The following is a 72,089-nucleotide window of genomic DNA, read 5'->3' on the forward strand; positions in this document are numbered from 1 at the left end:
TTAAAATGGTGAGCTTTCGGTACGGTGGATGAGGGGCCAAGGAAGCGGCCTATGAGTGAAGCGCTAGGTCACCTGCGAAGGATCCTAGAGGGTGCTGACCATACGGTGCTCGGGCTCTGGGTCGCCTAGGATACCCACGCGTGCGTCGAGAAAGATATTGGAACAAGGAGTAAGAGTTGTTTTCTGAAATCGGGCATGGATCTGGTTGATTGACCTTGCTGGTCTTCAATGGATGAGTCCATGGCTCTTTATATGGATCTGTTGGTTGACCTTGTTGATCTTCAACGAGAGTCCATCTTGATAAGTGATTATATTGCCGAGTATTATGGGCTAGGAACTAGGAAACGGCCCCTGAGTGGACAGGTGGTGAGCGTCCTAGTTGCCAATGATGCCATAGATACTCTGATGAAGGAATGATGGGAAAATTAAGAATCAACCGGATAAATTGGAAGTTTGTGATTAGTGATACTATGGTTTTATCAAAGGATTGTCTTAAACTAGTTGAATCTGTGAAAAGGCAATTTCATATTGGGTGTGTGAGTGGTGTGACTAGTTTTATTTTTGCATGAACATCCGACTAGGGGGCCTTGGAACTCTTTTTCTTGGTACCCGGGACAAAACCTAACCAAATTCTTAATTGGATCCCGTCTCACTACTACAGTGGTTGGCTAACCCATGGGACTGGATGGGGTTAGGCTGGACTGATGGATCCGTAAATCGAGACTCGAACTTTTGTTTTTACGATAGATAAAATAAATCCCGGACAGTAACTGTTCTATGGATAGGAATCAACGGCTGTGCCTCTTGAATGGGGAAAAAAGCGTTGATTCTAATGATCCAAGTGCGAGTTTCTTCCTTGATCTGACCAAGTATCTTATAGATGTAATTGGATCAGCTCGATCAGAAATGATCTTGACTATGTTAGAGTAAAAAGTTATCCTGGTGGAATCGCCCGTGCTTTCCGGTAAAGGAAGTTTTTCCGGGTTCGGTTTTGGAACAACTGACGGATTAGTCTCTTATCCGCATATCCGTGGGTGAGGCCCCGAATGTGGGACCCCTGTCCCCGTGCGAGAAGTGCTACTTCCGCTGCTAGTATCCCGAATCTGTTGCTCGGTGGGAATAGGAATCTCACAGTTGGTATCAGAGCCTTTGGTTAATAAAGATCAACTGAGAAGACAAATATGTCAAAAATTTATCAAGAAAGACAAAAAGGTTATAATTGTGTGATATAATTCATACAATTTGATATTCAAACTGAAACTCGTAATTTGGTAATTGGGTCTTCAAATGGAAGTACCGCAATTATATAGAATCCCTGACTTGCTTGAGGCCTAGACATGATGGTATTTACCTTATAATTCCAAGGGCCGTGACTACCGTATATACCGAGAGTATAACTGCAGCTCTTTACTGACAGTATATACGAGTAAATCTAAGACATGAAATTATAAGCGTTAATGCTATCCAGATGATGATTTCGAATGTGATTGATATGATTTTTAATTCTATTTGAGAATTGATGAATTGATTTGGATTCTGATTGAAAATTCTGATTGAAAAATGATGATTTTTAAAAATTAGTTGAAATATAATGAAACCATAATGAGGGGGAATGGTACGAGTCCCTGTGATGATATTCATAACTAGAATGATGATAATGAATTCAGCAAATCACTATGAGATTAGTGGGTTGTGCTGTCAGATTGCTACTGTTAATACTTGACCGGTAGATCAAGTTAAGGGATGACAAATTGAGAACTTACTTGACTGAAATTCCCGTGGAGGAATGTTCAGAAGGAAATTTTGCGGTCTAATGGACCATTATCGCATTAAAAATATGAATGTTATGATCCGAATGAATTAAATTTAACGATGAGTTCTATATAAGAGATATTTATCCCAGTATTTTGTCGAGTTGACCAGAATATAAGGAACCCTAGAATAAAGTGGATCTTAAGAAAAAGAGTTGTCCTCTACCTTGCGAGATGAGGACATCTGGCACTTTTTTAAGTGGGGTAGAATGTAAGATTCCTCCCCAGCCTTCGAGGTATACAGGAGTAAGAATCTCCCTTTCTGATCTTATAATTATTCCCTCTCTAAAATAAAAGAAAGTTTCTGTTTAAAAAAGGAAGACCCTTTCCCTAGAATACTTCACACAGGAGTCCCACCTGTTTTAAGGATTTAGAACAATGAGTTCTCTAAAATAAAAGAAAGTTTCTGTTTAAAAAAAGGAAGATCCTTTCCCTAGAATACTTCTCAGGAGTCCCACCTGTTTTAAGGATTTAGAACAATGAGTTCAAGAGTGAGAATCGGTGTTTTGGATACCAAGGTTTTGGTTTTCATTCGAGTACGGCCCAAAAGTTCTTTATCTCTTGGGAAGTATAAGAAGTTATCCCCCAGATATTGTGGGCCTTATATCTGAATTCAATGAAAGTAGGTGACTTAACCTACAAGCTTCTTTTACCTCCTCATCTCAAAGTTCTTAATGTATTTCATAGAAATATGTGCCAAACCCAAATCAAGGAAATACGGTAAAACTTCAGTGGCAAGATACCGTTGGCTTCTAAGTTACGCTAGCTCCTTCCTTTATATAAGTCGTAACTTTTACTTATCGCTCACAGTAATCTTACGTCCATCGATCTCCCTTCTTCTTAATCTCCTTCATGGCTTGGCAATAGGAATTAGTTTTATCCATGATGATTTCTCATCTTCAAGACGCAAGAGAGTCTGTGAAGAAAGACTTTATAGAGCAGTATGAGCGCTCACTTTTTCCTCACCTAGGAACTTCTGTAGCTCAGACCAAATGGCGGACCTATCAAAACATAACTAGGGTAACACCCTGGGGTCAGCAGCACTTTCGTAACAATGTCCGCTTGGCCATGGTCATTGAAGCTTTGGGTTTGGGTCCCCGATACTACTGCATCATGAGATCAAGGCATCCTGGGTTTTCTGAGCGGGTCTTCTTACTGGCGTGTTTTCTTCCTCATGAGAAGATATGCCGCTTTACCCCGTTTTTGGCTTACCTCTCAGAGGTCCTTTTGCTAGATCACCTCATACCACTGAGATAGGTGCGGCAATAACCAACAGAATTATTCCCATAGATGAGTTACCCTATACTTGTGCAGCTTGTGAGTGCTGCTTTTGTGACCATATGATGGACGGGCTTATGGAAGTGTAAAGAGTTCTTCTATCTTTACTGTATAAGTTCCGAGAATGAATAAAGTTTAAATCTTGTTCTTATTTTGAATCTTGCTCTCTTTAAGACTTTTCTTGGTGGTTAATCTTTATCTGTGCATCTTGCGAAATTATCCCAAGTTGCGAGATGAGGACATCTCGCGTTTTTTAAGTGGGGTAGAATGTAAGATTCCTCTCCCAACCCCCTTTTGATGTCTAGTATCTTCCCCTATAATCAATTCCTCTTCAGAAATATAAAGACCTTGTTTCTAACTGTTTTAACCTAGAGAGAGAAAATATTCTAGAGAGAGAATATTTAGATTTTGAATATTTTTGGATAGAAAAATATCTCACCTTATTAAAATGAATTCCCCTGAATCAGAAATTCAGAAAGAATTTTCCAATGTGCAATTGGAATTAATTGGAAATAGGTATAAAGAACCTTAGTCTAAGGGTCTAGATTTTCAGAAATTTTTGATTATGGTCCAATTAAGGTTCCTATGGGCCAATAGCATCAATCCATGTGTAGGGAGGAGATAAATCCTATTTGTAAAAGAAGATACCCAAAAATGAGTAAATGCTCACATAAGATGAAGAGTTGAAAATGTACAAGGTTTACTAGTAAAAAACTATGAGTAATATCAAAAAAATGAGATAAATTGAGTATCCAAAAATGAGTAAATGCTCACATAAGATGAAGAGTTGAAAATGTACAAGGTTTATTAGTAAAAAACTATGAGTAATATCAAAAAAATGAGATAAATTGAGTATCCAAAAATGAGTAAATGCTCACATAAGATGAAGAGTTGAAAATGTACAAGGTTTATTAGTAAAAAACTATGAGCAATATTAAAAATATGAGATATTTTGGGTATAATCATTCCATTTTGACACATATGTAAGGAAGGGGAGTTCTTTAAAGGAGGTGCATATTTCACATGCTTGAATGAGTTTTAAACTCAAAAATAATGTGATATTTTTATCTCTCATCTCTCTTGAACCAAACCAAATCAAAATGGAACCAAACCGAATCAAAAAGTAACCAAACTAGGTCCAAATCTAGTCCAAATTCAACCAAACTAACTTGGAAAATTCTAGAATCAATTTGTTTGGTTAGGAGCTCAATTTTTTCTATAAATAGAAGCCTCCCCTTGTTGAAAAAAATATAGTGTCTTATGCTTTGTTACTCTACTCCACCTAAGCTAAGAACTGTGAATTCTTTAATAATTCACTAGTTTTTGACACTTCTCTCTTTCTTCAATCCCCATTGGTGGCTCCATCAACCTACTAAACCATTGGTGGCTCCATCAACATACTAAACCAATTGATTGGTTGGGGGCCTCTACCGTGAACAAACAATCAAGCAATTTGTAAGGTAAGTATAGTGAATTTTGCTCTTTTCTATAATTTCTCAATGTTTTATCTCTTCTCAACCCCTCTCAAGCTTGAGAAGCTTAATTGGTATGGTTTTTGAATGCTATTGAAGTTAATTGATTAATGATAGTAAAGAATTATATAAATTTTTATTTATGTTTAATTCTAATGGCTTTTTCTCTCTCTCACTCAAGAAATGGTCATACTCAGACCATTTCTCAATCCAAATGAAGCTTTTCATAAAGTTTTTCCTTAATCCAAGATTAATCTATGCTTAAGACCAAATTAATGGCTTTCCCTATGCTTTTAGTTTATGTATTTCATGAATATTGATGATTCAATCCATTATGGGTTAATGATCCAATTAGGGATCATTCTAACCATTCTCTTAATGATAAGCTTTATCTTTTTAGATAATTGAGATTTATCAGTCATAGCAGCGGAGCTATGGCAAAGTTTTTATAAAAATTACACATAAAATAATTTCATTCAAAGCATGAAAAGAGGATTTCCTACCATATTCTAGGAACTATCATCCTAATTTAATTAAAAGAATTTTATTATGCATGGAGATGTGGATGTATGTATGTAGATGTAGATGTATACATGTGGATGTGAATGGAGATATGGATGTATGCATGTAGATGTAGATGTATAGATGTGGATGTGAATGGAGGTGTGGATGTATGCATGTAGATGTAGATGTATAGATGTGGATGTGAATGGAGATGTGGATGTATGCATTTAGATGTATAGATGTGGATGTGAATGGAGATGTGGATGTATGCATGTAGATGTAGATGTAGATGTATAGATGTGGATATGGATGTATGCATGGAGATGTAGATGTATGCATGTAGATGTAGATGTATGGATGTGAGCGTGAATGTGGATGTGGATGTATGCATGTAGATGTAGATGTATGGATGTGGATGTGAATGGAGATGTGGATATATACATATAGATGTAGATGTATAGATGTGGATGTGAATGGAGATATGGATGTATGCATGTAGATATAGATGTATAGATGTGGATGAGAATGTGGAGGTGGGTGTATACATGTAGACATAGATGTATGGATATGAATATATGATATGTGATGTGAAGGAATCTAAAGCGAGGAGATGGAAAATGATGTGATTGGATGAGTACACATATAAATGGAATGTGGAATAAGTAATGTGGGTTGATGAGGGATAATGTGGAAAATTGAGAGTTAATATAGAAACTGTATTTGTAAACTATTTGTAAATGCTGTTTGTAAATGACTGTTTTATGTCAAGAATGCTGGGGAAGCATTTTGACCGTCTTGTGATTAAGGTCGTGAGTGATGATAAAGTTGCAACTGCTGACGGAGAGTCAATGGAGGACATCTCGCGTAGCAAGGTCAGCCAAGGTCTTGACCAGCCTCCTCGGTGCGATTAAAATGGTGAGCTTTCGGTACGGTGGATGAGGGGCCAAGGAAGCGGCCTATGAGTGAAGTGCTAGGTCACCTGCGAAGGATCCTAGAGGGTGCTGACCATACGGTGCTCGGGCTTTGGGTCGCCTACCCACGCGTGCGTCGAGGAAGATATTGGAACAAGGAGTAAGAGTTGTTTTCTGAAATCGGGCATGGATCTGGTTGATTGACCTTGCTGGTCTTCAATGGATGAGTCCATGGCTCTTTATATGGATCTGTATGTTGATCTTGCTGAGTCCATCTTGATAAGTGATTATATTGCCGAGTATTATGGGCTAGGAACTAGGAAACGGCCCCTGAGTGGACAGGTGGTGAGCATCCTAGTTGCCAATGATGCCATAGATACTCTGATGAAGGAATGATGGAAAAATTAAGAATCAACCAGATAAATTGGAAGTTTGTGATCAGTGATACTATGGTTTTATTAAAGGATTGTTTTAAACTGGTTGAATCTGTGAAAAGGCAATTTCATATTGGGTGTGTGAGTGGTGTGACTAGTTTTATTTTTGCATGAACATCCGGCTAGGGGGCCTTGGAACTCTTTTCCTTGGTACCCGGGACAAAACCTAACCAAATTCTTAATTGGATCCCGTCACTACAGTGGTTGGGCGGTTGGCTAACCCATGGGACTGGTGGATGGGGTTAGGCTAGACTGATGGATCCGTAAATCAAGACTCAAACTTTTGTTTTTACGATAGATAAAATAAATCCCGGACAGTAACTGTTCTATGGATAGGAATCAACGGCTGTGCCTCTTGAATGGGGAAAAAAGCGTTGATCCTAATGATCCAAGTGCAAGTTTTTTCCTTGATCTGACCAAGTATCTTATAGATGTAATTGGATCAGCTCGATCAGAAATGATCTTGACTACATTAGAGTAAAAAGTTATTCTGGTGGAATCGCCCGTGCTTTCCGGTAAAGGAAGTTTTTCCGGGTTCGATTTCGGAACAACCAACGGATTAGTCTCTTATCCGGATATCCGTGGGTGAGGCCCCGAATGTGGGACCCCTTTCCCGCGCGAGAAGTGCTACTTCCGCTGCTAGTATCTTGAATCTGTTGCTCGGTGGGAACAGGGATCTCACAATTGGCCAAAGATGAAAGGGTATGTAAAATATTAAGTTCTCAAGTGTCAAATTTATCAAGAAAATAAAGCTGAACGCTTTAGACAGGTTGGGTTGTTGCGTCCTTTGCAAATCCGAGGTAATAAATGGGAAAGTATTTCCATGGATTTTATTACCGAATTGCCAAGAACACATCAAGGCCACAATTCTATTTGGGTTGTGGTAGATCGCTTGACAAAAATGGCTAGAGTTTTACCAACCCGGAAGACTATTACAGCTATGCAATTAGCATGCCAGTTTATCGAGCAATTGTTTAGACTATATGGGTTACCACAGGATATAGTCAGTAATAGGGACTCTAAATTTACGAGTGATTTTTGGAAACTTGTTTTTGAGAAGTTGAAAACTTGTTTTTGAGAAGTTGGAAACAACTTTAAATTTGAATTCCTCAGATCATCCTCAATCTGATGACCAAACTAAAAGAGTGAATCAGATTTTGGAGGATATGCTTCGAGCATATGTATCCAAAAGACAAAGTTCATGGGAAGATTATCTTCCTATGTTAGAATTTGCATATAAAAGTACTAAGCGTACGAGTACAGGTTTTAGTCCTTTCATGCTTATGTATGGTTTTCAATCTAGATCACCTGTTACAGTGGGATTCTCAGGACTCCAGCATGATGCAGCATGTAATTTTTTGCAAGATATGCAAGAAATGTTACAAGTTGTTGCGAAGGAATCTATTAGAAGTGCTCAAGACCGAGATAGATTTTATTCTAATAGACATCGTTCACCCAGAGAGTTCTCTGAAGGAATGATGGTGTATTTGCAAGTTCCGAAAGATTCTGAGACTTTACGGATAGGTCGATCTCCAAAATTATCCCCTAGATACTGTGGACCATTTCGTATTACACGATGGATTGGTTCAGTTGCATATGAATTGGATTTGCCTTCTCATGTGAAAGTTCATCCTGTATTTCATGTCAGTAGACTTAAGGAAGTAGTGTGTGGAACAGACCAGTTAGTTACTCCTCAAGAAATCATAGATGTCGAAGACACGACATTTGTTCCACACGAACGTGAAAAGATTCTTGGATTTTGTGAAAGAAGATTGCGTAATATGCTTATCACTCATCACGGAATACAAGATCAAGTGGAAGGATTGCGTTGAGGAGGACGCTAGATGGGAGACATTGACTACTCTTCAAAGCGATTACCCTGGCTTTTTAGTGAGCTCAGGAGTGAGCTCTTAGAGGAAAGGGAGCATGTCATGTGCACAGTGTGTATCTACCGTATGCTACACGCACAACTCAAGACTAGCTTCGAGGTGGTTCGGGGAAGCTAGGTAGGCCGATTGGTGAGCTGAGTTAGGGATAGACTAACGGGTGGGCACCCAAGTATGGACAGGCAGGCATCCAAGTATGGACAGGCAGGCATCCAAGTGTGGACGTCCCAAGAGCGTATAAAAGGGTGGCCAAGGTTAGTAATTAGTCATATAGAGTCTCGTGTGGCTTGTGAGAGCTCTATGGTTAGGAGCCTGGATCTAGTGCAGATGTGCACCTGCTTCAAGAGCAGGCAAGGCTAGCAGCAGTCTCTCGAGGCCCGCGAGGGTAGTAATTAGTCATATAGAGTCTCGTGTGGCTTGTGAGAGCTCTATGGTTAGGAGCCTGGATCTAGTGCAGACGTGCACCTGCTTCAAGAGCAGGCGAGGCTAGCAGCAGTCTCTCGAGGCCCGTGAGGGTAGCTTCGTGGCGGTATGGGACGTCATGAGGTAGAGATTGGTCAATACGTCCATCTAGTTAGCTCAGCTCATGTGCTTGGTGGGGATAGCCAAGTCTTGTGGGCTTGCCCACGGCTGTCAAGGTGGGAGGTGAGTCAGGCTTGCACCGTCTTCTTGTTTGTTTAGTTTGTTTGCAGGTTTTGAGTCTTGTACCAAGAGCATTCTATGAGGAGAGCCCTTGGGGAGTTGTAAGATTCCTCCCCAGCCTCTCAAGATGTCCAGTACCTTCCCTTATAATCAATCCCCTCTTCAAAAATATAAAAGATCTTGTTTTTGCATGTTTTGGCCTAGAGCGAGAAAATGTTCTAGAGAGAGATTATTCAGATTTTGAATATTTTTGGATGGAAAATAATCTCTTCTTATTAAAATAAGTTCCCCCGAAACAGAAGTTCAAAAAGATTTTCAGAAGGTGCATTAGAAATCAAGTATAAATTGAAAATTTCCATGGCGGCGGACTGTTTAGATAGAAATCTCAATCTAATGGACCATTATTGTGATAAGGATTGAATGTTACGATCTGAGTGAATTATTATCTGATAATGAGTTTTATATAAGGGATCTTTATCCCAAGATTCTGTTGGGTTCACCAGACTATAAGGAACCCATAATCAGTTGGATCTTAAGGAAAAGAATTCTCCTCTAGTTTTGGATCTTAAGGAAAAGAATTCTCCTCTAGTTTAAGGAAAAGAATTCTCCTCTAGTTTTTAAAGTGGAGTAGAATGTAAGATTCCTCCCTAGCCTCTCAGGATGTCTAGTACCTTCCCCTATAATCAATCCTCTCTTCAGAAATATAAAAGATCTTGTTTCTGCCTGTTTTGGCCTAGAGAGAGAAAATATTCTAGAGAGAGGTTATTCAGATTTTGAATATTTTTGGATGAAAAAATATGTCTTCTTATTAAAAGAAGTTCCCCTGAAATAGAAGTTCAAAAAGATTTTCAGAAGGTGCATTAGAAATCAAGTATAATCTATTCAAGAGGCCTTATCCTAGGGGTCTAGATTTTTGAAAAATTTTAAAATAAGGTTTTCAGGGGCCAATCAGATTCATCGAAATGTGTGGAGAAGATAAATATTAGAAATAAAGAAAATCCCCCCAAAAATGAGTAAATACTCACATAAGATGAAGAGTGGACTAAGGACCAAAGGAATTACTAAAAAAAAGGATTTTGACACCTCACAATGGGAATTCCCCCCTCATGAAGGAGGCGCCTGCTTCACATGTGTGGTGGAGTTTAAAATTATAAAAAATTGAGATATTTCATCTCTCCTCTCTCCTAATTCAAGTCTAGTTCCAAAAAGTAAGCTAAACTGACCAAAAAATGGTCAAAAATTGACCAAACTGATATGGAAAATTCTAGAATCAGTTTGCTTGGTTAGAAGCTCACTTTTTCCTTTAAATAGAAGCCTCTCCCTTTGTTGAAGCTTAATAGTGTTTTATGCACTGTTACTCTACTCCTCCCAAGAGCCAAGAACTATGAATTTCTTAATAATTCACTAGTTTTTGACCATTCCCTCTTCTAAAGAATTGGTGGCCACTCTTGTTACAAACAAGAGTAGATCCCTCAAACCATTAAGCCAAAGGAAAGCTCCGAGAATTTTATGTAAGTAAGAAATCTTACTTTTTCTTATTCTTTTAATGGTTTTCTAAATTGTTTGTTATCTTAAAATGATATACAGATGCTGTGCCTTCTTGGAAAGGCTTTCCCCCTCTCTCATTCTTAAAATCAGCCTTTCTTTATCCTAGTTAAGTGATCTAATTGTTGGAATTAAACTTTTCATATTGTTTCTCTCTTAAAAGTGAAAATTGATTAGTTTAGAATGCTTTAAACCAATTGGGGGGATAATTCCTAAGCAGATTAAGGTTAGAAAAATTAAAAAATGGTCAGCCATACAAAGGAGGTTATGGCAAAATTTTCTAAAAAATTATGAAATAAATTTCATCTCTTTACGGATGTGAGCTTCATGGTTAGCTGCATTCTTTGAGTAAATCAGAATATCATCAGAGAAAATAAGAACAAAATCATCCAAGTATTCTTTGAGAATGTCTTGCATTAGGCGATTGAATGTAGCTGGGGCATTTGTCAATCCAAACGGCATGATAGTAACGTGTGCTGGGCTACTAGCTGAGCTCTGGGGGTCAATTCTATCTCATGATCTTTTTCTCGAATCAGAGGCATCTCAGTTAGCTCTGCAGGGAATAAATCATCATACTCACTTAACCATTCAGGTTCTTTAGCCTTTAACTTTGTGTCTACCAGATTCATTTTAACAACATAAATGAGCTACTTCTTTCTAAGTCCTTTCAGTAACCTAGAGGCTTTTACTAATTGTAGATATGGGGATCCGAAAATTCCAGTTCCTTGAACTTTGTTCCTGTGAAGGTCACAGAAGAAAATGGTTCCATTGTGACAGTGAATGTCAGCTTGATTTTTGTGGAGTCAGTTTTGTCTCTGCACTCTGGGTCCTTGACTTCCCTATCCTCTTGACATGGTAGGAGTCAGGCAATCTTTAAGCTTGTGACCGAAACCCTGACACCCAAAACAGCTGTTCTCACTTCTAAGATTATCCCTTTGAATCCTTGAAAAAGGTGGGGCTCCTGAGAAAGTGTTCTGAGGGAATGGTCTTTCTTCACGTCTAAATCTCCCAGCATCTTGATTCTGATTAGGGCCTCGCTGCCTCTTTGGGGGTGGAAAGTTTGAAGCACTTCTTGGGGTTTGGAACCTTTTAAAGTTAGAGGGTGCAGGATTCAGCAGGACCTTAACAATAAATGCTTTGGCAAAGTCCTTTGCCATTCTGACAGCTTCTGTCACACTGAGACTAGTTTGGCATTTTTCACTAAAGTGTCCAATGGCTCGTTCATCCCTCAAATGAATCTGGCCATCAGTTGCTCTTCATCCAAAAGTGGAAAATGTTTGAGGAGAAGGACAAATGCCTAATGGTATTCTTCAATCGTCCGGCTATCCTGCTTCAATTCCAAGAACTCATTCATTTTGGTTTCCAGGAAGCCCGGAGGACAGAACCTCTTCCTGAGGTAAGCCTTAATATCTGACCAGGTTTGGGTATTTCGGTCGAGACGGTTTGTCTCACAATGGTTCCTCCATGTGACCCTGGCCGTCTCCACAATTTTCAATCTGGCGAGAGCCATCTTGCTCCTCTTGTTATAACCGATTATGTCAAAATACTCTTCCATTACCTCGATCCTTTTTTTCACTACTTCTCCTAAATGTTCCCCTTCACCCTTGAAGGGACCGCTTTACGAACGTTCGGATTTAACTCTTCATCATCGATAAGAGGATCCGGTTGCCTAGCACGGGGTGCGCGCCTCATGATTCTGACAAAACGATAATTTGTGTCAACTTAACTTTGTCAACAGCTTATGGCTATTTAATTTTTGAGATTTATTTCTTAAACAAATAAATATTCCATCATAATTCTTGAAAATAAGATTCACTCTGATAATTTTATTAAGCAATATTCACAACCACAAAAATAATTTGGAATCTTTTGCAAAATATTAAAAGTTTTTGATATATACATAGAGCGTCTCGGTCCAAAAGTCACCACCTCAAGCACTCTGATACCAGCTATCAGCAAATGAAAGTAGCTTCCTCTTGCACGGGGCAGGGTTTCCCACTCGGGGCCTTGCCCTTGAATGTCCAGACACGAGACTAATCTGGTGGTCATTCCGAAAAAATCGAAACCGGAAAAATTTTCCTTGCCCGAAAAACGGGGACGATTCCACCTTTTTTATTTTCTTAACGAATTTTCTAACGGTTTCAAGAGATTAAACTATCCTTCACCTTATTAAACCAGATAGAAGGAAAACTATCACTGACTTAATTTGAAGAAATCAACGCTTTTTCCTAACTGAGATTAGGCACAGCCGTTGATCTAATCATTTGAGGAAATCAACACTTTTTTCCTAACCGAAATCACGCACAGCCGTTGATCTACTCATTTGAGAAATTCTTCAGGGTTTTATTTAATTGCTCAAATTCTAAGCATATTCCTATTATTTTAATTTAATTGATTCCAGCCTAACCCCATCCGGGCCCATGGGTTAGCCACCACCCAACCATTGGAATCGGTAGAACTAGACAATTACTCACCCACCCATAATTGAATGCCTTTCTTAACTTTTACTTTCGAATACAGATACGCACACACTCCTCTTTAAAACTTTAACATATTAAATAATCCATTGACAAACAGTTATTGGTTACAGATATCATAACTCAAAATTTCCATCCAATCCCTTGTTTCTCAAAAAACAGTATCACTCTGGACTCTCCATTGAGACCAGCTGGTCAGCCAACGAGATCCAGTAATAGATTACAATAATCATTCGGTCCATCATACATATCTTCCACGACATATGCATGAGTGTCCTAGGCACCACGAGCCCATGCATCGCCTACTGGTCAGAACCCTCCAGGATTCTCCTTAGGTGTCCTTGCACTTCACTCAGGGACTGCTTCGTCGGCTCTCGTCCATCGTACACCGGAAGCGCACCATTTTAACCGTACTACCGAGGTTGGGGGCAGGCTTTGCCGCGTGAAATGTCCTTAGAACACTCCCCGCCAGTTGTTGCAACCGAACTTCCCTTAGAAAAACATATACCAAATGCTCCCTCCAGCATTCTGGCGCAAGACAGTCCTTTAAGAAAATAGGGTTTCTATGCAAGTTTTCAGTTTGATTTTCTTTTGAATACAAGGAGTATTTCTTGAATCAGTATCCCCAAAACTTCTTGATCGAAATTCTATATTTCCTATCACAATTCCTCGAATTCTATAACCTTGATCCACAGATCATTTCGAAGGGTCTCAAACTTAGTTTCAGATTTGGTGGGAGTTTTAAGTGTATTTTTCTAAAGTGGTCATTTTGATTGTATTTTTCTAAACTGGTCACACCTTCTTTCCTCGAAACTGACAAAAGGGTTTGGTCTTGGTTATAGTCTGATTCACGATTTGAGTCTGATAAGATTTTTCCTAAACTATCTTTCTCAAAAAGGCTTGATAATTCAGTTACTATTTTATCGAATTTCTTTCTTTGAATATACACTTATTTGATTTCTAAATTAGTTACGAATTTCAATGAGGAATAAAATAATCATTTATCTGAATATTTTGATCTCGATAGATTTCTTGAATTTTCTTTTCAAAATCCGTGTGAATATTAAACGATAGAAATTTCTCTCTTAGAGTATTTAATTATTCATTTATAAATTACTCATAGAATTTAAACATAGAATTTAAGAGAATTCTAATTTTGATATAAAAATTCTTTATGCATCTATTTATGCATAAAAATCAACTTCAATGGGAATAACACTTTTATATAAAAGAAAATCCTTTTATGCATCTATTTATGCACAAAATCAATTTAATAGGAATAACACTTTTAAAATAAAAAAAATCCTTTATGCATCTTTCTATGCATAGAAATTAAATTTAATGAGAATAATAATTTTATAATGAAAAAATTTCCTTTACGCATCTTTCTATGCATAAAAAACAAATTTAATGAGAATAACACTTTTATAATAAAACAAATTCCTTTATGCATCTTTCTATGCATAAAAATTAAATTTAATGAGAATAACACTTTTATAATAAAAAAATTTTCTTTATGCATCTTTCTATGCATAAAAATTAAATTTAATGAGAATAACACTTTTATAATAAAAAAATTTCCTTTATGCATCTTTCTATGCATAAAAAACAAATTTAATGAGAATAACACTTTTATAATAAAACACATTCCTTTATGCATCTTTTTTATGCATAAAAATCAATTTTAATAAGAATAACACTTTTGTAATAAAAAATTTCCTTTATGCATCTTTCTATGCATAAAAATTAAATTTAATGAGAATAACACTTTTATAATAAAAAAATTTTCTTTATGCATCTTTCTGTGCATAAAAATCAAATTTAATAATTAATATCAGTGATATCCATGCATATTCATAGGTGAATATGTACATGGAGTAATTAGAATATTTCTTTTAGATGCAAAAATGGTGGAAATTACTCTTTTGGAATAACATGAAAACAAACTTTCTTTTCTACAAAATTCTAGAAAATTTTGCCATATCCTTCTTTGTATGGCTGACCATTTCTCATTTTTATCATTCTATTTTTTACTTAAATTAACCCAAATTAGATTCATAGAACTCTAATCTACATAAATTTCTAAATTCAAGAGAGTAAACAATAAGAAGAGTTTAATTAATCCTTTAGTTAATCTTTCTAGGATTAAGAAGGGCTAGAATGTAAAGAAGAGAAGGGGTGGCCTTTTCATCAAAGGCACATCATTTGAATTTAATTTAATTAATTGCAAAACATAAAAATCAAGAAAAGCATAGATTTAAAATTTGTAAATAAGTAAGAAAATTAGTTTACATGGAGTTTGAAAATTAGAAGGGGTGGCCTTTTCATCAAAGGCACATCATTTGAATTTAATTTAATTAATTGCAAAACATAAAAATCAAGAAAAGCATAGATTTAAAATTTGTAAATAAGTAAGAAAATTAGTTTACATGGAGTTTGTAAGCTCTCCTTTGGCTTGAGGGATTGAGGGATCTACTCTTGTTTGAAGCAAGAGTGGCCACCAATTCACTTTGGAGAGGATTAGGCCAAAAACAATTGAATTAAGAAAAGCACTTATGGGGCAGCTCGAGCATAATTTTTTTGGCTTCCTTGCAACAAAAGACTCTAGAGAACACCCCAAGAAATTCAATTAGATGGCTCAGGACGACAGGAGTAGACTAACAGTGCATAAACACCATTAAGTTTTTACAAATGGGGGAGGCTTCTATTTATAGGAAAAAGTGAGCCTCTAACAACCAAGCAAACTAATTCTAGAATTTTCAAGATCAGTTTGGTCAATTTTTGACAATTTTTGGGTCAGTTCAGCTTACTTTTTGGATCTAGTTTTGAAATAGAAGAGAGGAGAGATGAAATATCTCATTTTATTGATTAAAAATTGGGGGTAATGATAAGAAAAAAGGAGCCTCCTTCATGAGGGGAGATCCCCATTCTGAGGTGTCAAAATTCAGTTTTTTTACTCTTTTCTTTGGTCCTTAGTCCACTCTTCATCTTATGTGAGCATTTACTCATTTTTGGGGTGTTTTTTCTTTTATTCTTCAATTTATCTCCTCCCTACATTTGGATTAATCTTATTGGTCCATAGGAACCTTAATCCAATATTTTCAAAAAATCTGGACCCTTAGGCTAAGGTCTTTTGTGCACATTATAATTTATTTCTAATGCACCTTAGGAATTTCTTTTTGAACTTCTGTTTTTGGGGAATTTATTTTAATAAGAAGGGATATTTTTCATCCAAAGATATCTAAAAACTGAATTACCTTTCTCTAAAACATTTTTTCTCTCTAGGCCAAAATAGATAGAATCAAGATCTTTTATTATTTTGAAAAGGGGATTGATTACAGGGGAGGAAACTAGACATCTTGAGGGGTTGGGGAGGAATCTTCCAGTAACTTCCTATGGAGTGCTGGGGAGTCCAGAAAAATTCCCAAAGTGGCATGGGCTTAATGCTACACAGAGGCCAAAACAGGATGAGGATTAGGACCTCCTAATCTAAAGCTGCTTGCTGATAGACCAAATGGGTCATAAGGAGCTGGGTTCTTCCCAAAGCCCCCCTGGGCTATCCTTTTGAATAGAGATAACCACCTTTTTTTTCAAGATTTTCCCAGATGAAAGGGCCTTTGATGCAATTACCATCTTGTTTGGCAAAGTTAACATCAACCCAAAGGAAGTGAACTCGTAAAGTCTATTTGGAATGCATGGTTCACATTGAAAGGTTGCCTCAACTTTTAAATCAAAGAAAAAAGGTAGCAAGTTCACATTGAGTCTATTTGGTTCCCAGCTACGTCCTATCTTTCTCAAAGTACTGTGAATGCTCAACACTAGGCTCTGTTCAAGAAAGGAGCGAGAACTTGGGGGGACCTTTGGGACCCTATCCAAAAGAATTGGGCTTCATTAGAGGTACTAAAATCTAGATTTTATGTCACACCCCAGCTCAATTGGTGCTTATCCAAGAAAGAATAAAAGCTCGCCTTGAAGCATGGATGGTCAGGATGAGACAATCTTTCAATATTCAATTCTGGACTTGAGTTATGATATCTGTAACCAATAATTGTTTATGAATGGATTGTTTTATAAGTTAAAGTTTAAAGAGGAGTGTGTGCGTATTTGTATTCTAAAGCAAAAGTTAAGAAAGGCATTCAATTATGGGTGGGTGAGTACTTGTCTGGTTCTACTAATTCCAATGCTTGGGCGGTGTGGCTAACCCATGGGCCGAACCCATGGGCCGGATGGGGTTAGGCTGGAATCAGTAGAGTTTTATAATAAAATTGATTAATAGGAATATGTTTAGAACTTGAGTAGTTAAATAAAAGCCTGAAGACTTCTCTAATGAATAGATCAATGGTTGTGCCTGATTCAATTAGGAAAAAGGCATTGATCCCTTCAAGTTAAGTCTGTAATAGTTTCCCTTCTATCTGAAGGTTAGCTCAGTATCTTGACCTCGTTAAGAAAATAGAAATGGTGGAATCGTCCCCGTTTTTTAGGCATGGGAATTTTTCTCAGTTTTGGTACCAGCTCAGTCTCGTGCTGCCCGGACATTCGAGGGCGAGGCCCCGAGTGGAAACCCCTGCCCCGTGCATGAGGGAGCTGCTTCCGCTGTGCTAGCTATCGGGAATCCATGCAAAGGGGGCATGGAATCTCACAAAGGATTAACATTTTCCAATTGAGAGATCTGTTGAAAATAATTAAAACAATACTTTTGAGTATTTTGAGAACATGTTTATTTGCTAAACAATTGATAAACAAATGATCTAGAGTTCTATGCCTTGGTTACATCTTCTACATATACGGTTGCCTATGCCAAATCAAAGGGCCTTGGCCGTTGTCCACACACCTTTGTGTAACATGAGCCACATCAACCAAGATTTTTTTGGTTTAATTTTAGGGTGCCAAAGATGGGTAAAGAGCCAATTCTAGGTCTATTTGTCAAGGAACAGATTCCATTTTTTATTAAGTTTCACATGCAGAGTGGTACCTATGAAAGGGGGGCTAGGGATGGGGAGCAGCTCTATCCTATCTTTCGAGGAAGAAGAAGCTCATAGGCTAAGTCACCTACTTTCTTTGTAATCAGATATGGTCCACAATATCTGGGAGATAACTTCTTGTACTTCCCAAGAGATAGAGAACTTCTTTTGGGACATACTCGGATGAAGACCATATCTGCTTTTTCGAATTTTCTCTCTGTCCTCTTCTTATCTGCATACTGCTTCTGTCTATCCTAGGCAGCTTTTATATCTTTGCGAATTGACTACATCTGCTGCTTCATGTCGTCAAGCATCTGTCTGGACATCTTGACCCTAATCAATGGGTCAGACCCAGTTAATGGAGTTAAGCAATCTTGTCCATACAGAGCTTTGAAAGGGCTCATCCCAATACTTTGGTGATGAGAATCATTGTAGGCGAACTCGACTAGGTGCAGATAGCTTAGCCACTTCTTGGGTTCCCTGCCACCACAGCATGACTGAAAGATATCTTCGATTACTTGGTTCACCCTTTCAGCTTGACCATCAGTCTCTCGGGGTGGTAAGCTGTGTGCTGAGATCCAAGAAAGTTCCTACTGCTTTGAAAAATGCAGTCCAGAATCTTGACATGAATTTGTGGTCTCGATCATTTACTATTCTTCTGGGTAGGCCATGCAATCTGAAGATTTCCTTGAAGAACACTCTGGCCACATCCACTGCAATAGTGTAGGTTTCTTTTACTAGAATCAGATGGGCAACTTTGGTTAGTCTATCAACTACCACAAAGATGGAGTTGAAACCTGATTGCACTGAAGGTAATGCAGTAATAAAATCCATACTCATACATTCCCACTTCATCAGGGGGATGTAACTTCCCAGGCTTTTTTACTCTCTCGGCCTTGACTTTCTGACAGGTCAAACATTGACGTACATGATTAAGTACATCCTTTTTTAGACCAAGCCAAAATAAGCTTTTCTTCACAGACATGTAGGTTTTGATGAAACCTGGATGTCCTACAATAAGGCTGTCATGGGCTTCATTCAGAATTTGACCCTTAGTTCCCTCATCATTGGGAATGCATAGCCTACGATTATAATACATAATTCCATCATCCAAGCTGTATCCTTGAACTCGGTTCAACTCCTATGGAGTTATGCTTTCCAGCATCAGGTCGTGGTGGACAGCATAATTCCTCTCATACGTTCTGAGTTTTTGGGGTTCATAGGCCACTGCATGACCTTCTTGCATGAGTGCACCTCCCAGGGCAAAACCACTGGCATCAGTTATACTACCTCAAAGGGTAGAGACAAATTTGGCAACTTCAGAATGGGATTGGTTACCAAGGTGGTCTTCAGCTTATCAAAAGCACTCTGGCACTTGGCAGACCATTGAAACGGGATATTCTTCTTGAGAAGATTAGTCAGGGGGAAGCTATGAGAGCATACTTTGGTATAAAAATTCTATACCAACCAGTCAATCCCAAGAATCGTCTGACTTCTTTCAGTGTCTTTGGTTCAGGCCAATCTATGATTGCTTGGACTTTTGCGGAATCAAGAGAAATTCCATCTTTGGATACCAGAAAGCCCAAGTATTCAACATGGTTGGCAAAGAAAGTGCATTTGCTCTTTTTTGCAAAGAGTTGGTGCTTCCTTAGAATCTCAAGAACTTTTTTGACACGAGCTTTATGGTCAGCTGCATTCTTTGAGTAAATTTGAATATCATCAAAGAAAACAAGAGCAAAATCATCCGAGTATTCTCTGAGAATGTCCTGAATTAGGCGATTGAATGTAGTTAGGGCATTTGTCAATCCAAACCGCATGATGATAGTAAATTCATAATGCCCATACCAAGTATTGATGGCTATCTTCGGGATATCTTGCTCATTAATCCTGATTTGATAATACCTTGATTTAAGACCTATCTTTGTGAAGATCTGGGCTCCACTTAGCCTATCCAGAAACTCTTCTGGGCTATCTTCGAGATATCTTGCTCATTAATCCTGATTTGATAATACCCTAATTTGAGATCTATCTTTGTGAAGATCTGGGCTCCACTAGAAGCTCATCAATTTTGGGGATAGGATACTTATTCTTAACTGTCAGCTAATTGAGACCTCTGTAGTCCACACCAAGTCTTAACGTTCCATTTTTCTTTTTCTGAAAGAGAACTGACGCACCCCAAGGTGAAACACTAGGTCTTACATACCCTTGTTATAACAGTTGTCTAAGCTGTTCCTTGAGTTTGATGGCTTCAAGAACTGGCATTCTGTACGTGTGCAGGGCTACTGGCTGAGCTCCGGGGGTCAATTCTATCACATGATCTACTTCCCAAATTGGAGGCATCTCTGTTAATTCTGCTGGGATTAAATCATCATAATCACTTAACCATTCAGGTTCTTTAGCTTTTAACTTTGTGTCTACTGGATTCATTTTGGCAACATAAATGAGCTTTTAACTTTGTGTCTACTGGATTCATTTTGACAACATAAATGAGCTGCTTCTTTCTAAGTCCTTTTAGTAACTTAGAAGCCTTTACTAACTGCAGACTTGGGGATCCTGAAATTTCGGTTCCTTGAACTTTATTTCTGTGAAGGTCACGGAAGGAAATGGTTCCATTATGACAGTGAATGTCAGCTTGATTTTTGTGGAGCCAATCCATTCCAACGATCCCGTCGAAAACTCCCAAAGGTATAACTTTGAATTGACGGTCAGTTAAATTCCCATCTAGATTGAACTGAATACAATGATCTGTCTCAAGGACAGTGAAAAGAATCTTCCCACTGGCCAATTCAACTTGCATAGGTTTTCCTCATTTTTGTTCTAAGACTAGCTTACGCAAGCATCCTGGGGAAATGAAAGAATGAGTACTACCTAAATCTATCAAAAGCTTAAAAAGCTTACCCTGATACTCAGCTGGAGTATGGATGACGGAGAATTGGCAATTTGGCCCTTGGTTTTCAATTGCTGCATAAATCTATCCTCTTTCCTCTTCCACCACTTTCGCTATTGTGATTGCTCTGGCTGCTGCTGCAGTCTGAGGTGGAACTCTTTCTCTTTGGTTGCCCTAGTTCTGGGAAGGAGTTTTGAGGCTACTCTGGACAGAGACAGATAGAAAGCTGAGTTGGAGTTCTCCTGGGATTGCCTTGATTTTGACGAGATAGACCCTGATTTGACTGATAGGAAGGGGCGGGTCTTTGCACTCTCGGTCCTTGACTTCCTTGTCCCCTTGACATGGCAGGAGTCAGGCAGTCTTTTAGCTCGTGACCAAAACCTTGACATCCAAAACATCGGTTCTCACTTCTGAGTTCATCCCTCTGAATCCTTGAAAGAGGTGGAGCTCCTGAGAAAGTGTTATGTGGGGAGGGTCTTCCTTCACTTCTGAATCTCCCAGTATCCTGATTCTGAATTGGGCCTTGCTGCCTCTTTGGGGGTGGAAAGTTTGAAGTACTTCCCGGGGTTTGGAATCTTTTAAAATTAGAGGGTGCAGGCTTTGGTGGGACCTTAACTACAAAGTCCTTTGCCATTCTTATAGCTTCGGCCATTGAGACAGGTTTGGCATTCTTCACTAAGGTGTCCAATGGCTCGTTCATTCTTCAAATGAATCTGGCCATCGGCTGCTCTTCATCCAATTACGGGGAATATTTGAGGAGAAGGGCAAAAGCTTGATGGTACTCTTCAATTGATCAGCTATCCTGCTTTAGTTCCAAGAACTTATTCACTTTAGTTTCAAGAAAGCCCGAAGGACAAAACCTCTTTCTGAGAGGTAAGCTTTAAGATTAGTCTAGGTCGTCTCGGTATTCTGGTCGAGACGGTTAGTCTCGCAGTGATTCCTCCAAGCAACCTTGGCCGTTTCCACACTCTTTAACCTGGCGAGAGCCATCTTGTTTCTCTCATTATAGCCAGTTACATCAAAGTATTCTTCCATAGCCTCAATCCACTTCACCTAACTGCTCCCCTTCACCCTTGAAGGGACCAGCTTGGGATCTGTGCGGGGCTTTTCGAACATCCGGATCTAACTCTTCCTTATCGGTTAGAGGATCCGGTTGCCTTGCACGGGCCACGTGCCTCATGACTCTGACAAAACGATATTTTTGTCAGCTTTACTTTGACAATAGATTTATGATTATTAAATTTTTGAGATTTATCTTTAAACAGATAATTATTTCGTCATACTTCTTGAACAAGATTAACCATATTCACAATCATGAAAGCAATTTGGATTTTTTTATTTTTATTTTTTGCAAAACCTCATTTATTATCAAAAGTTTTCGATATATACATAGAGCATCACGGCTTCAAAGTCACTGCCTCAATCGTGTACGCATAAAGAAGCGAAACTGCGAAGGAGACATGCCATGGTACACACGATTCATTATGGAAAGAGGTGCTGTAATTCTACTTCTAGGGATAAAGCGACTAAGAAGCCTAAAAACTCGGCATGAAATTCTGAAGTTCCTGGGTGAATGATCAAAGAGTTGTACATGCTGAACAAGCCCTAGCCTTATCAGAATCATGGCTAAGGAAATATTTTTCCTAAGCCTCTGACGCTGACTAGTACTGACATTAATACATTGTCCTCCAAAGAACCACATATACCGACGTCGCTCAATAGGATCAAGAAAGTAAAGACTCTCAAAATGACGTGCGAGTCTCACTCTACTTACTCGGGTCATAGTAGAGTTGATGAGGTGCTCGAATGCAAAGGCTATCATATCATCCTGACTCTGGGAGAGTTCAGGAATGCCAGATAGATTCGGGGTACCATCTATAAATTTCCAATTCAATTTATGAGTTTTCAATTTTCAAAGTTCATTCAACATAATATTAACAAGTGAAAACATTATTTCCCAGATTTACTTTAAAATTTAAGCGATTTATGTTGCTGTTACGTAAATTTACAACAGTGCTCTGATACCAACAATTGTGAGATCCCACTGCCCCCTCCGCACACCAGATTCCCGGTAGTTGTGGCAGCGGAAGCAGCTCCCTCATGCGCAAGGGTTTCCCACTCGGGGCCTCGCCCTCGAATGTCCAGGCATGAGACTAAGCTGGTGGTCATTCCGAAAACCGAGATCGGGAAAATTTCCCATGCCCAAAAAACGGGGACGATTCTAACGAATTTTTCTAACGAGGTCAAGATACTGAACTAACCTTCAGCTGACTAAATCAAATAGAAGGGAAACTATTACAAACTTCATCTGATTAAATCAGATAGAAGGGAAACTATTGGGTATATGCATGAATAGGTGGTACACTACCTACCAGATTTCAGGGTTGGGAACTGGGAGGTAGCTCAGTTGGTAGCCATAGGAGTGTTGGGAATTTTAAAAGACTTCAATAAGTTTTTTATTTTATTCAAAGGAGTGGGGGCACTACCTTTGCATGTCTCGCAACCATCATGAGGAGTGCCCGTCGGTTGCAGCAGCAGCAGGGGCCCTTGTCTGGGGGGGGAAGCCTGCCAGCATGGAAATTTGAGGAGTGCCGGTCGGTTGCAGCAATAGGGGCCCTTGTCTGGGGGGGAAGCTTGCCAGCGTGGAAATGATAGAAGCTTGAGAGCAACAACAAAGCAGCCGAGAGGGAGGTCAGATAGCAGGACACACAGGGGAAATGCTGCAGGCAAAACTTCCTCTCCCACTTCTTCTCCTGCTTCCTCAGGCTTTGAATCTTCTCGAGAGCCATCCCCAGCCAGGAAATCTCGCAGGGTGCTAGCTTCCTCCTCTCCTTCCTGAGCAGCCAGCAAAGGCCAAAGGATCTATAAGAAAGGGGCATTATCCTCTTTCACCCAAATCACCTACTACACCAAGCAAGAAATTCAACATGCAGCTGGGCTCAGATGCCACTCCAAGCACAGAGGTGAGCATCTTTACACATGTTGCTGTGCAGCCAATTTTTGTTCAGGTGCCTGGCTTGTGTGAATTTTTCTAGAGGTGTGTTGCACATGCATGCTAGGGTATTACCATGCTGTTCCAGGGGGTAATGGAGTGAGTGTGCTCACAATGTCATCCATGAAACAATGTCCCTATTGAATACCTTACAAAATAATTTTTTTGCTTCAATGATGACTCCTCACTTGTCGTGTATTGTAATAAGTGTGTTGCATACCAAAACATCCCTAGAAAAATTCAAGTTGTGGGCAATAGTGCTTTATTGAGTTTTAGTAACACTACATTGCATATTGCATGCTGACAACACACTGGAGAATACATTTTCTACACCTTTGATACTCCCACACTTTCTATACATGCGCACAAATATTGTTAACATGCACAAATATTTTCTACACCTTTGATACTCCCACACTTTCTATACATGCGCACAAATATTGTTAACATAAGCATACTTGTAGCCTCATGCATATATATGGAAGGTGCATGTCCAAAGCAAGCAGGTCATACATGAAAATATGTTAGCAAAATGTGTTGGACTGATTCTAGTTGTGCTATGGAATGTTGCAAGGCAAATCGCGTCCATATGTCCAGTTTGAAAGAAAGTCAGTTTTCTGTATGACCAAAGCCCAAGCACATGAAGCCTACGGTCTTTCAGATTCTGGAGTGGATGCGCGAACATTGGGTGAGGCTAATTTTACAGATGAAGATTGGCTATCATGTTTTGATGAGGTGCCAAGAAGGGGCAGTAAAGTAAAATGCAGGACTTTGAAGCTAGATTTGTGGCCCAGGTTCTACACCCTTTTTACTTTGGTATATCAGGAACCTCCCAGCAACTATGGGATGGAGGTGACCAAGGCATTTGCAAGAGGTTTTCTGCATGAGTGTACAAAAGAGCCAGTTGATTGGGCTTTATTTTCTGAGAGCATGATAGCGACTATGGATGCAAAGAAGCTACAAGCAAAGAAGCACCGATGGTCTATTTTCCATGCTTCCTCTGCACCACATACCTCCAAGTTTGAACAGGTGAAGCCTCTTGAGCAATCGGAGACAGTACAAAATATGCATGTGGACTGAGAGGCAATTGCTGTGTTGGACGGAATAATTGATTTGCTTGAAAGGAAATATGGTCATGCCCTGTCAGAGCTCAACGAAGCTACGAGAAAAGTTGAGAAGTACAAAGCGGATATGCATCGAGATGAAGGGGCACAGCTCCTGGTTAGTAGTTTGAAAAGACAGTTTGGAAGATGCACAATCTGAGTTGCAAAAGGTTGAAAATGCGTCAAACCTAGCAGATGCTGGGAAGTTACAGGAGCTGAGGATGAAAGTGGACAGATTGTCTCGCTGACCATCCAAACTGTGGATGGAGTTGTTATGGGTACTGTTCCTGCTACTAGTGCGGGCTGTGAAAGTCAAGAGTTTCTAGAAAATGCAAAACAAATAGAGATGCATGTGCGTGCTCAGGTGGATTTTGTGAAAGACATGCAGGCAAGAAGGAACAAAGCGTTCCTATCCTTGCCAACACCTAAACTACCACATGCAGATCTGGGCTTATCGGATGCGCACAATATTTGTTCTGCTTGTGGATTGGTCATGTATGATGGAGATGATCTTTGCATGTTTATACTTCCTTGTGGTCATGCTTATCATATTTATTGTTTTGCTCACCTTGCTACAAGCAAAGAGATTTGCATGGCTATGGGATGCACGCAAATGATCTCGCCTGCTACAAGGTCTTTGCTGATGCTTGGCCACATTGATGCCCCCGGTTATGCAAGGGAGTCATGAAGCATAGTACCCTCCATGCTTCCAAACACTGCTGCCAAGTCGTGCTTTTCCCACGGTACGTAGCTTACCGTTATGCTCTCTAACCCTTGTCTTCATTATTGGTTTTTTTGTGTACCTTTTTGTAAGGTGGGTGAGGGTAAGATGCATGTGGATAAATGGTACCACCTAGAGTTGTCATCTGTAGCATGGCAGCTGATTCTGGTAGCAAGGTAGCTATCTTATGCTGCTTGGGAGCTACTTAGATTCCTGGTAGCTACCTGGAAAGACTGTCAGCTACCCTTAAAAGCCTGATAGCTACCCTTTCAAGCCTGATAGCTACTCTTTGAAGACTGGTGTTAACCCTTGAAAGCTTGGTAGCTACCTTCAAAGCTTGTCAGCTACCCTTAATATCCTAAAAGTTACATTTGGAATCGTGGTAGTTACCTGGTAGCTACCTTCCAGTTTTTCAGCTACCCTTAAAAGCCTGAGAGCTTCCCCATGGAAGCCTGGTAGGTACCTGTCCTTGAAGCCTCTCAACTATCCTTAAAAGCCTGATAGTAGCTACCCTTTGAAGCCTGGTAGCTACCTTAGGAAGCCTAACAGCTACCCTTGGAAGCTTGGTAGCTACCAAGGGATGCCTAAAAGCTACCAAGATATGCTTGAGTCTTCCATGCTAAAAGCTACCAAGGGATACCAAGATGTTAAGGCATGCTGAAAGCTACCAAGGCCTCCAAGACAAGCTGGGAGGTTTTATAGCTGGAATCAGTAGAGCTTGTGTTAAGTTGTGAGGGTTTACTTTCAATTTGGTATGGTTTACTGTCTACTAAGGTGGGAAAATATTTTCTAATGATTGAATTTATTAAAATGAGGATGCCAAAAATATTTAGCCAATGGATGAAGTTTTTTCAACACCAGGTTGTAATGTAGAAAATATACAGTTGGACACGGAACTTGAGACCGTGGTGGCAGATTTCCGTGGAAAAACCAAGGAACCTGATCCAAAGAGGATGACACTATCAAGGAGAAAGAACTTGTAGACTTGGGTGTAGAAAGCCCTGTAGATAGTGACATGGACAAGGAGAATCATCAAGAAGAGAGTCCACTGACAAGCCTTTAAAATGTTGAAAAGGGGAAGAAAGAGGAAAATGAAAGGTTGTGTTCACTTTTATAACTGAATGTAGACTAATGTGTTTTCACTTGCTAATGATTGTTTTCCATGCACGAGGATCTTCTAGCCAGCATCCTCCAACTTCAAGCAGTAAGGACCTAGATAAAGCTTCCAATATAACAGATGATCAACTGGACAAGGAGGAACCTGCCAATATCTCTGAAGGATCGGGACGAAAAGGTGCTACTGCCAATGTCAGAAAAAGATTGCAGCCCTAAATTCTGCTAGTTCTCCCCATGAATGCATGTCAACCCCCCTTTCTTGGGTTTGTCCCATCAATAGCCATTCTGGCTCTGTAGCCAAATTGTTGAAATTTTCTATTTAATGAATGAAAAGAGTCCGACTATTTTGTTTCTTATATATCTCTCATTGTTATGTATTTCATTCAATTCTTTTCTAATGTATGAAATTTATCATTGCAGACACTGTCAGTGTGGATGGACTAGCTGAAATATCTGGCAGTGTCCTCACAAGCCAGAATGGTGATACACTGCAAGATAGTGATAAAGTGCATGATGGTGTAAATAAAGTGCAGGATGGTGATAAAAAGCAGGATGGTGGTGATAAAGTGCAGGATGATGGTGAAAAAGTGCAGGATGGTGATAAAGTGCAGGATGGTGATAAAAAACAGGATGGTGGTGATAAAGTGCAAGATGATGGTGAAAAAGTGTAGGATGGTGGTGATAAAGTGCAGGTTGATGGTAGTAATAAAGTGCAGGATGGTGAAAAAGTGCAGGTTGATGGTGGTAAAAAAGTGCAGGATGGTGAAAAAGTGCAGGATGGTGAAAAAGTGCAGGATGTTGATACGGTGCAAGATGGTAATAAAGTCACAGAGGAGGATAATGATGTCTAGGAAAAGGCCGGTTTTTGGTGTTTTGTCCAGACATCATGCCTTGCAGCCATCGTACAGAATGCAAGGAAAACACGGGATTGTGGTGTTCCTGTAATGCAGCTGACATGCTAAGACAAATTAAAGCACGGGCTATTAGTTTTTATGATGCATTTCAGGGGAAAAGTGAGGTAAAAGGTGAATGTGGGACTGAAAAGGACAGCTCTCAGAGCTCAGGAAATGACCCAACAAAGAACTATGTGTTCAAGGAGCATTATGAGGCACAAGACACAGCTTCAGTGGAGGGTGATGTAAGTGCCCATATTGCTGTTGATCAGAAAGCATCAGAGTTGTTTGAAAAGCATGAGAGTAATCAGAGAACTGAACTGAGAGATGATATTGAATCGATTGCAGCAGGTAGTGTGAGACATCCTAATGCAAAGATGTATCGCGCGCCTGGGAGGATCCAACCAGCCCTTCATTTCAATTACGGCCAGCTTTAATTTTGGATCTCAATGGAGTGCTACTCACAATGGTGGTTGACTGCAGATATGCACAAACCCCCCTATTGGAATATGCTTGAAGTGACAGATATGGGTGGCAGGAAACTGTTAGGGCAAAAGCATGATGCTGAGAGGTTTGTGCATTGGTGCTTGGAACGCTTTGATGTCTTTATATGGACTTGTGCTAACAAGGTCAATGTAAACAGAATTTTGAGGTGCTTTATGCCTTTTCACGTCCACTGGTTCAAAGGCGTGCTTACGCAAGAGTTCTACACAAAGGAGACTAAGTTCCAGAGAATTACCAAGAAACCAGTGTTTTATAAGAAGTTGACCGTGTTTTGGGAGGCTTATCCTCAGTATTCACCAACAAACACTATCATGGTGGAAATGTAAGATTATCTTATGATAGTCCTCAGAGGCTGGCTTGATACATGGCTTGGTGTCGAGGATCGCGTCACCTATACTATAGATACGCCGCTACCAATCATGAAAGATGATGACAGCATAGCTGTGCGAAGGAGGTGGATGGACGAACATATGAACGAACTGTAGTATAGCGAGACTTGTGATCAGCCCATTATGTTCCCAACAAACTAAATGTAAATTTTTATTATGGAGTCCACTTTGGAACCTTGTATATGTTGTAGAAGTGTTCTAACTGACATAATGCGATGGCCGTTTTTGCACTCTTACAAAGCGGTAGACTGGATATATAAGTTATTGTCTTGATTACAGGTATCATTTAGTCTAAATTTGAAACACTGGTATAATGTAAAGTTTTTCAATTTTTGCTATAATGTTTTTGCACTACTAAATTTGAAACACTAGTATAATCTGTAGACTGCTACCTTGGTGCTACCTAGGTGTTTGCAGGCTACTACCAAGTGCTACCAAGTTCCTACTGCTAGGTACTGGTATACTGGTGGGTGATAGATTTATTTCCAGATGCTGCTAGGTTAGTATGCAGATGCTTGGTTTATTCCCAAGTGCTACCAGGCTAGTATGCAGGTGCTACCATACTACTACCTGCTACCATATCACTATCTTCTGCTATCTTGGTGCTACCTAGATGCTTGCAGCCTACTACCAAGTGCTACCAAGGTCCTCCTGCTAGGTATTGGTATAGTGGTATACTTTAGAAGCTCATTAATTGTGCATCTTGAGCAATATGGTCATGCCACATCATAAGACCCATAGTGTAAAAGAATACCTTGACATGTATGGAATGTGCCTAGTAAGATTTACCATGTACCACAATCTGAGCATCCCTAAGAAAGATCAGGCAAGTTTAATTATCATTCACAGACACCCACAAGCCTGGTGTGGCTCTTGGTGACCCTTGCCTGCAAGAGATCAGCATGAGTAGACGAGGATCCAAAAAAAACAAGTATGTCCAAAAGAAACAGTTTGAATTATTTTCAGCAAGCTATACATCAAAGGGAGTGGTATTGTAAATAGCCTCATATGCTTCTGGGGAAATCAAAAATCTCATCCCACGTCCTTGAACCTTTTCCATTGGGAACTTGATGGATCTTACAAGGTGGGATGGAAAAATAGCTTCAGGCTTGCGCCGTAATAGCTTATATTCATAGGGATTTCCTTTCTCTTGTTTGTACCATATTCCCTTGACAACAAATAAACCAGCAAGGCAAACATTCCCCCAGCCATCTGTTAGCTTAGTATCAGATTTTTGCTTCTGAGCTGTGCATTTCAAGACATAAAAATCTGCAAGCTCCTCATTGTCATGAGGAGCTATGACAGTAAAATTGTCACCAATGCAAAGTGCATCACTCAAAGCATCATGGTGTCCTTCGTATGCAAAATCTTCAACTTCATTAGCATCTCTGACATCTTCTGAAGGTTCAAGGGTAACATACTCCCACTTCTTGACATGTGACTTCCTAGAGCACCTCCTCCAAAGGCCTTGCATACAAGAATTGCAAAAGCATGATAGCTGCCTGCATCTGAGAGCTTTTCCATTTGTTAAAGAGTAACCTGAGACACAATGTATCCCACGAGCGCCATCCACAGATTTGCAGTCCCACTTCTTGCTTCTATCCACGTCGCCTTCCTTAACTTCCCAAAACACCCTGGTAACTGGTCTTACTTTGGATGCATATGTGGCAGCAGCCCCATCACACATGGTTTATCTTAAAAAGGCAACAACATCCTCTGCACATTGCAATTTTCTATAGTCTGCTCTTGAGTCAAATGTCTTTTGATAACAGCACCTGCATCATCATGTTCACCCTTCCCATGACCAGATCCCAAGAAATGATGTGTCATCTTTAACCATGTGAGAGTCCCATACCGGGCAACAAAGTAGAAAGGCCTCTTTGCCTTAAACTGCGAGGCTGCCCGGTCTGACCACACCCAATGCTCCTTGAGGGATAAGCCTAGCTCTTTCAACCATCCATGATGGAGCATGAAGCAATGTTGAACAAAAAGAGTATCATGAGTTTTATCATCAAAAATGTAAAAATGATAATACTTTTGAAGACTTCCTGCAATCTGCACATATGTAATATGGACAAATATTATAACTTGGCAAGAAAACCAATGCATTGATTGAATCTCATTTTGTTCTTTGAATGTATAATTTTCAGCAAAGTCTACAACTGAAACAACCACATCATCAGGAAATACACTTAGACACTCTTTAAATTGCTCAGCTTGCCATCTGTAGATAAAGTTGTGCATTATGAACTTTTGTAAGTGATCCCTAAAGAGGTCAAATAGTTCCCAGGTTGCATCTCCTTGTGGGAGAGAACTTTTCTTTTCTTTTTCTTGCCAGAATATGTTTCACCAACTTGAATGTCTTCAAAAATCTTCACCTTTATTGTGCGTACGCTACTTGATTCCTCCATAGGACATGTCGAAAGCTTCTTTGAGGGTCCACAAGATGGGCACTCTCCCATCAAACACTTCAAAGCAAAGAAGTCTGAATTGCTAGGCTTCAAACACAATACTGATTCCCATAAATTTGTAAGGCTTGAGTAAGTTTGTGTGTGAGCTATGCATTTTTCTCCAACACCACAAATGTTACATTGACATATACACTCTTTTCCATGCACACCTGGACCAGCTTGGCATAAATGGTTGATAGCATCTTGTAAGAATGACATCTGGACATGTGTGATGCAATAACAACTGTACCGATCTCGAAGCTTGCGTACAAAATAAGGCTTCAACTTTTCAAATGCTCTTTGGTGAATCTGTACCTCTGGATGACTCTGTTTAAAAGCAAGAAAGAATTCTATCTGCAATAAATCAGGACAAGAAATCAGCCTATGAACAACATATATAGCTTATAGAAGTCAAAGAATTAGAACTAACTTGATAATTTAGAAATTTTTCATGCCAGAAATAAACAATAGCTTTTAGATTAAAGGTTTGGAACAATAGATGTCGTGTTAAGAGTGGTAGCTATTTGGTTAGAGTGGATGCCACCAGGTAGATAAGGTAGCAACCATGTTAAGAGTGGAAACTACTAGGTGAACAATGGTGGCTTTTAGGGACAGAAAGGTAACTACCAGCTTTGGAATAGTAGCTGCCATGTTAACAGTGGTAGCTACCTATTAAGAGTGAAAGCCACCAGGTAGGTAAGGTAGCAATCATGTTAAGAGTGGAAGCTACCAGGTTGACAATAGTGGCTTTTAAAGACAGACATTAGGGGAAGGTTGAGGTCTATAGGGGCCCTTTAAGCTGCCATATTATGATTTTAATGACTTTTTGTTAAAATGTTAAGTTTCTTTGACTTTAGATACCTTCTTATTCTTCAAATGGCTAGAAGTTTGAATTTCAAAGTTTCCCGCCAAAATTGAATTTAAAATTGAGTGGGCAAAACCATATCATGTGACATATCTATGGAAAGAGCTCAGCGCGACGAGTAGATTCTGGATCTCTAATCTCTGACAAATTTTGAGCTCATATGTAGAAGTTATGGATGTCTGAAATTTTAAAAACTCCTTTTATGCATCTATTTATGCATAAAAATCAATATTGATGAAAATAACACTTTTATAATCAAAATATTCCCAATATGCATCTTTTTATGCATAGAAATTAATTGTAATAAAAATAACACTTTTATTATAAAAATATTTCTAATATGCATTTTTCTATGCATAGAATAAAAATAATACTTTTAGGATACACAAGCGGTGGGGATTACTCTTTTTGAATAATAAAAGATAAAACTTATTTCACAAAATTTAAGAAAATTTTACCATAACCTTCTTTGTATGGCTGACCATTTTTTAATTTTTTTCATTCTCAAGTTACTTAGAAATTATCCCAAATGGTTTAAAGCATTCTAATCTAATCAAATTTCACTTTTTAAAGAGAAACAATATGAAAAGTTTAATTCTAACAATTTGATTACACGTCTAGGATAAAGAAAGGCTGAACTCAAGAATGAAGAGAGGGGGAAAGCCTTTCCAACAAGGCATAGCATCATTTTTCATTTTAAAGAAAACAAAAATTAGAAAACCATTAAATGGAATAAAGAAAAAGTAGGATTTCTAGCTTACATGAATTTTTGTGAGCTTTCCTTTGGCTTGATGGTTTCAAGGATCTACTCTTGTTTGCCAACAAGAGTGGCCACCAATTCTTTTGAAGAGGAAATGGTCAAAAACTAATGAATTATCAATAAATTCAGTGTTTTTAACTCTGGGAAGGAGTAGAGTAACAGTGCATAAAACACTATTAACCATTTACAAAGGGGGAGGCTTAATTTATAGGAAAAAGTGACCCTCTAACCAAGCAAACTGATTCTAGAATTTTCCAGATCAGTTTGGTCAATTTTTGACCATTTTTAGGTCAGTTTAGCTTACTTTTTGGATCTAGTTGAAGCAGGAGAGAGGAGAGATGAAAATATCTCATTATTTTGTGAGTTTAAAACTCAACCACACATGTGAAATAGGCGCCTCCTTCATGAGGAGAATTTTCCCACACTGAGGTGTAAAAAATGCATCATTTCTTCTAAATATCTCTTCTTTTTTAACTAATAACCTTGTCCTTAGTCAACTCTTCATCTTATGTGAGTATTTACTCATTTTGGGAGGATTTTCTTTTATTCTTCAATTTATCTCCTCCCTACATTTGGATTAATCTAATTGGTCCATAGGAACCTTAATTCAAAAATTTTTAAAAATTTGGACCCTTAGGCTAAGGTCCTTTTTACCTGATTTCAATTTATTCCAATTGCACATTGGAAATTTTTTTGTGAATTTTTTTTCAAGGAAAACCATTTTAGATGCTTGGAGGATTTTTATATCCAAAAATATCTCAATTTTGAATTACCTCCCTCTAGACATTTTCTCTCTCTAGGCTAAAACAGGGTAAAATAGGATCATTCTTTTATTTCAGAGAGGGGAATAATTATAAGATCAGAAGGGGAGGTTTTTACACCTGCACACCTCAAAAGCTGGAGGGAGGAATCTTACATCCTACCCCACTTAAAAAATTGGTCCATAGGAACCTTAATTCAAAAATTTTTAAAAATCTGGACCCTTAGGCTAAGGTTCTTTTTATCGGAATTTCTTTTTGAATATTCATTTCAAGGGAAACCATTTTAGACACTAGGAGGATTTTTATATCCAAAAATATCTCAATTTTGAATTACCTCCCTCTAGACATTTTCTCTCTCTAGGCTAAAACAGGATCTTTCTTTTATTTCATAGTTGGGAATAATTATAAGATCATAAGGGGAGGTTTTTACACCTGCACACCTCAAAAGCCGGAGGGAGGAATCTCACAATTTCAGATTCGGTGGGTGATTTGAGTAAAATTTTCCTGAACTCGTCACATCGTCTTTTCTTGAAACTGACGAAGGAGATTAAGTCTTGGTCATAGTCTGATTCAGGGTTTGAGTCTGGAAAGGTTCTCCCTGAACTAACTTTCTCGAAGGGTAATATTTCAATTAACTACTTTACTGAGTTTCATTCATTGAGTATTTTGCTTAATTGAATTCAAAACTAATCATGAATTCCTATGAGGAATAAATTAATCATTTATCTAAAATTCTGACTTCGATAGTTTTTCTCAATTTTCTCATTACCATCCTAGGGAATATGAAACAGTAGAATTTTCTCTCACAGAGTATTTACTTATTCATTTACCAATATTCATGGGATTTAAACATAGGATTAAAGAGAACTCTTATTTTGATATAAAAATTTTGCATGCATCTATCTATGCATAAAATCCCAACTTCTATGGAAATAACACTTTTATATAAAAGAAAATCCTTTTATGCATCTATTTATGCATAAAAAATCAAATTTGATGAAAGTAACACTTTTATTTTAAAAAAATCTTTTATGCATCATTTTATGCATAAAAATCAATATTGGTGAAAGTAACACTTTTATAATTAAAAAATTTATTTCCAATATGCATCTTTCTATGCATAGAATTTAAATCTAATGAAAATCACTCTTTTATAAAATAAAAAAATAACCAATATGCATCTTTCTATATGCATAGAATTTAAATCTAATGAAAATCACTCTTTTATAATTAAAAAATAACCAATATGCATCTTTCTATGCATAGAATTTAAATCTAATGAAAATCACTCTTTTATAATTAAAAAAATAACCAATATGCATCTTTCTATGCATAGAATTTAATTTTTAATGAAAATAACACTTTCATAATAAAAATGCATTTTTCTATGCCTAGAATGAAAATAACACTTTTAGAATACACAAATGGTGGGGATTACTCTTTTTGAATAATAAAAGATAAAACTTATTTCATAAAATTTAAGAAAATTTTACCATAACCTCCTTTGTATGGCTGACCATTTTTCAATTTTTTCTATCCTCAAGTTACTTAAAAATTATCCCAAATGGTTTAATGCATTCTAAACTAATCAAATTCCACTTTTAAAAGAGAGACAATATGAAAAGTTTAATTCTAACAATTTGATTACTTATCTAGGATAAAGAAAGGCTGACTTTAAAAATGAAAAGAGGGGGAAAGCCTTTCCAAAAAGGCATAACATCATTTTTTTCATTTTAAATAAAATAAAAATTAGAAAACCATTAAAAGAAATAAAGAAAAGTAGGATTTCGAGCTTACTTGAATTTCTGTGAGCTTTCCTTTGGCTTGATGGTTTGAGGGATCTACTCTTGTTTGCAACAAGAGTGGCCACCAATTCTTTTGAAGAGGGAAAGGTCAAAAACTAATGAATTATCAATAAATTCACTGTTTTTGTCTTTGGGGATGGAGTAGAGTAACAGTGCATAAAACACTATTAATCTTCTACAAAGGGGGAGGCTTCTATTTATAGGCAAAAGTGAGCTTCTAACCAAGCAACATTCTAGAATTTTCCAGATCAGTTTGGTTAATTTTTGACCATTTTTGGGTCAGTTTAGCTTACTTTTTGGAACTAGACTTGAATTAGGAGAGAGGAGAGATGAAATATCTCAATATTTGAGAATTTAAAACTCCACTACACATGTGAAATAGGCACCTCCTTCATGAGGGGGAATCCCCACTCTGAGGTGTCAAAAATTTATTTTTTTAGTATTTCCTTTGGTCCTTAGTCCACTCTTCATCTTATGTGAGTATTTACTCATTTTTGGTGGGATGCTCTTTATTTCTTCAATTTATCTCCTCCATACATTTGGATGAATATGATTAGCCCCTCACAACCTTAATTTAAAATTTTCAAAAAAATATGGACCCTTAGGATAAGGCCTTTTGAACAGATTATAATTTATTTCTAATGCACCTTCTGATAGTCTTTTTGAACTTCTGTTTCGGGGGAATTTATTTTAATAAGAAGAGATATTTTTTCATGAAAAAATATCTAAAATTTGAATAACCTCTCTCTAGAACTTTTATTATTCTGAAGAGGGAATTGATTAGAAGGGAAGATACTGGACATCTTGAAGGGCTGGGGAGGAATCTTACATCCTTGGTGTCTCTCTCGACTGTCCATCAATGTGGAACATTATTAGAGCTGAATATTACGGATTGTATGGATGGCAAGGAATAATGCAGTTTTTAAAGGCATGCACTATTTTGATTTGGGATCAAAGACTGATCAACTCTCTTCATGTGTAGATGTTGTCATTACTGAAGTTCAGAGAGATGTAGCTAAAGCTGACAAGTTATGTAAAGTTACTCAGGCCAATGCCAAAATTGTGGATTTAGAAAGCCGCATCGTTGTGCTCAATCATACCAAACAGGAGGCGAGGCAGACATACAAGGTCCAGCTGTGGGAACTGATGGAAAAAGAGCATGACCTGTCTGGAAGGGTGGTCGCTCTACTGGAAGCCAGAAATATAATTGAAGAGTAATTAGTTGGGTTTCAGTGTTTTTAATTTTAGCTTGTATTTGGAGTTAAGCTTCTTCATATACAAAAGCTTTTTGTAATTTTGTGCAATTTATAATATAATTAATATGCCTTCTTTAAAAAAAAAGTAGCTACAAGTTCAATAGCTTGAGAGAACCACTTCAATAACATTTCAAGAAATATCCTCATAGTCAACATTTTAAGAATATCATCTTCCAAATGTCATTTTTTCTTTGTCTTTTAACGAGCATCTTGATATGGTTTACTTTCTACACATGTTTTTCTTTGTCTTTTAACGAACATCTTAATATGGTGATTTCTCTTAAAATAGTATGTGTCCTTTTGTATGATTTAAGGTGGATTGTAAATGTGATATCTTTAAGCTTACTTTATCTCTTCATGTTCTCCCAATCAACTATACTTATTTGCAAGTAACACTTATATAGGGACTTGATATTTTTTTTAATTTATGTTGATTAGAATTTGGAGTTTTAGTACACATTTGAGATTCATTTTATTATCATTATTGTAGGTATCATGAAATCCGACAAACCTTCAATTATGAAGAAGATTGTTACTCATTGAAATTGGTGCTTATCCAATGCAATTGACATGCATAAACTGTTTGATGGGGCCAACATTGGGCCAAGATCACCATAATACATGTACATTTTCCATTTCTCCAATGCATATAGTCTTTCAAAGATATGGGTTTGACTAATTGCATGTGAGAGAGAGAGAGAGAGAGAGAGAGAGAGAGAGAGAGAGAGAGAGAGAGAGAGAGAAGATAAGAGAGAGAGAGAGAGAGAGAGAATGGTCCAATTTTGTCTCTTAGGTGTGCCTCTGGCCATTCCACGTGGCACGGCTAATCAAGAGGCTATTGGTGCACTAAACAAGTGAAAATATTCCTCTAAATAGCAGCGTCAACTGCCATGCGGCACTCCTTCGCTTGCCTCTCACACTGATTTTTTTCTACTCTCATTACCTTTTCTCTCCGCCATTATCTCACGACCCTCTTAGTTATCTCATGACCCTCCTACACATTTTCACTCGTCCCTCCCCCACAGCTATCTTTCACCTTGGATATATTCTTCTGTTGGTGGCCGCCAAATCTAGGCTCAACCACCCAAACTCCATTGAGAGTCCTGTATCTTATAATCAATTCTAGTAGCAAATCTAGTTGACTGGCCAAATGTAGCAGATCAAGGTGGCCATTGTGCAGCTTTAGGGATGAGGATTACCACCACCTACAAATGGCAAGCTTGTACTCGCTTAATATATAACAACATGATCTTACAAGCTCCCAAGTGTACAACCAGATCAAAGTCCCATCGTCCGACATGGTTTCGTTGCCTGCAACCTGCCCTGTCTAGTGTAACGAAGATATGGAGTCAACTGATAAGAATCAAGTTCATGACCCTCAGCTATCTTAGGCTATCCAATTGTCACCTTAATGACTTGCAAAAATGATTGAGCATGAGAGCTAGTGCATGCAGTGCAAGTGGCACTTCGCAAAAAAAAACCGAGAGATTTGTTCAGCATGGAACTAGCACAGTTCCATGCCAACCAATCTCTCTTTTTTTTAAATAAAAAAAATTCACAATAAAAAATAAAATATACAATGTGGGAAAACTTTTGGCATGCATTACTCTTGCCATTTTTTGCATCAGGTAGCCAGGCTCATTTTGTCTAAATTTTGCAACATGACAAAGTGCTACAATCATTGAAACTTTAGGAAAAAAAATCAGTTGAGCATGGAACTAGACTCGCCAAATCCAAGATCAGCCAACCACACTTTTTTCCAAACTTCAGTAAATATAAGGTCTATAATTTGGGAAAACATGTCAAAATGATTTTGGCATGGATTAGTCTTGCCAATTTTTATAGACAACCCATCTCATTTTTTTTATAATTTTGATACTAGAGACTAAGTTCTATAATCATTGAGACCTCACAAAAAAACACAAAAAAAGAGGTTGGCTGAGCATGGAACTAGGTTGCACCAGCCCATGCCATATTCATGCTCAGCCAAACTCATTTTTAAAAATTTCACAGGGGAAATTTTATAAAATCTATAAATAAAAAATATCACACATGTGCATGTAAAACTCACATGCACATATGGACGCGCACGTGCACACACACACACACACACACACACACACACACAATAACACCATCTTATACATACATACACAAACAATATAAAGGCATCTCTCTCTCTCTCTCTCTCTCTCTGGCATGGGTGCACACACCCACACATACATTAACACCTTCTCACTTTTTTCGCCTATATTTATTATGTGGATTTCTTTGTGATTGTGTGTGTTTGTATGTTTTGTGATTGTATTGGTTTGTGAGTGTGTATGTGGTGTCTTCTTTCATAATGGCATAAAAAAGGTGCATCTTAGACACATGTAGCAAGGTAGCACATGATATGATCATGGAGGAGTATCATATGGATGACGATGGTAGCACATATGGCATGACAAGTGGTGGAAATGGTAGCACATGGATGGCATGGTAGTTGAGACACAACAGAAAATGAATAACACAGATGGCATGAGAGTTGAGACATAGTGGTAAATGAATAACATGGATGGCATGGTAGTTGAGACACAACAACAAATGAATAACACGGATGGCATGAGAGTTGCGACACAGTGGCAAATGAACATGGATGACAAGGGATTAATTAGCATTCAAGACATGGGTAACAATACGTGCAACAAGTAGAGAGAGGATAACAATGGTGAGTGGCCTGAGAATTGAGAAAAGAACTGTTAATGATGTGTACATAATTGGCCTTTCTTTTAAACGCAAAAATGATGTGGAAGATAAGCTACCATGTCACCTTTTTTAAAAATGTCATGTAAGGTAGTGCCACACAATCATCAACATGTGTTTTTGGTTTAAAATTTGTAAATTTCTTGTATAAAAAATCAAAGTTTAACTATTTCATGATGGTGAAAAGGAATTTTGCATTCTGAAAAATACTAGCATGATAGGTGGCTAGGGCAACCCAACAACCACGTCAACATTTTTTTATGTGGAAAGAAAGCCAGGCCAATTACCATTGCCTCTAGTCTGTGTTTGTATTAATTACAAATTTCTTATCAAGAATAATGATATATTTACCTATTCTCGAAGCATAAGGTTTTTATACTTCATATGTTTGGTGTTAAGAGACAAACACTCTCGTACACCATAAATAAAAACACACATCTCTCTCCGTCTCTCTCTCTCTCACACACACACATAAATAAACACCCACACACACACATAAAGACAACCCCCTCCCCCTCCCCCCCCAACACACACACACATAGTTACCCCTTTGCCTCCCCCCCCTCCCCAACATCCACACACGCAACACCCCACACACATAAACACATCTCTCTCTCTCTCTCTCTCTCTCTCTCTCTCTCTTACACACATACACACATAAATTCATATCACTCTCTCTCTCTCTCTCTCTCTCTCTCACACACACACACACACACGTGCGCGCATAATATTTTTAAATTTATTTTAGTTTTGTTAAATATTCTTAACAAGGATTCTAACTTTCTTACCAATTTTTTTAGGATGATAATGCCTCCATTTTCTTGTGGTCCAATGAAATAATATTTTAATTTTTTAATGTTTCTTAATTTTTTTATTTTTTTAATTTATTATCTATGCACTTACAATAAGTTAATACTTCTATGGCATCTCTCTCTCTCTCTCTCTCTCTCTCTCTCTCTCTCACACACACACACACACACACATTCACACAGAGTTGCACGCACATAAACAGATGCACATTATTATAAATTTTTGTAATATTTTTTCCAATTTATGGTTTCAATTTCATAATGGTTTCAATTTCATAATGGTTTCTTAAGTTCTACCTTTTCTTCAATATTTTACATATGTACTCATAATAAGTTAATACTTCTGTGGCACCTCTCTCTCTCTCTCTCTCTCTCTCTCTCTCTCTCTCTCTCTCTCTCACACACACACACACACACACACACACAAATGTATTTTTTTGGCAAGATTTTTTAAATTTTGGTGAGAAATGGTTTAAAAAATCTAAAATTTGGTAGAATTGGGACCTTAGTTTTTAGGTAAAATAGTTGCCAATAACTATGACTATTAAATAAGGCATTTATGGATCTATAGCAAATCTTCTATATCAAAATTTGGATATATGATTAGATATAAATAAAAAATTATGAGAATTCTCTTATCAAAACATAACTTTATGAGCAAATGAGTGATCAATCTTTTTCTTGGGGGTGGTATTAAGAGAAAAAGAAAAGATGCAAGGGGAGAAGAGAGCTTGAGCTCTTGCAAGCACACACACACACTCACAAAACCCTAAAAGAGAACACACAAGGTGAGAGGCAGAAAATCTTCTTCTTCTTCACACACAACACTCAACACACCATATACAAAGATAAGAGTAAACCATATGAAAAGGTACTCAACCAAATACATACTAGGGTTCTCTATAGTGTGAACCCAACTAAAATGAGTTGGCGCTATAACTATGCCAGTCTCATCAATGGCTGTCACACAGCCTGTCATCCCACACTGGCCGCATATCACCCATGATCTCACCAACCATGCCAGTGGTGTAAGTGTGGGGCCTATCCCTCAGACGGGTCATCAATGTCCACTGCCTCACTAGATGAGCTCGATATCTCAACACTCCCCCTCAAGCACAACTCTATCTCATGTACACCAAGCAAAGCCCTGAATCTCTGGAGCTTCTTTGTACCCAATGCTTTGGTGAAGATGTCAACGACCTGATCTGTGCTGACATAAATAAGGTCAACGTCTTCTGCAAAAACCTTCTCTCTGACAAAATGGTAGTGGACCTCTTTATGCTTCGTAGTACAAGCATGAAAAACTGGGTACTTGGCCAACTTTATACTGCTAATGTTGTCACAGAAAATGACAACTTATCTATCTACTAATAGACCCAAATCTGTAACAACAACAAGTAGCTTTCTCAACCACGCTACCTCACATGCTACCATAGGAGCACCTCTGTACTCGGCCTCTGTGATAGAGCAACTGTAGGTTGCTTCTTGCTGCTCCAAGTCACAACAGCACTCCCCAAAGAAAACATGAAGCCATTAGTAGATCTTTTATCTGAGATACTACCAGCCCAATCAGCATCTGTGTACCCATGTACACATATCTCTGTCCTAGTTTCATAAAATAGTCCACAATGCAAAGTAGACCTCACATACCTCAGTATCTGTCTCAATGCATTCAAATGCGGCTTTCGAGGAACCTACACAAACTGACTCATAGCTCAAATCTGGCCTGGTGATCGTCATGTAGATCAAGCTTCCTATAGGATCCTCCAAAATCTCTCCTGAATTTGCACTCAACTTGCCATTCTGATCCAATGGCACTGCGATAGGCTTACAGCCTGTCATCATACCATACTTGGACACAACATGTCCAAGCCATACTGTCTCTGTAGTAATCCAATACCATGTGGTGACCTAATCACCTCAATGCCCAACAAATATCTGAGCTCCCCTAGATCCTTCATCTCAAACTTCTTTCTAAGCAAGATCTTTACATCAAAGATCTCTACATCATGGTTCCCCATAATGATCAGGTCATCTACATAGATGACAACAAGCACAACCCCTCTATCACTGTGTCTCACATACAGTGAGAAATCTGCATTGGCTACATGAAAGCCAATAGTGATAAGATATTCAAAAATCTTGTCAAACCATGCTCTTGGTGCTTGTTTTAAGCCATACAAGGCTTAAACCTGTAAACATGTCGGGGTGACTCACATCCTCATAACCAGGTGGCTGCAACATATACACCTCTTCTTGTAGATCCCCATGCAAGAATGCATTCTTTACATCCATCTGATGTAAAGACCATTGCTTTGACGCAACCACTGCTACCATAACTCTCACTGTTGCCATCTTGGCAATTGGGTTGAAAGTTTCCTCATAATTCAATGCCATATGTCTACACATATCCTTTGGGTACTAATCTAGCCTTGTACCTGCTTATGCTTCCATCACTGTTATGTTTTACTTTGTACACCCACTTGCATCCAATGGCTTTCTTGCCTTCAAGCAATTGCACTAAATTGCAAGTCTCATTTCCATATAGTGCATCCATCTCCTCATCCATAGCTTTCTCCCAACACACATTTCCAATAGCCTCATCAATGCATGTGGGCTCTACAACCTGTACAACTTTTGCCATGTATGCATAGTGATGTGCCACATAATCATCATAGGTAAACCTCTGCACAAGATTCTTCACTCTCCCAGATCTTTACAGCTTTGCATTCATGGCTTCCATAGCCTTCTTTACACTAGGTGTTCTCATAGCTGGTATCCCAAGATCCTCATCAAGGCTCATCTCTGAGCCACTAGACTCTCCATCAACATGAGAATGCCTTGCAGAAATGTCAGGCATACTAAGGGGCCCAACCACTTTCTCTTTACCTTTATGTGATGTACTAATCACATTTTCAGGACTGGTATTATGACGCAGCCTGCCACTCCATGGTCTATCAAATCAACCACTAGATGAGGACTCTCTTGGTCCACTCAAAGACTGTGATTGTTGTTGCTGACTCGTATTCTCTGCAACCACATTTCCACTCACATCATCAGCCCCAATAGCTTCTTTTTCACCAGCATACCAGCTACTCATCTCATCAAAAACAACATCCCTGCTTACCCTCAACTCACGTGTAGCAGGGTTATAACACCTGTATCCCTTTTTCTCAAGGGAATACTCAATAAACACGCATTTTTTAGCTTTTGGATCTCAGCTCATCTGGCACATGCACATATGCAATGCATCCAAAGACTTTCAGATGAGATAAATCAGGTTTTCTACCAGTAAACCTCTCCTCTGGAGTTACTTCATGTATGGCTGCAGTTGGAGTCCTATTCACGATGTAAACTATTGTAGAAACAGCCTCAGCCTAATAGCTATGCGACATATTCTTCTCTCCCATCAATGCTTGTGCAATCTTAGCAATGTGCCTATTTTTTCACTCAAAAACTCCATTTTGCCGCAGAGTGTATCATGTAAACAGTCTCCGAATACCATTCTTCTTCAAAAATTCAGAGAACTCATTAGAGAAGTACTCTCCCCCTCCATCTGACCTTAACACCATATTGGGGAATATGGGAATTTCCCACAAGTTTGGGACACATGGTCAAAAGTTTGGATTAACCACTAATCCAAAATGAGCGCTTTATAGCTCTTTAGATTCCATTTTTCAAGCGCTTTCCAACGATAGGTCATATGATAGGGTTTTGAGAAACTTACAAACATGTTATTCATGTCCCCTTTTTTAAGTATTCAAAAATGGGAATTGGGAAATTCCCAAATTCACTAATATGGTGTTCCTTAGGCACTTTACATATTTCCATGTTTGCTTTTCAACCATAACTCTGAAATTTTGAAAATGAGTGAACACCTCACCCTTCTGCTTCATGAAGTATACCCACACTTTCCTTGTGTGGTCATCAATAAATGTCATAGAATACCTGCAGCCTCCCATAGACATGGTCTTCGTAGGACCCCATAAATCTGAATGCACAACATCTAGTGCATTTCTGCTCACATTTCTGTCATGTGGAAATACATGCTTTGTTTGCTTTCCAAATTGGCATGCTTCACATATTTTCTGCATACCTTCACTTTAAACTTTGGCAGCTCTGTCACAATTCCTTTAGTCTACATAGACTTCATTCTCTACACATTCACATGTCCAATTCTTTTATGCCAAATGTATGTGTCTGCAACAATTCCTGAACCATTTGCAAACATCGCAGCATTCACGTCAAGCATGTTTACATTCAATGTAAGCATTCTGCCCACTTTGTTGCCTTTGCAACCAACCTGCACTTGTCTTTAATGTCTTCAACATAACAACCATGAGGGTTGAACCAAACCTGCAAACCCTACTCAATCATCTAGCCACCTGAAACCAGATTCTTTGTTATGTTCGGAACATGAAGTACATCTGCAAGGTACTTCACTTTGCCATCCTGCATAGACAATGGCACATCTCTAACATGGGCAATTTGATGAGCATTGTCATCCCCTGTTTCCACAAAACTTGGTCTTTCAAGGCTTTTCATCTCCTTGAACCACTCCCCATGACTTATCATGTGGTTTGAAGCACCTCAATCAACGCACCATACATCATCTTCATGTGCTGCTTTAACATTTTCAGACATGGCATTAACGACATGCTGCATAACAAACAACCTTTCATTATCCTCATTATTTCTGCTCGAGGATGCATAGTTGTTTTGCTATAATTTTCCATTTTGCATGTGAGCCTGCTTCTTATAACAATCTGCCTGTACATGTCCAGGCTTACCACAATAAAAGCATCCATGTGTATCATTATACTGCCTTTGCCAATTTCCATGACCTTTTTGACTCCCCCTGCCTCTGAATTGGCCTCTTCCACCTGCGTGTTGTTGTTGTTGTTGTGAATTCTGGGACTGTTGTTGTTGCTGCTATACTGGCCATAATTCTGATTACCTGTTTGTCCACCTCCTTGGCCGCATCCACGGCCTCCTCTACCTCGTCCTCTTCTTGAACTTGTGTAGAAGGCCTGTTGCTCTGAACTGTTTTTGTTTTGTGAAGAGTGTTGGTCTTCACCCAAGCTCTTCTCTTCTATAATCAACATAGACACCAAATCTGTGAAATTGGGAATGTTTTCTTGAGTCTGAATAGACGTCTTGAACGCCTTGTATTGTGGCCCGAGACCACGTAGATAGACTTCCACCTTATCATCATCATCTACTAAAACACCAATAGATGCAAGGGATTCCACAATACCCTTGATCTTCAATACATAGTCATTCACAGACATACTCTTTTTCTCCACAGTATGAAGTTCATTCTTCAACTGTATCTTTCGTGCCTTGGTATTTGTTTCATAGAGTTTTACCAAGGTGTCCCACACCTCCTTGGGGAACTTGGCATCCTGTATGTGCCCAATCATGGTGGTGTCCTGTATGTGCCCAATCATGGTGTCCTGTATACTGATAGAGAGCCAATACGTAACTTTTCTGGCTCCTTGGTTCCAATCCTTGAACTCTTTCACATCTGCAACAGTCGGATTGATCTTCGGTATCTCCGCCGGTGCCTCTTCATGCTCACCTTCTATGTAGTCCCAATAACCCTTTCCCATTAAGAAATTTGTCAACCTGAACCTCCAAGCATGGAAGTTGTTCTTATCAAGCTTCTCAGCCAACAATTTGGTTTATGCCATCATTTAACATCTTGCCAGACACAAATTTGCCAAAAACAGCACTCTGGTTTGTTATACACAAACTGCTGTATTTTCTGTAGCGGTACTACACTCAAATGTCACAACCAGTGACCTCAATGTGCATACATACACCCAATGGCAACTATTGACCTCCTTGCAACACACACAATGTCTGCACAACCAATCTGTCTTTCTGCAGTTCTTAAAATAGAGTTCTGCAGAGAATCGATGACTTACCCGCAGAGCTCAAAATCGACTGTTTTTCGAAAAACGGAGGTCCTAAGCCCGAAACGCATTTTCAGCACAAACAATGTGGTCCGATATAGGACAGTATAGTTGCCCTACAGCTTTACTCCCGCGAAGAAAGCTCCTCAATATCAGAGATCGTTTGCCGGTGCCTCCCGTAGAGCTCCTGAGACAAGGGTGTAGTCGCCAACACAAATAGGGAAGGGTAGATGAAGCTCTTACCCTCGTACCGCTTCCTATGCTTCTCTTGCTTGCAGCTCAGCCCTTAGCATGAACCAAGCTCTGATACCAAGAAAAGATGCAGGGGAGAATAGAGCTTGAGCTCTTGCAAGCACACACACACTCACAAAACCCTAAAAGAGAACACACAAGGTGAGAGACTGTAAATCTTCTTCTTCTTCAAACAACACTCAACACACCATATACAAAGATAAGAGTACACCATATGAAAAGGTACTTAACCAAATACATACTAGGGTTCTCTATAGTGTGAACCCAACTAAAATGAGCTGGTGCCATAATTATGCCAGTCTCATGAATGGCTGTCACACAGCCTGTCATCCCATTGGCCGCATATCACCCATGATCTCACCAACCATGCCAGTGGTGTAAGTGTGGGGCCTATCCTCCAGGCGGCTCATCAGTGTCCACCGCCTCGCTAGATGAGCTTGATATCTCAACCACACACACACACACACACACATGTGCACACATACACGCATGCACACACACACTCACCTTGACCCCTGGGTTTTATTTAATAAGTCTATTATGCACTCCCTTATATGCTTAATCTCTCTCTCTCTCTCTCTCTCTCTCTCTCTCTCTCTCTCTCTCTCTCTCTCTCTCTCTCTCGTCTCATTAATGATAAAAAATCTTTCGTTGTTTCTTGCTTATTTAAATTTCACTAACTAATTGGATTTTTTTGCATGATTAGACTTCAAAGTTTAAAAATATCTTTGGACAATGTCTAAATAATTCTTTCATCATTTATGAAGGCTCACACTCATCTTTGCTTATAACATTGTTCCAGGAATTTTGGGACTATTTTGAAGTCCCATTTCTTTAAAAAATATTTTATTTCTCATATTTTAGCCTTGTTATTTCTTATTGCATGATTTTAATATTGCTATATTTTATGGTATATTACTCAAAGGAGGGTAGGCTGAAAGTGGCCTTGAAAGAGTACTATAGCATCCTCTTTTTTCATTAAAGTCAAATAAAAGGTCAAATTAAGAGGTGAGCACTCGCTACCTATTTGATCAAAAAGAGATGTGAAATAACTTTCTTTTGCTATGCAATTGTCTAATGGGGAGTCATATATGAGTTTTCTTTTGCCATATAAATCGACCAAGAGATCTTATAAGAGATATCCTTGAGGATTTCTATGAGATTCTTTTACCTATGTAGATTGACAAAAATAGAAATTTAACCTTTATTTTTTAAAACTTTGGAACATTAGAGTGTTCAATTTAATCTATTTCCATGGGGTCTTATTCCATTCCTAGGTGCACATAAGAATTTCACTCAGCTATACACACACACCCTACCAACACGATGACACATGCACCCGAGTACCACAAGTGGGTATCACCCTTTCAAAATATTAGCCATTTTGAAGGTAGTCTAGACAAGCCACCGGATAAACCCTACATGTGAGTTGTTCGGCCAAGTGGAAGAACACCCTGCACAATTGTTCAAAACCGGACGTCGCAAGTTAACAAATTGCAATCTTTGATATCCATGGCAACCAATATCCTTGATCCTGAGAGCGTGAGTTTGATGGGTAAGCATTGCACATTGTTGTCGCCACAGGATTGTTGAAGAGGCGGTGGAGATATGCATTTGAATGATTGAGTAGGGACAATCTAAGATATGAAGATGATGCTTGTAAGAGGATTTGAACCCATGACCTCAAATTGAAAGCGAAGAACTCTATCCACACTACACTATAGCCTTGGAGATAATACACAAATAAATTACAAATTTTAATGGTAAAATAAATCTTATTGTAAAACTCAAAAGAAGTGTTATAAAATTGGCAATCCAATCAAACGATTAGCCTTCACAACTTAGCAATTGATTAGTATATTAGTGCTACGATGGCACTGTGGTCATGTACACTCATTGGTGATGGTGCGAGAAGCAATGCTAGTCCATTAATACACAAATAAATTACAAGTTGTAATGGTAAAACATAATGAAGCAATTGGTATTTGAGTCTGGCAATATATAGGCGCATATTAGTTGTCGATTGAGAAATGAGCATATTGGTCACCTAATTAAGGTGGGGTTCATATTTAGGGAAAAGAACATGACGAATACTAGCTTGGACCAATCAAATCGCTCACACTTTGAATTTCTTAATTCACACCATCTAGCGGAACTTGGAAGTGTTTGAGTTAGTTTCGGCCCCCCAACTCTGACCAAGGCAAACACATTTTTGAACTCTCAAATCAGCACACAACACATCAAATGTAGGCGTCTTTTTTTAGTAGTTGTTAGAGGCATTTCAGCCTGTGCAATCAACTAGTGGACTCCAACTGCTCTCTTTCAACAATTTGTACACGTTAATGTCCTACGGAGTCCACCCCTTGTGAACAAAGCATACGGAAGCAACAACTTTCAGGTAGGAATCATTCCATCAGGACAACGTTGGGTTTGGGGTTGCATTTCCGCCACCCTTTATGAATGCACCCTAGGAGCAACTTTCCATGGCCCCGCAATTCTGTGATTCGGAGATCACAGGGAGCATGTTAATCGGATATGTGAGAGGGAAAATTTTGTGGCCCTTTGGAAACTATAGTACTCTCTGAAAAATATCCCTTGTTTTAGAGTTCCATGTAAAATATCCCTTGTTTTAGAGTTCCATGTAAAATAAATAAATTTTCAGATCTCCCATTTTTCCTCTAGAAATTGCTGATTCTCTAGCTCATGGAAAGTGGCTCTAACTTCTAAGAATATTGGTGATTGGCATATTGGCAATCATAGTTGCTTTTTGATGGTTGTCATGCCCGTTTTGGGCATTTTGGTCGTAAAAAACTTCCAAAATTTTGATTTGCCCATCATAAATTACACTAATATACAAAAAAACTCCCAATATTTCATCAAACCCGTCAGTTTTGACGGGCAAGGGTGCCCGTCAAAAATCAAGCCTACTCAGTTGAGAATCATGAAGAAACTCCTGACAACACAATAGCAGAAGAGAGAAGGAAACAAGATGCCACAAGACTTTTTAACATTGGAAAGCTCCCGCTTTGTTTTAAAAGCCTTCCCTAAATTACCAACTCCACTTTTCCTAAAACAATGTTATATACTTTACTATGATATAGGCACTTTAGTGTTTTTTATTTACTTTTCTAATGCCCTATTGCCCCCCCTAGATGTGATTTTTTGTTGATATGGATAACATCTCACGTACTTTACTATGTTATATACTTTACTATGATATAGGCACTTTAGTGTTTTTTATTTACTTTTCTAATGCCCTATATGTGATTTTTTGTTGATATGGATAACATCTCACGTACTTTCTCACATTTAAACTCATGCTCGATTAATCTTTCTTATTGGACTAACATGCTTAATACAAGGGCTTCATGGTTTTTAGGTGAGGCTAAGCTCAAAATTTTTAACTCTTCACAACTTCAAGTTATATTAAAGGACTAGTTTTTGATTGTTCGAACAATGTTTTGACTTCTATGTCCACATCAAAGTATAATTTTTCTTACTCCAATTGCTGGACTTAATGATATCATTAACATGTGTAGGGTCTTCCAATTGCTGGACTTAATGATATCATTAACATGTGTAGGGTCTTCCTGGCACATGTCTTCTCTTTACTAATACATTTATTTGTTTGGTGTTTGGTGGATGGCAATGGGTACCTCTAAAGTTGTATTGGATTTTTCCTACTAAATATGTCTTACTTGTCTACGAATTTTTAAATTCAATAATATAAAAATATACTTTCTTTTAGTTATCATTTACAATGTTTCTTTATTCTATATCAATGTTCCTTCTTCATTGCATTCCTTGATTTTTTTGATGCATTTAGGGAGAAAATGCCTTGTGAAATGAATTTTGTCTTAAATAGAAATATAAAGCCACTTGGGAAAACATGCTTTTTAAAATCCCAAAATTGATGTTAAATACAAAAATTAGAGCCATGTAAACAAATATAGTACAAGACAATATTAGATAAAGTGGGAAAAATATCACAATTTGGGAATCAAATTTTTTGGATAGAATAATTTTAAAAAAACTACCAATTCCAAGATACATGAAAAGCTTAAGTAGTACTATAAGGATACTCACTTTTTTATTTAATTCAAAAAGGTCCAATCTAAATCCTTCTTATAGCACATAACTAATAGTTTAATCTTTGCATGGTAATTCACTTGTTGATGATGCTAACAAGTTTATGAAAGAAATACAACCAAAACTCTAAGATGCTTCATAACCTACTTGCATGGTTTAGAATGTGTTGCTTTGTTGAGCTAAAAAGCACATGTTTTATCCATTTTTATGTTTATGTGTGTATATGTGTGTATATGTTTATGTGTGTATATTTGTATGTGTGTGTTTTCTCCATTGCTATATTTGTGTGTGTGTGTGTGTGTGTGTACATTATGCTTTTGTTTTGCAATTATGTTCTACATTACTTTTTTCTTTTTTCGATAGCCTAAGTAACACGAACAATGTCAAAACTCACTAAGGTCTGCCTTTGTAGAAAAGGAATTCAAGAAGAGGATATGAATATTTAATTTTCAAGGAGATAAATCACAAAACCTATGTTGTTGAGAGAGAGAGAGAGAGAGAGAGAGAGAGAGAGAGAGAGAGAGAGAGAGAGAGAGAGAGAGAGAGAGAGTCAAGAAAGTTTTAAAAAATGGTTAAAAAAGTACCTTTGTAAAAAAAAGTAAAAATTTATGTGGGTCGTATTTTAGACTTACTCCTCTTTCATATATTTCCCAACAAAAACCCACATAAGAAAAAGCTATCATTTGTTAAAAAAAGAAAATACTATATTCCCAAGATAAAAAATAGTGAGTATTAGAAAAATGATTTCCCTTTGAAGTGGTATCTTTTATCAAAAACCATATATATATATATATATATATATATATATATATTCCAGAGTGTAAAAAATACCTAGGTTTCTATCCCCAAGGCAGTGCCCTAGTGGTTAAGACTTAGGATTTTCTATAGGAGTGTAAAAAATACCTAGGTTTCTGTCCCCCCCAAGGCAGTGCCCTAGTGGTTTAAGACTTAGGATTTTCTATAGGAGGTCCTGGGTCAAAATCCTCCTTAGAGACATCTCATGCTAAGATGTGTTCATGTGCAGGTGGGCATGTGGTTTCCCTCCTGCCACACACCTTCACGCTCCTCACTTCATTAGTTTGGGCATCTCTTCCACCTTCTTCTCGAGACAATCTCATTGTAAGCTCATGCTTTGGATCAGGGAGGACGATGACTATCAGAACATCAAAGATAACACATCGACTTACGTCACTCAATCTTGTAATAGATTATGTAGGGTGTTCTCTCCAGTTTGATCGAGCAACTAACTTGTCGGGTTCATCGCGAGACTTGTCCACTACCTCTCTAAAGGTGAAAAATATTTGGAAGGGTGATATCCCTTGTGGTACTTAGGTGTGTCTGTAGGTGTGCAAGTGTGTCATGTGTAGTAGCTGCCCATTGGAAATTGGCTATGCTCAAAGCTCCTCGTTAATGGAGAGCAAAGTAGGCAAAGGGGTGGAGATAGGGTCCATCCAACTTGATGTGGAAAAATAAAACTTAGGTTTCGATAGTCGATTTTAAAAAATAACTTTTTAGTTTCCAATTCGAAGATTTAAAATTTGATTTTTTTTAAAGGTTTCAATTGAAAATTATTGCATTTAAGAGTAATTTACATATTTTACCTTCACATTTTTAGCAAATAAAGGTTTCAAATCCATTTACAAAAGAATTGTTTTTCACACACATGATATAGTCTTCTCAAGCTTTCACGTTGAATAATGAAGAGAGAGCCTATAAATGTGAGCCCACTTATCACCACTAATGTTCACAGAAAACCTGCAAAAAACTTTTTAACTTCACGTGAAAGTTATAATATTACAATTTTTGGGAACCTAAGTTTTATACTGCCTTGTAAAGCTCACAATGAAAGGTTTTTAGATTCATACCTTGTAAATATTAGGTTTTTCAAAGTTTATACACAATATAGAAGGTACTTGATACACATTTTGGCAGAGAGATTTTATGTATGCCACAACTTACACTGACTCATGTATAGAAAACTATGAAAACTCTATGTATAAAAATAAGTTAACCAACTTTTAAGTGTTCAAATCTTGAAGCTACTAATCACCTCTCTTGAAACAAACCCCTGAGATGTGAGAAATTGATCAATCTTGATATACCATGATCGTGAAGCTTGTTTTAGTCCATATGTGGAGTTGGCATACAAGATGTTCCTTTCTGGGAATTGTAAATCCTTCAGGTTGCTCCATATATATTTCCTCCTTTAAGTCTCCATTAAGAAAAGCCGTCTTAACATCCAATTGATGTATTTCCAAATCAAACTAAGTTGCAAAAGCTAGTAGTACTCGAATGCTTGTACTATGAACTACGGGTGAAAAAGTGTCATGATACTCAATCTCTGCAATTTGTGAGTATCCCTTTGCAACTAAACGAGCTTTGAATTTATCAAAGGATCCATCTGCCTTTGTTTTAGTCTTGTAAACCCACTTACATTTGATAGGAGTACGATCAGAAGGTAGATTGGTAAGAACCCATGTACCTTTCGAGATCAAAGACTCATATTCAGCTTCCATGGCTTCCTTCATTGTTCCTTTTGTGGAGAGGACATGGCTTCTGCATAAGTTGAAGGATCTTCACAAACAGCCATACGTGATTAAAGGTTTCAAGATCATCATCATATACATGATTTACACCGTGCTCAACTTCAATAGGAAGATCAACATAGATATCAAGATCTGTAACAGTCTCCTTTGAAACGGTAGGATGAACATCCATAGACTTGTCTCGAATATCCATCAAAAGAGTGTTGTCATCAAAAGAGTGTTGTCATCATGCAAATCATTGTCCAAAAGTAGAAAAGGAAAATAAGTGAGTAATGTTTTTGTATCATCAGCATCATCTGTGGACCACGAACCTCCCATCAATATAGCATCTCGACTAACAATTGTCTTTTGAGAACTTGGATCATCATAAAACTTGTAACCCTTTGAGTTGTCAGAATAACCAATAAAAATAACCTTCAAACCTGAAGGTTCTAGCTTGTGTCGTGTCTCTTTTGGGGGACATGAATATAAGAAATACACCCAAAGACTTTGAAATGTGCAACAGAAGGAGTTTGTGTTGGAGCTATATATATATAGCTCCAACATCCACTACCTCTAAAGGTGAAAAGTATTTGGAAGGGTGATATCCCCTTGTGGTACTTGGGTGTGTCTGTAGGTGCAAGTGTGTCGTGTGTAGTAGCTGCCCATTGGAAATTGGCTATGCTCAAAGCTCCTCATTAATGGTGGGAAGAGCAAAGTAGGCAAAGGGGTGGAGATAGGGTCCATCCAACTTGATGGGGAAAAATAAAACCTAGGTTTCGATAATCGATTTTAAAAAAATAACTTTTTAGTTTCCAATTCGAAGATTTGAAAATTGATTGTTTTTTAAAGGTTCTAACTGAAAATTATTGCATTTAAGAGTAATTTACATATTTTACCTTCACATTTTTAGTAAATAAAGGTTTTAAATCCATTTAGAAAAGAATTGTTTTTCACACATGATACCACGTTGAATAATGAAGAGAGAGCCTATAGATGTGAGCCCACTTTTCACCACTAATGTTCACAGCAGAAAACCTGCAAAAAGCCTTACAACACACGTGCAAACTTTTTGACTTCACGTGAAAGTTATAATATTGCAATTTTTGGGAACCTAAAAGTTTTATATGAAAAGGATACTTACTTGTAAAGCTCACAATGAAAAGGATACTAAGTTGTAAAGCTCACAATGAAAGGATACTTACTTGTAATTTTTGGGAACCTAAAAGTTTTATATGAAAAGGATACTTACTTGTAAAGCTCACAATGAAAGGCTTCCAAGTTAACTAAAAATCTTTCCTCACCCCAAGTGACTGCTACTACAGGCAGGCCAAAAAAGACTTTATATAGAGTAAAGATTATTTTTAGCCAGATGTTTAGCAGCAGCTGTTTCACATTTAATCAGTTAATCTTTGGCAGGGCATGAGTGCAAAAAAAAAAACATCCACATATTACTTGGATTCTTCTTGAGACAATCATATGATGGAGAGTGTACAGTAACAGAGATACAGTAACTTTTATTCATGTTCTGTGGGAAATTGAAATGGCCACATGGAATGGATTGGATCAATTATTACTGAGCGGTTTCACTATGCCACAACATCATGTGCCCGTTCTCCTCCAAAGGATAAAGCACCACATCCTCAAGGAGCATGAGACGGCACCAAAAATGGACTTGGTTTTTGTGGCCCATTTCAGGACGTCTCGGTCGACATCTACGAGGACGAAACTGCCGTTGAGCGTCAGAAACGCATCGCGCCAGGTCCAGGTGTTCGTGGACCAGCAGAGGAGTCTACTGTTGACGATGATCTCATAGATTTGTAGCTCACAGAAGTCGGTGAGCACAAGCTTGTACTCGTTGTTCACAGACTGTAAGAACAGCCCTGGGTATGGTGCGCTGCATTGTGAAAAATTGATCAAAGTTAGAGTCCTGGCTAGCGGCGCAAGTCTCTGGTCCGGGCCGCCGGTCCGCCGCCCGCGATTGCTTCCACTGGTGACGACGTGGAGATTATATGTAGAGTTAACATGCGAAAAACATCTTTATTTTTTATTTTTTATTTTTAGTGTTCGATCCCGCGTGGACAGGACATGCATGATGATACAAGGTACCTCTGCACAAGAGGACGGAGCAGTCCTCACTCAACTTTGAAGAGTCTACTACGCAATATGCTTGGCTGTCGATTGAGGCATGCGACACCGATTTTACATGTGCAGGCGGGTCTCACAGTAGCCAGTTTGGGTCGTGGTAGCGTTGGCAGTTGGACGATGGCAGGTTGCACCCCATAATTCTTGTGGACGTATGGTAGGTTGACCATGCTGTTTGACACCATAGCCAGGTCAGCGTAGGCGTAGAGTTGAAGGAACAATGTCTCCCCTAGATTTAGAGGTGCAAATAGACTTTTCCTCAAGTTTAGGAGTACTTCTAGTTTTTTTTTTGTAAGTCTTTTATTTTTAATGTCTACTAGCCATTACTTACAAAGCCATGAAATAAATACGATTGGAAGCCTCAAAAAGTGTTCTCAAATGGATTGAATTATCTCTTCTATTGGGTCAAGTCTTTTATTTTTAATGTCGACTAGCCATTACTTACAAAGCCATGAAATAAATACGATTGGAAGCTTCAAAAAGTGTTCTCATGGATTGGAGTATCTCTTCTATTGGGTCAAGTCTTTTTGTACTTATTTGGATTGAAATGTGTGTCTCTCAATCAATGTGGAACATTTCTACTTCCCTTCCACCATGTAAGTCGGCTAGGCATAGGATGTAGCTTAACTGTAGCGTAAACACACTAGGGAGAGTTTGCACCTGCTCAAAGTTCTCTGCCCGAATGTAGCCAAAATGATTTGTAATTCTTTTTCACCCGTCTTGGTATGAGGGTAACCGTACCTGAGCTCGTCCAAAGCTTAAAACGAGAGTTGGTTCTCATCCCCTGAGCATGGGCCAAAAAATGACAAGAGAAATTTGAGAATGAAATCTTTTATTGCATTGTCAAACTCAAAGCTACAATGAGATTTACTCATATTGAGAGTATACAAGTCATCCCTCTCCAAAAAACTACTATTTACATAGATTTGACAAGGCTATGTCTGTATTCATCTTCCTTTGCATGGGGCTTGAAATTATACCAAGGTGCTAGCTCAAGTTCATGAGAGGGTCATCTTCACAAGCATTCTTCATAGATCTCCAAATCTGGAAGGAAGAAAATACATTGAGTAGATCTGCAATATAAAAGAAGATATATATATCTATTCAACTATTAACATATTATGAAAAAATTTGAAAAAATAATGGTATCTTCATAACAATTATCGGGGAGACCATACTCCTTTCGTAGTTTCATTATAAATGCCTTTGCAGTTTGTGCTTTCACCGTAGCTCCTCCTTTGTAACCCAATGTTCTAGCTAGTCCAATCAACTGCATTGGCTTCATACTAGATATGTCTGGAGCATTCCTTAGAATTTCTAGTTGTTCATTTCTTCCACTTATAGGTTGAGAAGATTTGCCACTATTGCTTCTCCTACGACTTACATCTTTCGCTCCTCCATCAGCTCCAATTGTGTCCTTTAATTGACTTGCAATGGGAAGTCTACCTATATTGAACTTTTTTTCTAACCATTCCACATTACTCTCTCTCCATTCATCAACAACATCTTGAACCAAGTCAAACAATTTATGGCCCTTTAATACTAGAGACAAGCCATATCGATTAGAGTTTATGACACTCGATATGTCTTCACCTTCATCAAGCTGTTGTAAGTAAGGTAGCAACTCTCCTATGAGAATGTTATCATTCTTGACTTCAATGTTAAATGTGGATGGGAAGATGCAATTAGATGGAGGACTAACACAACCCTTGTATGGGGAGTCATCAATGAGAACTATCCTCCTAGGATCACATTGAAATGCTATTGCAATTCTTGCCAAGGGTTTAAACATTGCCTCAACACCTGGACAGTCTGGCCTATACAATGTCTTCTTTTTACAAGTGTAGCATCCAATTTGGCTCCAAATAACAAAGAAAGGAAGTCCTTTCCCAGCTCGCTTTTCCAAGCTTCTCACCATTAAAAGAACATTATGTTCCATTGCAGTTGATCAAATGCTGACATTGAATCTCTCTAACAAGGCCTTTAAAAAATCTATATATCTAGGGCGCAGGAACAAGATACTTATTTGGAGCATATTGAATGGATGGATGTGGTGGTGATGACTAATGAATACAATGCTTTACGAATAATCCATTCAATTCTAATACCACACTCAACATTGCATTCCTAGAAAGACTTTGACTTGTATAGCTCTTAGTGTCACTTACAATTAACTCCTCCTATACTTTGGTTTCTTCTAGATTTCTAGGGGGCAGAGGTGATGTTTGCTACTGTTGAATCCTTATCCTCTTGAGCGGTGATTTTTTTTATGAATCCTTATCCTTTTGATCATGATCAGCATCTGCTAAGTTAAACTTCAAAAAACTTAATCATTTTCACTTTCTTGAAACACATTCAGGTATATTAAGATTATGCTTGCATACATTCAACCACTAGCATCATTCAATTTATGCTCAAAGTTTTAAAAATAGCTACTTAATTATAGCCTTGGAGGGTGGCACTAGAGCCATTATCAAGAGAATGCCACTGGGATAAAGAATGGACCGATATCCATGCTTAATAGAAAGGGAGAATATAGAGCAATTCTTAAGGTCTCAACTCTTTATGGTATCAATTGACAAGAAACCATTCTCAATCCCATTCCTCCCACCATGTGAAAAATAAACAAAGATCCCTTAAATTGGATAAGCCACCCAAACAAACATTGGCTCAACCAAAAGTATCTATAATTATTCTCTTCTTTCTAATGGCATGGCACTAGGGCCATTCTACACCTCCCTGACCAAATCAGGGAGATCCCAATAATGACCCTAGAGCCATTCTCCCCTTTCCAAAGGCCTTGGTTTCATGCAACAGTTGTCCAAAGGCATGGATCATCAGCCATTCTTCACCCCCAAAACTTTGACTTGGGTTTTGTTAGTCAATTTACATCCCATCCCACAGGCATGGCTCTAAAGTCATCTGCCGGTCCCAACCCAAGAATGATCCTAGAGTCATTCTCCATCCTTAAGACATTGCTTTGCTGCCAAAATCTCTCTAAATGAGGCCTTAAAACTTCCTACCCCATCCTAATAGCATGACCCTAGAGCCATCCTCCACATCTCAAGGGATTAGAGACTCCAAGAATGGCCCTAGGGCCATTCTCTATCCTTGAGGCAGAGCCATAGTGCCATACTCTCCAAAGATAATATATAGGGAGAGGGCTATCATATAGGATAAATAGAGTGACTCTAGAGTCATTCTCACATAAGGTGGAGGAACTTTTGTTGATCCAACATTAAAGAGGTTATGGAGAATGGTTCTCCTAGTAAGGCCATGCATCTTGTATGATGGAATATTGGTCCAAGATCAATGCTTTATGGAAAAAGACACCACATCCAAGTATTGGGATGAGGGATAATATAGAGAATTTCTTAAGGTCTTAACTCTTTAGGGAAAAAGACACCACATCCAAGTATTGGGATGAGGGATAATATAGAGAATTTCTTAAGGTCTTAACTCTTTAGGGAATGGATAATGATCATCCTGTGTGATTGAAAAAATAAACAAAGAATCCTTTCAAGAGCCATTCCATCACCAAAAAGTCTTAGCTTTGGTGCTATTTTTCATCCCCCATATGTGAGATTGGCTCTATAATGATTCTACATCTTCTATGTGAGAGACTACTCCTATAGAATGGCTATTGCTCAATTCCTACCCCATCCTAGAGGCATGGCTCTAGAGCCCTTTTGTATATCCCCTTAAACATTGGCTCAACTAAAGGGCTTGCCATGGTGACATTTTTCAACCATCACCAAGGCATGGTCCTAGAGCCATTATCCGCCTATAAAAGGCATGGCCCTAGAGCTAGAGGCATTGACCTAGAGCCATTCTTCCCATTTTCACCTTCCAATGGCATGGCCCTCTAGAGTTATTCTCTCCATGCCAAAGGCATGGTCCTAAAGCCATTCTCCCATAATCACAAAGGCATGGTCCTAGGGATGTTCTTCTTGACATCTTAGAGGCATGCCCTTAGATCAATTCTCCCCTTTCAATGGCATGGTGCTACATCCATTTCTTCCTCATCTTAAAGGCATTTCCCTAGAGCTATTCTCCCACAGGACCATTATTACCATCCCAAAGGCATGCCCGTAGAGTCATTCTCTCCCTCCTAAAGACATGTCCCTAGAGCCATTCTCTCCTATCTAATTGTCATAACCCTAAAGCCATTTCTCACCTCCATAACATTGGAGACCCCAAAAATGGATTTAGATCCATTATTCCCATCCCCAAGGCCTTGCTCTGTGTGATTCTCCACTTTATGTGAATGGCTCTAGAACCAATCTCCCCATTTTAGAGGCATATATTGGAGACCCCAAACTCTAGAGACATTCATTCATTCTCCAAGGCCTTTCTCTAATGTCTTTACCCTTAAAAAATGGAGGTCACAAGAATGGATATAGAGCCATTCTTCCTATCCCTAAGGCCTTGCTATGGTGTCTTTATGGAAGAATGGCTCTTGAACCGGATAATGGCTTTAGGGCCATGCTCCCCATGCTCCCTTCCCTATGCGATGGCCCTAGATTCATTCTCTCCCATCATCATGGCAGCATGGCCCTAGTAGAGCCATTCTCCCCCTCCCAAAGGCATGGCCCTAGAAACATTTTCTCCATCCTAGAGCCATGGCCCTATAAACATTCTTTCCATCCCAAAGACATGTCCCTAAAGTCATTTTCCCCATTATCCCCTTCCACCAATGGAGTGGCCTTAAAGCCATTCTCCTTATCCCAAAAAAGGCATGGCCCTAGAGGCATTCACATCATTCTAAAGACATGGTCCTAGACTCATTCTTCCCATCCATGGCCCTAGAACCATTCTCCTTGTTCTCTCCTTCTAATGGTATGGCTCTAGATCCTTTCTTTGTGATCCCAAAGGCATGACCTAGAACCATTCCCACCTAGGGTCATTATTCACACCCCAAAGACATGGCCTTAGAGCCATTGTCCCCATCCTCAAGACAAGGCTCTAGTGCTATTCTTTCCTATCTACAAGGCATGTCCCAAGATCCATTCTTCACCTCCATAACATTGGAGACCCCAAAAATGGCTCTAGAGACATTCTTCCCATCGTCAATGCCTTACTCTTATGTTACTCTCCACTTTATATGAGAAATGTTCCGAAGCCTGTCCCCCATCTGAGAGGCATGCATTAGAGATCCCAAGAGTGGCTCTAGAGCCATTCTTCCCATATCGAAGGCCTTGTTATAGTGTCGTTTTCCACTTTATGTCAGAATGGGTCTAGAGCCATTCTCCAAGGGATGGAGAATGGCTCTAGGGCCATTCTTTAATGATGAAGAATGGCTTTAGGACCATTCTCCACTTTATCTGAGAATGGGTCTAGAGTCATTCTCCAAGGGATGGAGAATGGCTCTAGGACCATTCTTTAATGGTGGAGAATGGCCTTAGGGCCATTCTTGGGGTAGAGAATGGCTCCAAAGCCATGCCCTTGGAAACATTTTTCACAATAGCAAGGCGATTGGGATGGGGAGAATGGATCTAAGGCCAATCCTATGGTGGATAATGGCTCCAAAGCCATGCCTTTGGACATCTATTACACAAAAGTAAAGCCAAAAGGATGGGAGAATAGCTCTAGGGTCATTCTAAGGGTCTCCATAATTTATTTGAGTCATTCTAAGGGGGTGAAGACTAGCTCTATGGCCATTCTTGGTGGGTGGAAAAGGCTCCACAACTATGCCTTTGGGATAATTATTTCCAATAGCAAGGCCATTGGGATGGGGAGAATGGCTCTAGGGCCATTCTTTAAGGGTTGAGAATGGTTCTAGGGCCATTCTTTAATGGTGGATAATGGCTCTAGGGCCAATCATGGGGTGGAGAATGGCTCCATGGAAAAATGGAATGGCTCAAGAGCCATTCTCACATAAAGTGAAGAATGGCACTACAGCCAATATTGATGAGGGGACTAAGAATGGCTCTAGAGCTATGAATTTTGTAAGAGTCATGCTCCAAGGAAAAATCTCTCATATTGGAGAAACGGAATGACTATATGGCTATTCTCAAATTTTTAGAGAACTGGTTAATGATAAGCCTCCATGATTCAAAAAAATAAACAAAGAGCCCTTTAGTTGAGCCAATATTAATGAGGGGATGGAGAACAGCTCTAGGGACATGCCTTTGGACATCTATTGCATAAAAGGAAGGCCTTTGGGATGAGGAGAATGGCTCTATGACCAGTCTCTAATGGTATAGAATGGCTATAGGTCCTTTATTTGGGTGGAGAATGTCTCTAGAGCCATGCAAGGCCGTTGGGATGCAGATAATGGCCCTAGGATCATTCCTTAACGATGGAGAATGTCTCCAAGTCTAATCTCATGGTGGATAATGGCTCCATAGCTATGCCTTTGGACATCTAGTGCATCAAACTAAGGCATTGGGGATGGAGAGAATGGCTCTAAGGGCATTCTTGGAGTCTTCATGATTTGCTTGAGTCAATCTTGTGTTGCAAAGTGGCTCTAGGGCCATTATTGGGGTGGAGAATGGCTCTGGAGTCATGCATTTGGACAACATTTGCATACTAGCAAGGCCCCATACTTTACCCCTATTGATGCCACAAGCCTTATCTATAGTTAGAGCATAGCAGTCTCTCTTGTGAGAGGAATAAGACAAACTCTCTGAAGTCTTAAACCTTTGTAATAAATCTTGACTTTTTGGAATAAGAAATAAAGGGATTTCAAGGTTTTACTTTTGTATTGTGATTTTGAAAAGTCTTGTAATGATAACCAGGACGATCAGCTCCTCCCTTCCAATGCCTTGTATATGCAAGTCCAAGAGAAAAATCTCCTACTCAAACAAATGCAATCCCCCTCTTTCAAGGGGGAGGGTTGAAATATTGAGAGGATGTGGAATTATGGATAGAAGTGATGGAAAACTACTTCTCAGCTCCGGTACTATACCTAAGAACAATTCCATGCTCGCTAGGTTTCATCTCACTGGAGATGCCAAGCTCTGGTGGAAGCAGTGGTGCCGAGACAAGGGTGTTACTAAGCAGTCCCAAACTTGGGAGGACATCAACAAGCAAGTGGTGAAGGTGTGATATCTTCCCCCATCACATGAGTCCATCAAGAAGAACAAGTTCTTTAGCCTCATGCAGCTCAGTTTAACTCTAGATGAGTACTACTCCAAGTTCATAACCCTCCACAAGTATGCCCCACCCATGATAACTACCCAGTAGGTGGCCTGTTTTTGCCAAGGTTTGAACAAACCCTTGGACTCTCGCCTTGAAGTAATGAGGCCGACCACACTACAAGATACTCTCATCCTGGGCCAAGCCTCTTGTCAAAGAAATGAAGTCTGGAAATGCAAAATCCCAGAAGAGGTCTCACCCTAAGCCAAACCTAAGAGGGTAGTTTTACAAGAAGCCCCAAGAAAACCCTCCCAACCACGGTCATGCTCGACCTATCAACCAGTATCCCCCCCTCGCACTTATTCAACCTCTATCAGCAGAGAGCTCGGCATGCTTACACTGTAATGAACCCGGTCATTTCAAGCTCAGTGCCCCAAGCTTGCAGGTTCCTTTCTGCAAGGTGGTCAGACAAATCAAAACTGTGGTGCTCCAAACCACCGTGTGCAAGGTGGTGGATGTGGCCGAGGTTGCGGAGCAACTGCCCACGTCTATGCTTTAAGTGAAGACCCAACCCTAGAAATGGAATAAGAATAGTGTTCCACCATTCATGCAGTTGTAGAACACCAGGGACCCAACCGGCAATCATTTGCTATTCAAGCCTCGAAAACTTATCATGGTAAACCTTTCCAACTTTTGATTGATTGTGGTAGTACCCATTCATTTCTTTCTCCAAGATGTTTAAGAAAGATACACTTAGATTATAAGTCGTCAAAAGAAATGGTTGTAGAGTTAGCTAGCGGTAGGGAGATAGTGTCTCTTCATTCTTAGGAACCCTTGATTTTAAACTGGTTACTTTAGAATCTTACCTCTATGCGTTCTTGATGGAATCCTTGGGATGGATTGGCTAATTTTCAATAGCATCAACATTCATTGTACCCCAGGGAACATCACCTTTAGGAATGGCCAAGGCCAGGTAGTATTAGTCCAGGGAGAGTCAAGGAAACCCAAATCTTGAATAGTTAAATTAAAATATCTTCTCAAGGGAGCACGTAAGTGATAACAAGTTTTCCTTGTGAAGCTCAACAAGATGGATGAGCCCAGTAAAGTATCAGGTCCCTCCTAGCTCCAAGAGGTCTCCGATATCTTTCCTAAAGAGCTTACAGGACTTCCACCCCCATGGGAAGTCGACCATGAAATAGAGTTAATTCCTAGTTCTCAACCTGTTTCAAAAAGGCCTTATAAGATGTCTCTTCTTCCAGAAGCCTTTGAACTAAAGGAACACCTCCAACAGCTCATTGAGCAGGGATTCATTTGCCCTTGCAATTCCCCCTGGGGAGCACCCATCCTTTTCCAAAAGAAGAAGGATGGCACTCTTTGCCTCTACATTGATTACTGAGGTCTCAATCAAGTCACTGTCAAGAACAAGTACCCTATCCCTCGCATCATCGATGATCTTCTTCACAAACTTCATGGGGCCAAGGTATTCTCAAAGATAGATTTAAGGTCTAGTTACTATCAGATGAGGGTCAAGGAAGCATATATTCCCAAAACAGCATTCAATACCCGTTATGGCAATTATGAATTCACTGTGATGTCATTCGAGTTAACCAATGCCCCCGCTACTTTCAACCGCCTAATGCAGGATATATTCTGTCCTTACTTGGATGAATTCGTCCTTGTCTTTTTTGACGACATCTTGATCTACTCCAAGTCGAAAGAAGAGCACAAAATTTATCCCAAGAGAAGTAAGTCTACCTTCTTTACTCCTCAAATTGAATATCTTGGATTCATTATCTCCCAGGATGTGGATCCTGCCAAAGTCAAGAATATAATGGAATGGCCACCCCCTAGCTCAATTATGGAAGTTCGTGGAATCACCAGATGGTAGAAGATTTTTCTTAAAGATTATGCTATGATAGCTACACCCTTGACTGTTCTTCTCAAAAAGGAATGCAAGATATTTGGCTACAAATTCACCAACCTAGCTTTAACGAGCTCAAAACCATTCTCACCAACTGCCTAGTACTCAAGCTCCCCGATTTCACCAAAGAGTTTGAAGTGGCCTCTGATGCCACAACAGTCTTGCGCTTGGAGGTGTCTTACTACAAGAGGAGAGGCCAGTGGCTTACACTTCCCGCAAGCTAAAGTCCTATGAAGCAAACTATGCTACCCATGACTTGGAACTTTTGGTCGTGGTCCATTGTCTCAAGCTATGGAGACACTACCTCCTAGGATGCAAATTTCAGTGCATAACAGATCACAAGAGCCTAAAGTGGATCCCAACCGAACCTCAACATGTGAAAGATCCCTGTCCCCTCTGCGCAACGAATTTGAGGGTGCTAGCAGTGGAAGTAGCACTTCTTGCGCAAGGCAGAGCCTCTCACTCGGGGCCTCGCTCATGGATATCCGGACAAGAGACTAATCTCTGAGTTCTTCCAAAACTGAACCTGGAAAAACTTCCCTCACCTAGAAAGCACGGGCGATTCCTCCAGGATATTTTTACTCTAACGTAGTCAATGTCATCACTAACCAAACTGATCCGATCGAACCTGTAAAGACACTCGATCGGATCAAGGAAGAAACTTGCACTTCGATCATAGAGACCAACACTTTTTTCCTCATTGAGAGGCATAGCCGTTGATTCTTTTCCATACAACAATTTTTATCCGAGATTTACTTCATCTATCATACCATAACAGAATTGAGTCTCATTTTAGGGATCCATCAGTCCAGCCTAACCCCATCCACTCCCGTGGGTTAGCCAACTGCCCAACCACCGTAGTGATGGGTTCCATTTAAGAATTTGGTTAGGTTTTGTCCCAGGTACCAGGGAAAAGAGTTCCCATGCCCCCTAGCCAGATATTCATGCAAACTTAAAACTAGTCACACCAGTTACACACCCAATATGAAATTGCCTTTTTCACAGATTCAACTATCTTTAAAATAATCATTTAATGAAACCATAGTGTCAGTGATCATAATCCTCCAAAATATCCGGTTGAATCCTAATTTCCAATCATTCCTTCATCGGTGTACCTAGGCAACTAGAACGCTCATCACCACCTGTCCACTCATGTGAGATCCCTGTCCCCACCATGCGACGGATTCGGGGTACTAGCAGCGGAAGTAGCACTTCAAGCACGGGGTAGGGACCCACACTCGGGGCCTCGTCCCACGGATATCCGGACAAGAGACTAATCCGTCAGTTTTTCCCCAAAACTGAACCCGGAAAAACTTCCCTTTCTCGGAAAGCACGGGCGATTCCACCAGGATAACTTTTTACTCTAACGTAGTCAAGATCATTACTGATCACGCTGATCCGACTGCACCTATAAAGATACTCGGTCGGATCAAGGAAGAAACTTGCACTTGGATCATTGGGATCAACGCTTTTTTCCCCATCAAGAGGCACAGCCATTGATTCCTATCCATAGAACAATTACTATCCGGGATTTACTTTATCTATCATAATAACAGAAATTGAGTCTCGATTTACGGATCCATCAGTCCAGCCTAACCCCATCCAGTCCCATGGGTTAGCCAACCGCCCAACCACTGTAGTGATGGGATCCAATTAAGAATTTGGTTAGGTTTTGTCCCGGGTACCAAGGAAAAGAGTTCCAAGGCCCCCTAGCCGGAAGTTCATGCAAACATAAAACTAGTCACACCACTTACACACCCAATGTGAAATTACCTTTTTCTTAGCATTAGCTAACTTTAAAACAATCCTTTTTGGATGTGTATGAGGTTGAGTCAGTGAATGTAATGCATGATAAACTTCTTGAAAGGAAAAGGGCTTTGGAATTTAATGAAACCATTATGTCACTGATGACAATCCTCAAAGTCTCTGGTTGAATCCTTATTTCCAGTCATTCATTCATCGGTATACTTATGGTATCATTGGTAACCGGAACGCTCACCACCTGTTCACTCAGGGGCCTTTTCCATAGTTCCTAGCTCATAGTAACCGGCAATATATTCATATAATAGAATGGAATCTCTGTGGAAGATCAGCAAGATCAACCCACAGATCTATATAAAAGAGCCATGGACTCATCCGTTGAGGACCAGCAAGGTCAATCAACCAGATCCATGCCCGGTTTCAGAAAACAACTCTTACTCCTTGTTCCAATATCTTCCACGACGCACGTGTGGGTATCTTCGGCGACCCAGAGCCCGAGCACCGTATGGTCAGCACCCTCTAGGATCCTTCGCACGTGACCTAGCGCTTCACTCATAGGCCGCTTCCTTGGTCCCTAATCCACCGTACCGGAAGCTCACCATTTAAATTGAATCGAGGCTGGTCAAGACCTCGGCCGACCTTGCTACGTTAGACCTCCTCCATTGACTCTCCGTCAGCAGTTGCAACTTTATCAGTTAGGTCTCCTTGACCTTAATCTACAAGACGGTCAAAATGCTTCCCCAGCATTCTTGACATAAAACATTCATTTACAAACAGTTCACAAAATACAATTTCTATATCGAACTCTCGTCTTTCCATTTTATCCTCCTTAGTCCACATTACTTATTCCACATCCCATTCATATGTATTCATCATCATCCATTCACTCATATCGACGACACATTATTTCCCATACACATTCACATTCATTATTCTACATACACATCCATGCATACATCCATTTTCACATCCTCATTCATACATCCACTTCCACATTCATACATCCACATCCGTATCTACATCCATACATCCACATCCACATCCACATCCACATCCACATTCACATTCATACATACATATCCACATCCACATTCACATTCATACATACATATCCGTATCTACATCCATACATCCATATTACATCCATTCTCGCCCTACACATTCCATATACATCTTATCATATCCTATCACATCTCATACACATCTTATCACATCTCATACACCTCTTATCACATCTTATCACTTCCCATACGTATCTTATCACATATTATCACATCTCATACACCTCTTATCACATCTTATCACATTTCATATCTTTTTATAGAATACAAGAGAATTCTTATATTTGATATAAGATTTCTTTACATTTTTATTTATGCATAAATTCCATTTAAGGAGACTAACACTTTCGAATTAAAAATCAATCTTTTATGCATCTTCCTATGCATAATTTCATTTTAAATAAAAATGACACTTTTGAATTAAAATTCAATCTTTTATGCATCTTCCTATGCATAAATTCAATTTGGATGAGAATTGACATTTTTGAATTAAAATCCATCTTTTATGCATCTTTCTATGCATAAATTCAATTTGGATGAGAATAACGCTTTTGAATTGAAATCTTATTCTTTTATGCATCTTCCTATGCATAAATTCAATTTAGATGAGAATGACACTTTGCATTAAAAATCAAACTTTTATGCATCTTCTTATGCATAAATTCAATTTGGTAGGAATTACACTTTTAGAATAAAAGAATTTCTCTTATGCATCTAAGTTATGCATAAAATCCATTTATGATGAAAATCACACTTTTAGTATGAAAAGAATATCTTTTATGCACACCTCTATGCATGAAATCCATTTATGATGAAAATCACACTTTTAGTATGAAAAGAATATCTTTTATGCACACCTCTATGCATGAAATCCAATATGATAAAAGTAACACTCTTACAATAAAATAATCAACTTTTATGCATACCTCTATGCATGAAATTCAATTATGATAAAAGTCACACTTTTATAATAAAATAATCAACTTTTATGTATACCTCTATGCATGAAATTTAATATAATAAAAGATACACTTTTATAATAAAATAATCAACTTTTATGCATACCTTTATGCATGAAATTCAATTATGATAAAAGTCACATTTTTATAATAAAATAATCAACTTTTATGCATACCTTTATGCATGAAATTCAATTATAATAAAAGTCACACTTTTATAATAAAATAATCAACTTTTATGCATACCTTTATGCATGAAATTCAAATATGATAAAAGTAACACTTTTGATATAAAAATTTATCCATTATGCATACTTCTATGCATGAAATAAAAATGAAAAAAGTAACACTTTTGATATAAAAATTTATCCTTTATGCATACTTCTATGCATGAAAATAAAAATGATAAAAATAACACTTTTGATATAAAAACTTATCCTTTATGCATACTTCTATGCATGAAAATAAAAATTGATAAAAGTAACACTTTTGATATAAAACTTTATCCTTTATGCATACTTCTATGCATGAAAATAAAAATTGATAAAAGTAACACTTTTGATATAAAAATTTATCCTTTATGCATACTTCTATGCATGAAAATAAAAATGGTAAAAGTAACACTTTTGATATAAAAATTTATCCTTTATGCATAATATAAAAATTTAATTTCTCCATGATTACAATGAAATTCTTTTAATTAATCTAGGATGATAATTCCTAGAATATGGTAGGAAGTCCTCTTTTCATGCTTTGAATGAAATGATTTAATGTGTAAATTTTTATAAAATTTTACCATAGCTCCGCTGCTATGACTGATAAATCTCAATTATTTTAAAAGATAAAGCTTATCTTTAAGGGAATGAGTAGAATGATCCCTAATTGGATCATTAACCCATAATGGATTGAATCAAAAATAATCATGAAATACATAAACTAAAAGCATAGAAAAAAAACCATTAATTTGGTCTCAAGCATAGATTAATCTTGGATTAAGAAAAAGCTTTATGAAAAGCTTCATTTGGATTGAGAATGGGTCATGAGTATGACCATTTCTTGAGTGAGAGAGAGAAATTACATAAAAACCATTTTTTCAAGTGGGAGAGAATGTAAGATTCCTCCCCAGCCTCTCAAGATGTTTAGCATCTTCCCCTGTAATCAATCCCCTCTTCAAAAGTATAAAAGATCTTGTCTCTGCCTATTTTAATATAGAGAGAGAAAATATTCTAGAGAGAGAATATTTAGATTTTGAATATTTTTAGATAGAAAAATTTCTCATATTATTAAAATGAATTCCTCTGAAATAGAAATTCAAAAAGAACTTTCCAATGTGCAATTGGAATTTATTGGAAATGGGTATAAAGGACCTTAGCCTAAGGGTCTAGATTTTCAGAAATTTTTGGATTATGGTCCAATTAAGGTTCCTATAGGCCAATAGCATCAATCCATGTGTAGGGAGAAGATAAATCCAATTTGTAAAAGAAGATACCCAAAAATGAGTAAATGCTCACATAAGATGAAGAGTTGAAAATGTACAAGGTTTATTAGTAAAAAACTATGAGCAATATTAAAAATATGAGATATTTTGGGTATCCAAAAATGAGTAAATGCTCACATAAGATGTACAAGGTTTATTAGTAAAAAAACTATGAGCAATATTAAAAATATGAGATATTTTGGGTATCCAAAAAGGAGTAAATGCTCACATAAGATGAAGAGTTGAAAATGTACAAGGTTTATTAGTAAAAAACTATGAGCAATATTAAAAATATGAGATATTTTGGGTATCCAAAAATGAGTAAATGCTCACATAAGATAAAGAGTTGAAAATGTACAAGGTTTATTAGTAAAAAACTATGAGCAATATTAAAAATATGAGATATTTTGGATATAATGATTCCATTTTGACACATATGTAAGGAAGGGGAGTTCTTTAAAGGAGGTGCATATTTCACATGCTTGAATGAGTTTTAAACTCAAAAATAATGTGATATTTTTATCTCTTCTCTCTCTTGAACCAAACCAAATCAAAATGGAACCAAACCGAATCAAAAAGTAACCAAACTAGGTCCAAATGTAGTCCAAATTCAACCAAATTAAATTTAAAAAATTCTAGAATTTAGTTAGCTTTGGTTAGAGCTTCCCTCTCCTATAAATAGAACATGAGTCCTTTGAAAAAAATAGAAGAATTTTACTATACTAGAGTTATGCTGAAATAATGCTAATTTCTACTATTCTCTAAAATTCTCCCCAAATTGAAGAAATTGGAGCTTCCCTCTTTCTTCAATCCCCATTGGTGGCTCCATCAACATACTTAACCAATTGATTGGTTGGGGGCCTCTACCGTGAACAAAGAATCAAGCAATTTGTAAGGTAAATGGTGAATTTTGATCTTTTCAATGCTTCTCTCTTCTCAACCCCTCTCAAGCTTGAGAAGCTTAATTGGAATGGTTTTTGAATGCTATTGAAGTTAATTGATGAATGGTAGTGAAGAGTTATATAATTTGATGAATGCTATTGAAGTTAATTGATTAATGATAGTTAAGAATTACATAAATTTCCATTTATGATTAATTCAAATGGTTTTTATGTAATTTCTCTCTCTCACTCAAGAAATGGTCATACTCATGACCCATTCTCAATCCAAATGAAGCTTTTCATAAAGCTTTTCCTTAATCCAAGATTAATCTATGCTTGAGGCCAAATTAATGGCTTTTTTCTATGCTTTTAGTTTATGTATTTCATGAATATTGATGATTCAATCCATTATGGATTAATGATCCAATTAGGGATCATTCTAATTATTTCCTTAATGATAAGCTTTATCCCTTAGAAAAATTGAGATTTATCAATCATAGCAGCGGAGCTATGGTAAAATTTTTATAAAAAATTACACATAAAATAATTTCATTCAAAGCATGAAAAGAGGACTTCCTACCATATTCTAGGAATTATCATCCTAGATTAATTAAAAGATATTCATTGTAATCCTAGAGAAATTAATTTTTATATTATGCATAATTGATTTTCATGCATAGAAGTATGCATAAAAGATTATTATTTTAACATAAAAGTGTTACTTTTATCATAATTAGATTTCATGCATAAAGGTATGCATAAAAGATTATTATTTTAATATAAAAGTGCTACTTTTATCATAATTGAATTTCATGCATAGAGATATGCATAAAAGTTGATTATTTTATTGTAAAAGTGTTACTTTTATCATATTGGATTTCATGCATAGAGGTATGCATAAAAGATATTCTTTTTGTACTAAAAGTGTGAATTTTCATCATAAATGGATTTTATGCATAACTTAGATGCATAAAAGAAATTCTTTTATTCTAAAAGTGTAATTCCTACCAAATTGAATTTATGCATAAGAAGATGCATAAAAGATTGATTCAAAAGTGTCATTCTCATCTAAATTGAATTTATGCATAGGAAAATGGATAAAAGATTGAAATTTAATTCAAAAGTGTCATTTTTATTTAAAATGAATTTATGCATAGGAAGATGCATAAAAGATTGATTTTTACTTCGAAAGTATTAATCTCCTTAAATAGAATTTATGCATAAATAAATGTGTAAAGAAATCTTATATCAAATATAAGAATTCTCTTATATTTTATAAATAGATATGAGATGTGAGATAGGATGTGATAAGAGGTGTATAAGATGTGATAAGAGGTGATAAGATACTTATGAAATAAGTTAGGAGGTGATAAGATGAATTAACATGTGATAAGATGTGTATGGGATGAGGTAAGGCGAGAATGGATGTGATGTAAAAGATTAGATATGTGAAGGTATATGGGGTTATATGAATGGGAATGTGGAAATGGATGTACGTATGTGGATGTGTGGATGTGGAGATGGGAGTGTAGATGTATGAATGTGAAAATGGATGTATGCATGAAGATGTATATGCATAGATGTGAATGTGGATGTAGATGTGGATGTATAGATGTGAATGGGAATGTGGATGTAGATGTATGTTAATGTGGATGTATAGATGTGAAGGTGGAATGTGGATATGGATGTATGTATGTATGTGGATGTGGATGTGGATGTATAGATGTGAATGGGGAATGTGGATGTGGATGTATGTGAATGTGGATGTAGATGTGGATGTATAGATGTGAATGTGGAATGTGGAATGTGGATGTGGATGTATGTATGTATGTGGATGTAGATGTGGATGTATAGATGTGAATGGGAATGTGGATGTGGATGTATGTATGTATGTGGATGTGGATGTATGAATGAGGACGTGATAATGGATGTATGCATGTGGATTTGGATGTATGGATGTGGATATGGATGTGTATGTATGAATGTGGATATGGGATGTGGATGTATAAATGAGGATGTGAAAATGGAGGTAAGCATGTAGAT

The 72,089-nt window shown here is 38.2% G+C and overlaps 1 pseudogene; it reads right to left on the reverse strand.

Moving 5' to 3' along the window:
• Positions 1-30,221: 30,221 nt before the first annotated feature.
• Positions 30,222-30,937, reverse strand: LOC147630735 (uncharacterized; annotated as a pseudogene).
• Between the last annotated feature and the right edge of the window lie 41,152 nt (positions 30,938-72,089).

Source organism: Cibotium barometz, chromosome 16 (assembly GCF_041138505.1).
Source record: "Cibotium barometz isolate CiBa-2024 chromosome 16, ASM4113850v1, whole genome shotgun sequence".
Classification (NCBI taxonomy): domain Eukaryota; kingdom Viridiplantae; phylum Streptophyta; class Polypodiopsida; order Cyatheales; family Cibotiaceae; genus Cibotium; species Cibotium barometz.